General features: G+C 40.6%; 1 long non-coding RNA gene and 1 pseudogene across 1 annotated transcript; both read left to right on the top strand.

Moving 5' to 3' along the window:
• The first annotated feature begins 1,260 nt into the window (after positions 1 to 1,260).
• LOC125123322 (uncharacterized) lies at positions 1,261 to 8,474 on the top strand. The gene is made up of 2 exons (XR_007134028.1): positions 1,261 to 1,405; positions 8,048 to 8,474. It is a non-coding gene; the product is annotated as an uncharacterized LOC125123322 (long non-coding RNA).
• A 4,210-nt stretch (positions 8,475 to 12,684) lies between these two features.
• Positions 12,685 to 51,049, top strand: LOC125121968 (putative uncharacterized protein FLJ44553; annotated as a pseudogene).
• Positions 51,050 to 60,948: the final 9,899 nt, after the last annotated feature.

Here is a 60,948-nt window from a genome sequence, read left to right as displayed (position 1 = left end):
ATTTCATGTCCCCATATCTTTGGGTCATTCAGAAAATAACGCTGATCATTTTAGGTCATAGTGAAATGTTCATTTCGAAGCTGTACACACAGTTTCAGGATCTTACATAGTACCAAGGCTTCTGAAACAAGGTATATCTCTTAGCTGGTCCTTAATTAGTTCACAATAATTCAGTCAAGACTGATACACATTGTAGGGGTCCCATCATTCCCTTAGGAGTCTTCTGTTGTTTCTGTGTTCCCTAGAGGTCTGTTGCCGCTAGGTTTTTCCAATTCCTATTTGCCAGGCCACTCTTCTAATTATTCTTTATTCATTGTCCTATTTAATCTTCATAAAAACCCAATATGATAATTGCTATTATTACCTATATTTTATAGATGAGGACACTGAGGTTAGGTGGTATACCAAAAATCCTCCTATCTCAGTAATAGCCAAGCTTTTGCTGTGGATTGATTTTCTTTACTCTTTTGTGTGAATGTTCATTAATAATCCATTTGCCCACCATTGTTCTGCCTCCCAGATCTTAGATAAACCTCTTATCATCTCCACTTGCTGCTAGAATTTATCTTTGCAAAGATCCATCACACCAAGGCATGTCAGTTATCTTATTTAAATCTTATTCAATTTATGAAGCAAGTATTTGTGGGCACCAACTACATGTCCAACACAAGTTCTGATGAGTGAATGGGTTCGGGAGCAGAAGAAGTACAAGAGTCCCTTTGATTGGTAACACAAACATAACTTAGCTTAATTAGAAAGAAACCTAAATGCTTGTCACTAACCATTGATTTGACAGTTGGGACTCAAATAAACAGCTAATGTTGTTTTTGATGGCCCTTTTATTTGAGTCATCTCCCAGAAGTGGCGTAAGTTCCCTCTTATGCTCATCTGACAATTATTGAACACTTGAGGGCCCACCTCCACCCACAGCCCCCCTCAGGATTCAGTGGGTCTCAAGTCTCAATTTCCCGATATTCTTTAATACACTCAGGCTTCCACAGGGATGAGGGATGAGGACAGAATCTTTGGTAAATTGAAAGTGCCATTTTATTTATTTTTTATTTATTTTGAAAGTGCCGTTTTAGAGTCAGTATGGTTTTGATAGCTTTTAGGGATGAATCTGGGACTTAACTACTAAATATAAGGTTTTTATGGAAAAAATATGTACATGCTCCCTTCCCCCCAATTTTGGAGACAAATGTGGCTACACTCCTTCATTACAAACCATGTTGCATTCTTTGCATTTCTAGGGTAACTTGTAAACCAGGCCATTTTAAGTGGAACTTCTGGTATTTTCTCTATTCTTTACTCTTCCAGAATGAGGTAGCTGTCTCTGTCCTGATACCAGTTCTCAACTTGAGCAAATTAGTGCCTCAGGCCACTTCAGAGAAAACAGAGCTCTCTGGTAAGGGTCATTTTAAGACTTTACAGTAGCGTTTTACAAAGTTCTAATTACCCTTGTTTATCTGAAATCTCGCCTGATGAAAATTAATCCCTAATTAGACGAATGTAAGATTAACTACTGTGGGAACTAGTTTTACTGAAACATTTTACCCTAGATTTCTGTGACCAAGAGTTTAGTCCTAGAGAAGGGTAAATTGGAACCTTTTTCTCCCTTTGTTATGTAGGTTTGGTACAGGAGCCTGATGAAACAGTCCATGAGCCTGATGAAAAAAGCAGAATGTCAGGGCTTCAGGAGAAGAATCATAAAATACCTCACCCCCAGAGTGATCAGTTTATCTTGCTTCCTCCTAGATTAACAGCAATTTCTGTAGGATGAGATTCCTGGACAGAGCACCTGCAGGAAGGAGAGAGGACTAAAATGGAAGATAACTCTTAGCTTTGTCTTGAGGAATTTTTAAACCTCCATCCACCTCAGTTTTTTTATGTGTGAAATGGGATCTTAATAACTATTTAATAGGAGACTTATAAGATCACATCAGATATGTCAAAGTGCTTTATGCTTAAAGCAGTATATGCCACTACAATATTGAAAACTCGTTTTTATACCTCCTTTGCTTTTTAACCTAGAAAGTGCCCTGACCAGCCAGAATGACCAGGTTATACATTTTAAAACCATTGTTAGACTTTAGTGGTGGTGATACAGTAGTAGTGATAGCAAGACAGACAGAAAGAGGAGTTGGGGGGTGGGGGTGTACATGCCCTTGTGCTGAGTTTTCTTCACATTCCTAGAAGGTCTATGAAAGCTGTTCACATGGGAAGAGACACAAATCAGGGGGATCTACCAGATATCAGGGAATCCACATTTATCTCACTGACAAAATAACAGTCCATCCCATTCATTTTATCACTTTTTAAAGAATAATAACCATTGTATTGCTAATGGTTTCAAAGACTTGTGAAGGTGTTTTGACTTCATCATACTGGTTAAGATTTTTTGAAAGTTGCCATGTGGCACAGCAGATTAAGGATCTGGAGTTGCTGCAGCTGTGGTGTGAACTGGTTTTTTCCAGTTCCACTCCAGTGGAGCCCTTAGGCTGGATTTCACCCATTTAAAACAAAACAAAACAAAACAAAACAAAAGCAAACAAACAAAAAAAAAGCAAGAGGCAGGGATATGTGTGGACTCAGTGAGGGTGGAGAAAGGAAAGCTGATAGTGACTCACTCCAGTTGTTAGAAGGAGAGGATTATGCTTCCACCCCCATAAGCCTGATGCGGGAAACTCATCAAGATCTGAGGCAGATCTTGACATGAAAGCAGTTTGAAAGAGTGTCCCACCCTAGAAAAGAAGCTAAATTCATTGTTAACCTCTAGACTGCATAGTTAAAATCTAAGAGCAGCAAGTGCACCATACACTCAAAGGCCTTAAAAATGCAGTCTTTTGGTGAGCAATTTCAACTTTAGAATCCTATCCTTAGGAAGTAATTAAGCACATATACAAAGATTGAGCTACTAGGCAGATCATCCAAGCTATGTTCATCACATAGAAATAGTAAAGGCAACCTAAGTAGCCAACAATAAGATTTTTAGTTAAATAAATACATCCATTTTATATATATATATATATTTTAATGCCTCTTCTAGGGCTGCTCCTGCAGCATATGGAGGTTCCCAGGCTAGGGGTCCAATCGGAGCTGCAGCGGCCAGCCTATGCCAGAGCCACAGCAATGCAGGATCCAAGCCACTGCAACCTCATGGTTCCTAGTCGGATTCGTTAACCACTGAGCCATAACGGGAACTCCCATTTAATATTTATATTTATATTTATAATATTTATATTTAAAGTGAAATTATAGGGAGTTCCCTTCATGGCTCAGTGGTTAATGAACCTAACTAGGACCCACGAGGATATGGGTATAATCCCTGGCCTCACTCAGAATCTGGCGTTGCCGTTGCCGTGAGCTGCAGTGTAGATCGCAGACACGGCTCAGATCCCACATTGCTGTGGCTGTGGTGTAGGCCGGCAGCTGTAGCTGCAATTCGACTCCTAGCCTGGGAACTTCCAAAATGCTGCTGGTGCGGCCCTAAAAAAGTAAAATAAATAAATAAATAAAATTATAAATAAATATTATTCCTGTGATAAGATGTCTAAAATTTATTAAGGACAAATGCAGGTGACCAGTCAACCAATTGATTACATTTTGTAAAATAAATGTGTGATTGTAACTGTGGTTTTGAAAGCCCTTCAAGGGCTACTGACACAAGGTGGTAGACTGAGCATATGCATTTAATCTCCTCTTGCACTCCAATTCCCACCATAATGATTTTAAATCAGACACATTCTCAAAGAACACAATTTATAAAAGTGCATTTAGGAAGGCCCCCTGATTTTACTCCCAACCCAATTCTGAATCTAGCCTATATCTCTTGAAGTGGAAAAGCTGAAGAGTGAGACAAGAGCAGGGGGAAAGGTTTGGACTTTTTATTTTATACTTTCTGTACTATTTGAATTTTTAATTAGCATGAGTATATTTTTGTAACTTTAAACATTATTGAAGGATAGGCACAAATGTATTAATACGGTAGCACCACACCATTTTGCATTTAGTTTCACAAGGATTAACCTAAACTTGGTAAGGGTAGAAGGCAAAAGAGAAAGAATAAAGCAAGGAGAGAAAGGGAAGAAAGAGAGGAGGAGGCGAGCTAGAGAGAACGTTTTAAATGGTGTCATGATTTCAGCCTGACCTGCCTTTCAGTTAGTTTTCAACTTACGCCAAAGTTAATCTGAAAGAGGTGCTGTAAATTAGATCCATTTCTGGTCCTGTGCACATTTTATATCTGTAGTATCTGGTCATGTAGAGTTTAATTCCAGTATTAACAGACCCTTTTATTTTCATGTGTTTGTTTAGACTTGAATAACATTACTTACAAATGCAGCTACTTCATTAAAGAGCTCAATTGAGAAAGCAACGTTCTATTCTGACACTGATTGATTTAAGGTATTTTCAAGGGTAATTCTGCCTGCAAAATTGAGCAGTCAGGGTTGGGCTGTCCCCAAAGAACAACTTCGAAATCCGAAAGGAAAATGAAGCATTTCTCTCAGAGTCCCGTAGAATAACCAAATCCTTTGGATACCTAAAAGGTAGAGAGAATAAGAAGCAGCTGTGGGCAGCCTGCTCTTTGGGCAGGGCTAGCCCTGTGGAAATATGTCCAAACTGGTAGCCTGACCAGGTTGCAGTTAATGGTTCTGATGTGGGGAAAGTGAGACTTTGGAAGACTGCAGGTTCTCTGTGGAGGATATCGACTTGAATAGATACCTAATTACAAGTTAAAGATCCAGCTTTAATACCTTATTATGTGATGCAGAACAATTTATTTAATCTCCTGGACTCCTTTATTTTAATAGATTTAAAATAGAAATCATACTCTTTGTTCAATCTGAAAATTGAGAGGTGCCCTGTGGGTGTACAGTGCTGGGTCCTAAGGTGTAAGAATAAGCTTTAAAATGTTTTTTAAGAAAAAAAGGATAAAATACACCCTAACCACAGCAGAGTTGTTCTTTTAATGTGGGAAGTGGCAGACAATAGTTCCCGATGGGTCCAGTGGGAAGCCTGGAAACATCTTTATGTTCCCCTTTAGCATTTTGTAATTTGTTTTCTTGCTAAGTTAATACCTTGGCAACAAGAATTGCATTTTTCTTACATGGACTCCATCTCTAAGAAAACACACACCTGGAAGCTGTCAACAACAATATGCTTGCCAAGTTAGATGAGCCCACTGATGGGGTTGGCATGGATCAGCCTTAATCCCTTCTCAGGGCACTGAAGCAAAGGACACAGGAGAGTACCTGTCAGTTTTCAGGTGAATCCCATTGTGCCTGTCTCCCCTGCCCAAAGGCCCACACCACAGCCTCCTCTCTTGTCATCTGACCATCAGGGCTGCTGAGGCGCTTTATAGATGGTGAAGATGTATTTTTTGCCCTTCTTTTTAATTCCTCCTTCTTACTTCTGAGATAGGGACTGAATGGAGGGTACCTACCAAATTGACTTGGAGATAGTGAGATGATGTGCTTAGATTATGGAGGCTAGCTTCAGTGGGGAAGAAATTGTACTCTAACCTACCAATCTAACTGTGGTATCCAGTTTTAAGCTTTACACATCTAAAACCAGAACAGTTATGAAAATACCTACCTTCTTGTGAGAGCAACATCGAATGAGGCAAGGGATATAATAAAAGCACTTTGCCAACTATAAACAGATAAAGAGTGTTAATCATCATTGTAGTGATTCTTTTCAAAGAGAAATAGCCAAGAACTTGAACAAGTGGAAAAGTCAGTGCATTTCCCACCTCCTGTTTCTCCCTGGCCCAACACTCACTGCCTTCTATCAGACCCAAATAACCCTCTCCCTTTTCCTTTTCCAGATTTCCTCACACCCTCCAGCACCAGCGGAAACTTCTCAGCTAGTTGTTGATCTCAACATCAGATTCTAGCAATTCACAATAAGGCATAAATGAGGATTAATTCTTCAGGAATACATTTACACTTTTAAAGAGTTTGTAGAGTTCCCTTGTGGTGCAGCAAGTTAAGTATCTGGGGTTGTCACTGCAGCAGCTTGGGTCCCTGCCCAGGAACCTCCAAGTGCCACTCATACAGCCAAAAAACAAAACAAAACAAAAAACAAGAACGAGTTTATAATCAAAAAATTTTGTATTGATGAAATGATCTGTAGAGAAAAAAGAAAAATACGATGTTTTTTTTTTTTTTTGTCTTAGGGCTGGACCGATGGCATGTGGAGGTTCCCAGGCTAGGGGTTGAACTGGAGCTGTAGCCACTGGCCTACACCACAGCCACAGCAATGCCAGATCCGAGACAAGCCTGTGACCTACACCACAGCTCACGGCAACACTGGATCCTTAACTCCCTGAGCGAGGCCAGGGATCAAACCTGCATCCTCATGGATGCTAGTCAGATTCGTTTCCACTGAGCCACGACAGGAACTCTGAAAATTGATTTTTTAATGTAGGTTAGATTTATTTTTTCAGATTGTAAATTAATACATGCGGTGGTTGGCAGAAATGTATTCATATTTTCACCAAAAAATGTACAAAAATATTCATAGGCACACTTTTTGTAATAACCCCAAATCAGAAAAAAATCTGAATGCCCATTAACAATAGAATTAATACGTTATAATCTATTCATGTAATGGAATAGTACACATTAGTGAAAATGAAGTAACTGAAAAACTTTATGTGGCAACATGGACAAATCTCATGAACATGGTGATGAGTAAAAGAAGCCAGGCACATATGGGTACACACCATGTGATTCCATTTATATAAAGTTATACATCAGACAAAATGAACTTCTTGGTTTCTTGTTTTTTGTTTTTTTGCTTTTTAGGGCCATACCCACGGCATATGGAAGTTCCCAGGCTACAGGTCAAATCAAAGCTATAGCTGCCAGCCTACAGCAATGCAGGATCCCACTGAGTGAGGTCAGGGATTGAACTTGCATCCTCATGGATCCTAGTTGGATTCCTTAACCGCTGAGCCATGAAGGGAACTCCCCAAAATGAACTTCTGATGTTAGAAGTCAGGATAGTGTTTTGGTGGGGAAGGAGTAGTGACTGGTAGAGAGACACTAGGGCAATTTCTGGAGTGTTAATAAGGTTCTATTCCTTAATCTAAAAACTGATTACATAGGTGTGTTGATTTTTGAGGAAATTTGTGGAGCTATAAACTTATGTATGCATGTATACATACTTAGTATAAACATGCATATTTTAATTTGGTTCGCACGTATAACGTACTTAAAAGTTTCCTAAAAAGTTGGCAACACATGTTTACTGTAGAAAATCCAGAATATAGGAAACATATAGTATTAAAGTGTAGTTTTCAAAAAACGTAAAATGACTCATAAATATCAAATTGAACACACATTAAAATTTTTACTTAGTTAATGAGGAAACCAGTAACATGTTCTAGGCAGGTCAAATGGATTTGATTTACAGAGATTTATATTATCTATAAGACAAAATTCATTTGCATTGCATTAATAGGAATTATTTATATTGCTTGAAGGAAAACATTTGCATTACTACCAATTTTCTGCATGTTAACTCTCTCTCTACTGAGTTGTAACATATTCTAGTCAAAGGCAATAAAAGCAGAAATAACCAGAATAGATGAGCTAAACTTCACCCACTACATTTCAGGGATTTTCTCACAGTAGGGTAAAAGCAAAACAACCTGTAATCCTTCTATTCAGGAATAACCTATATATACAAATTTTGTGCCATATTTTTAATATCATGAGAAGTATCTTAAATTTGTAGCAAAACTTACTTAACTGCTTCTATAATGAGTATAGGTTTTCCCTTTATTGCAGAAAGCATTTGTTCACATTCCTAATTATTTCCTTAGCATACTTTCTTCAAAGGAAAAGTACAAGATCAAAACATTTTAGGACTCTTGATACATACTGCCAAATATTAGAGGAATACTTTGAAACACTTAGCTGGGTTTGAGAAAGGGAGAAAGAAAAAACTTTTCTAGGCTACCTGCCCGTAGACTCCAGGAGTGAAATGTACATTTACAGTCTTGCAACTACTCACTATCTGCCTTCTTTTTCTTTGCTTTCAGACTTCACCAGGATTGAGCAAAAACTTAGTCATTAACTGAGGAAGAAGTGTGGGTTGGCACAGCAAACCACAAAAATCTCCAGTTCAAACACAAATCCAAGATTACAAGAGTTCTCCCTACACTGATGTCTTCATCTGTATTAGGTTATAAATCCCTTGCGGGATTTTCCAGAACTCAAACCCCACTTCCTCCATATGACTTCTTATGTTCACATGTATTTTCCGATCTGTTTTGCCAGTCAGGATTTAAAATATTTTCTAAGCTACATGTATCTAACCATGAGACCTAAACTATCAGTTATTTAATAGTGTTTATCATTTGCCTTCTAAGTGATGTGCTGGTCCTGGGGTAAGTGGTAAGCAAAACAGTATGAGTCGAAAAAGTATGGTTACCATGTAATAAATAAAACATAACCATATACATGGAATGAGCATCATGCTTTTTTTTTTTTTACCTTTTGCCTTTTCTAGGGCCACTCCTGAGGCATATGGAGGTTCCCAGACTAGGGGTCAAATCAGAGCTATAGCCGCCGGCCTATGCCACAGCCACAGGAAGTGGCAGGATCCAAGTCTCGTCTGCGACCTACACCACAGCTCAAGGCAACACCGGATCCTTAACCCACTGAGCAAGGCCAGGGATTGAACCCACAACCTCATGGTTCTTAGTCGGATTCGTTAACCACTGAGCCACAACGGGAACTCTGCATCATGCATTTTAATGTCAGGCTCCTTATTGTTTTGTTGTATTTATTGACTGTTCCTAGTAGGTAGGTCTTCTCTTTTCAACTAGATAAGATGCTCCTTGAAAGTAGAGGCTATGTCTTCACTTTTCTTGCATCTTCCAAAGTATTGTGCACTTAATAGACACCCAGTAGAGAGCAGCCAAATTGAAAACATTAGTGCTTCATGTCTGCATGGACCAAGCAAACTTCCCCTTCTGGCTCCTCAATTACTCTTAGAATCTCTGTGGGAATTAAGTAACAAATGACTGGGAAACATGAAGTAATTTATTACATAAGTGATCATTTAACATTTTATATCTTCACCAATAGGTGGCACCATCATTTTTTGAGATTAAATTTCATATAATTTATATATATGTAAAATACATATTATATATGTATGTATATATTTTATAGCCCCCAATTTTAAGTATGAGTTTGTTCGGTAAATATTTATTGGTCATCTTCTATGTGAAGCTTTCCATCTGGCCACCAATAACAGTGAAAAATAAAAACACTATATCTATGTTTCAACATACTTTCTTTTCTAGCGTATCCTAAAAAATATTCCACGGATTTCATCCTTGTTTCACAAACAACATCTAAATCTGGGGTAATGACTAAAAAACAACAGTGTTTTGTGTATGTGTGTGTGTTTCCAATTTAAACTAATATCTTATTTCAAAAGGAGAGGAATGCAAATTTAAATAAAATGCAAACCAGAAAAGTGTGGATTGGGTAGAGGAGGTCAATCTGCAGAATTTTGGCTTTTTAATTAACACAATTTACCACTTCCCAGTGAAAGGAATTTCTTTCTTTTTGGAAGATAAGAGAAGTGTGATCCAGGCATAACAGAACTATTTCTAAAGCTTCCAAGGCCGCACAGCCCCATCTGGAGATAATAAAAGGTCCCATTCCTCTGTGTTTATTTCAAAAGATTCATTCTCTGGAATGACCCGAGGTTGCAAACTGTGGAGTATTTGCCAACTAAAGAGGGCTGCTGCCTGAATGCTACAAGTCACTGGTCCCCAGGAGAACTCTTCTAAGGTCTCCTTAGAGTAGAAAGAAGCACCTTCTGCCCTTTCCAATAGCATTCCTTTCTCCACAGACTGAGGGATGAAAAGAAGCAAAAAAGAGAGAAACAGGGACGGGAGCAGTGGGGAAATGAATCTGCAGTATTTGTATAAAACACCTTGTAACAGTGGCTACCTGTTGATGAGAGAAAGGGGACATCTGACCAGATCTGTGCTTCTTTTTACTGAGCATCTTTAAAGGGCAATAGATGACATTAGGTACTTTAAGAGAAGGGGGATGGGGCATACGAGGATTTTTGCCATCCAGGAGCTCCTAGTCTAGTAAAACACAATAGTGTCTTGTGTGGTAGTGGCTAGAAGTATAAGAACTAGGTTCTCTTCATTTGAGCACTGACTCCACCACTTAGGCATTCTTGGGTAAGTTATTTAGGTTAAATGCTTCAGTTTCCTAACCTGCAAAATAGGGATAATGGGAGCTACTTCATGGAGACAATAGGAGGATAAAATGAAATAATTCATTACATTTTTAATAAAGGACTCCACTGCTATTAATACAAATAACTTTAATACATAGCGGAAATGTTCAGCTTCATAAAAGAGGTCTATGTTAAAGAGCCATGAAAACGCAAGAGACTGGAGCAGTAACTTCTTAGGAGGATAGGACAGAGCAAAGCATTCATTGATGGCATTAAAAAACTCCTAAATGGATCACTTGTATTAAGCCACCACTCAGGACTTAATACCTAAACTAATTGCAGTTTCAGCCTTCCCAATGTCATTTTAACTAATTAATCTGGAATTTTCTGGTCATCACTAGTGAGGTAGTCCACATGATGGACCCCTTTGCTCTTTCCTTGTCCTGCCCCCTTCCGCCTGAAAAATCTTCTGTTTTGTACAGCTCTTTTCTATCTGCTGTATGGAATACTACCCAATTCATGGATCATTGAATAAAACCAACAAGATCTATAAAATTTACTCCGTTGAATTTTTTTTTTTATAATAGATTTGGTGACAGTCATGGGATCTGAAGTGAAATTCTGATGGCTTCAGGGACAACAAAAAACACAGGCATTATACTCCACAAACTCTTTGAGTTCTCTGTCTTCCTTGTCATTTCCAAAGGCCATGGGTAAGTTCCTCCGGTTCTGAGTTTCTCTCCCTTTGCATGGAGCTCCTGATTTAATTTGCTTTGCAGTCCAGAACAGATCAGTTTGAGCTGACAGACTGTTCCTCCCAGAATCCAGGCTCCTAGCTAGCCATTTGGTTCAGTTTTCAACTCTCCATTTGATAGGAAACTTCAGCCCTTAGTTCTGTCCCTAGAATCCAGACCAGGAGCTGCTGGCAGTTTAGTCTGCAATTCCCCTTTGCTTGGAATCCTTCCCACTCAGAATACACACTGGGAACTGTTGTGGCAGCTGCAGTTCCCCATTTGTTTGGAATCAGTTTGTTGTCCCCATTCTTTGGGGTCTCCTGTTTCATTCCTTCCCTGACCCCCAGTTCTACATTGGGAATGCACAATGCCTTCTATTGGTGAGTCTACAGTAACATTTCTTTGGTTACTGCTGACATGTTAAAGTGTACATATTTGTTTTGTTTTGTGTGAAAGGCTACTGCTGACAAGGATCTCTCAGAAGCCAAAGAGCCTCGAAATTTAGTGGGCATGGATCAAACACTTAAAATCTGTTAGAGCACTTGCCACCTAACTCTAAAGTTTTATGATAATTTGTCCACAGAATGGGTGGACTGACACTGGGTCACCAGCCAACCTCAAGAAAATTTTAGTGCCATGAAAAATACTGTAAAATATCACACAATTCCCAACCAGGCAGCACATCCTCTTTAAGAATTAGTTTGACTCCAAAAGCTTAGCTAAATGAATACATCAATAAATAATGAAATAGGAGTTCCTTTCGTGGCTCAGTGGTTAACGAATCGGACTAGGAACCATGAGGTTGTGGGTTCGATCCCTGGCCTTGCTCAGCGGGTTAAGGATCCACTGTTGCTGTGGCTATGGTGTAGGCCAGCAGCTACAGCTCCAATTCGACCCCTAGCCTGGGAACCTCCATATGCCATGGGTGAGGCCCTAGAAAAAGACAAAAAGACATAAATAAAGAATAATAAATAATTTAAATAATTTTAAAATAAATAAATAATGATAAACGCTCTTAAATTTTAAAGAGTTCAGTGTCCCACCTTCCAGCATACTTGTTTATTTTATGTCTAAGAACTATGACCCAGAAACTGTAGATATTTTTAAAAATGGCAAAATCTTACTAAAAACAAGCTAAGATTATAGTGGTCACTGTGGAGAATGTTCGAATGTTCCAATTAGACAAGATCATTCATTTAAGAAGTGTGCTTGAAAGCCAGTTTTCCCAAAGTAAACAAACAGAATGGGATACCTATTTTAATTGGTATGCAGAAGCCTCCACAAGGCTTCATGATTCCAGAATGACTTCAGTGAAAGATTTATTGCAAAAGGTTAATGAAAAATTAAGGACACAAGATGTACCTGAAGTAAAAGACAGTAAGACTTACATGGCTCTGCTGCTCCTCTCCATCCTCCTTCACCCAAATGCTCATGTTCACTAATTCTTTCTCTGAACTGCCTTTCCATTCTGAAGAGTCTGTTAAATAGTCTAAAACAAAACCACCCATGGTTATACAGGCAGTCCTCCTCAAGTATCTTTCACTCCTTGGTCAAAAAAAAAAAAAACTTCAAAAGTTTTTGAAGAATTTAGTCATTATCAGGACCTATGATTCTGGTCTGACAGATCTTTATCAGCTTGTGCACATGCTGGTAGGGTCTGGTGAAGCACAGAAATGAAGGCACCAAAAAGCAAAACTCTGAGGATGGTAATTCAAGATTCTCAATCTTCAACATGGTCCGCTGGGACCAGAAGAATCTCTCAAAAGAGAAACTGATCTTTGAAGAGCTATTCCTAGGGTTGTCCTTGGTCTATTATTCAAGTATGCAAACAAAAGAAAGATGTCTGTGGCAGACTTTAAAGCTCATTTGGGCTCTCTTCCTAAAGTTTTCTGAGTTTCATACAATAGATGAGGTCACTCAACCTGCTCTAGCCACCCTATTTGTAAATGGATTATGTCCTTGGGTTAGTGGATTGATAGAAAGACTCCCACCACCACCACCAAGAAGAAAGATAGAAGAGAGAGAGGAAGCTACCTATTTGACTGAACTCTTGACCATTGCTGAACATTTTCAAAGGACTTTGGAACAAGATTGTAAACAAAATCCATCAAGCTACTGGCTTTAATGTTTTAACAGCTCCAAGGCCAGTCACCTAAAATAATGCCTGGGCATCCCTATGTTGTACTCTTCTAGGGTTCCATCATTAAAATGCTGGTTTGGGAGTTCCTGTTGTGGCTCAGTGGAAATGAATCCAACTAGTATCCACGAGGATTCGGGTTTGATCCCTGGTCCCACTCAGTGGGTTAAGGATCTGGCATTGCTGTGAGCTGTGGTATAGGTCACAGATATGGCTCAGATCCCGCATTGCTGTGGCTGTGGCATAGGTTTGCAGCTCTAGCTCCAATTTGACCCCTAGCCTGGGACCTTCCATATGCCCTGGGTGTGGCACCAAGAACCGGTGGGGTGGGGGGAGAATTTTAAAAAAGCTGACTCAGGGGTTGTTGTCTCATTTGTAATCAATTGGGACACTGGAAAAGAGAATGTCCTCAGGGGGAGAGAGTAGGGTGGACTGGGAGTCTGGGGTTAATAGATGCAAACTATTGCATTTGGAGTGGATAAGCAATGAGATCCTGCTGTATAGCACAGGGAACTATATCTAGTCACTTGTGATGGAACATGATGGAGAATAATGTGAGAAAAAGAATGTGTATATTTGAGTGTGTGTGTGTGAGACTGGGTCACGTCGCAGTACAGTAGAAATTGACAGAACACTGTAAATCAACTATAATGAAAAAAATAAAAATCATAAAATAAAAAAATTTTTAAAAAGAATGTCTTCAAAAAGCCTCTGCATAATTTTCAACAGATTTGTAGATATGAGTGCCCTCATATCAACCCTCAAAGGAGGGGCCTGTTTGATGAGGCTCTGAGGGATTTTCTGGTAAACTGTTATGTTATTCCCTTAAACAGCCAAAGGAAACTAAAATTAAAATTAATGGAAAACTTTGCCAAATTCTGATAGATCCTGGAGCTACACTCTCCACTTTAAACCTCTCTCAGAGCCTACAGATGTGATCCTGGAAAAACTGGCAAAAGCCAGCTAAGGATGAGAATTCTTACCAGAATCATTTCTCCCAGATCTCTGTCTCTAGTTCCCAGTAAAGAGAGAAAAATAAAATGTCTTTTTCACCTCCACTAAACTAAAATGAAACTGTTTACACAGAGAAAAAGAAAAACCATCTGGGGGTTCCCATTGATGCTCAGCAGTAATGAATCTCAATAGTATCCATGAGGACAAGGGTTCAATCGCTGGCCTCACTCAGTGGGTTAAGGATCCAGCATTGCTGTGAGCTGTGGTGTAGGTGGCAGATGTGGCTTAGGTCCCCCGTTGCTGTGGCTGTGACATAGGCCATCAGCTGTGGCTCCGATTCAGCTCCTAGCCTGGGAACTTCCATATGTCATGGGTGTGACCCTAATAAAGCAAAAAAAGAAAGAAAGACCGTCTAAGGAGTTCCCTTGTGGCACAGCAGGTTAAGGATCTGGCATCACTGCTATGTGCTGTAATTACTGCTGTGGAATGGGTTTGATCCCTGGCCTGTGAACCTCCACATGCCACTGGTGTGGCCAAAAAGAAAAAAGGAAAAAAAAAAAGAAAAACCTTCTAAAGATGGGTGGAGAAACGTATGATGTCATTTTACGTTGCAACCCAATTCCTTGAGGAATTAAAGGCAACTATCTTTTTCTTATGAATCTATAAAACCAGAAATGCTCCAAGAACTCTTATTTAGGTCATCTCTTTAACATATCAACTTCCTGAAGGTAAGAACAAAATAAGTGGATGGAGAGGAATTCCCACTGTGGTGCAGCAGGTTAAAGATCTGGCATTGTCTCTCCAGTGGCTTGAGTTGCTGCTTGATCCCCATCCTGGTGCAGTGGGTTAAGGGTCCATGTTGCTGCAGCTTGGATTTGATTCCCTAGCCCGGAAATTTCCATATGTTGCAAATGCAGCCAAAAAAAAAGAAAAGAAAAATGGAGGAAGAGGTCATTTAAAACTTACGCAAATGAAATGAAAAATCTCTTATATGTCTTCTCTACAAACATTAGTAAAAAACTCTAGCCATCTGATCACGTAACTTTATTTCATCCATCAGAAAACATTGATCCAACTTATAACATAATTAGAGAGTTTTGTATGATTGTACCTGATTCATGGCAGTTATTTTATTTTAATTTTATTTTATTTTATTTATTTTATTTTTAACCTGTGGCACATGGAAGTTTCTGGGCTAGGGGTCAAATCAGAGCTTCAGCTCCTTGCCTAAACCATAGCCATAGCAACACCAGATCTGAGCTGCATCCTTGACATATGCTGCAGCTTGCAGGAGTGCAGGATTCTTAACCTACTGAGCAAGGCCAGGGATTGAACTTGCATCCTCATTGACACTATGTCAGGTTCTTAACCCCCGAGCCTAAATGGGAACTCTTCGTGGAAGTAATTTTAAAATGAAAGCTATACGATCTCTGACTTCATCTATCTATATAGTTGTGTGTATGTGTGTATGTGTAATAGAGGTATAGTATTTTCTAACCTTTGATGGTATTACCAAAATTAACTTGTAAAAACTGTACTCATTTGGGTTGAAGAGAATTCACTTATACGGGAGTTCCCATCATGGCTCAGTTGTTAATTAACCCCACTAGTAGCCATGAGGATGCAGGTTAGATCCCTGGCCTTGCTCAATGGGTTAAGGATCTAGCATTACCGTGAGCTGTGGTGTAGGTGGCAGACGCAGCTCGGATCCTTCGCTGCTGTGGCTGTGGTATAGGCCAGCATCTACAGTTCCGATTCAACACCTAGCCCGGGAACCTCCATATGCTGCGGGTGCGGCCCTAAAAAGACCAAAAAAAAAAAAAAATTCACTTGTATGAATTAAGGGTTCCTGGAACTCTCAAAAGTGTGATGGAAACTAACTCAATGCTTTTCAAATTCATATGATCTGGGATAATCTTTGGTAAATAAAGGCAAATTTAAGCTTGTTTGATTAATTAAAATAGGTATGTCTTCAGAATTATCAGCATTAATACTGCAGATGTATTTTATTCTATTTGGATTTATTGGCCAAATAAGTTCATGTAATTTCTGTTATACAATTTGTCAGCAAGAAAAATAGCTTGAGATGATGGCTGACTTTGTCTAATGTCTCATGAAATTTTTGTGAGTAGTCTAAACATAATTATTGAGAATAAGCGAATTTTAATAGATATAAACAGAATACAAGTTTTTAGGTGAATTTTTAAAATGTTTTCCCCCAGGAGTTCCTGCTATGGCGCAGTGGTTAGTGAACCCAATCCCGACTAGCATCCATAGGAGGCAGGTTCAATCCCTGGCCTTTCTCAGTAGGTCAGGGATCCAGCCTTGCCATGAGCTGTGGTATAGATCACAGATGCAGCTTGGATCTTGTGTTGTTGTGGCTGTGGGCCTGGCCGGCAGCTGTAGCTCCAATTCAACCCCTAACCTGGGACTCTCCATGTGCACAGGTGCGGCCCTAAAAAGACAAAATAAATAAATAAATAAAAATGGTTTCCCCAAACCTTTTTGGCAAACTGAAATCTTAAAGTTGTGCTAAATTAAATGAAATGATGATAGTCATTTAAATATCTAGATCATTTCCAAATGAGATAAAATACTGAAACCTTAATTACTGATCACAGGTTTATCTACTTTTTGTTTTCATTCCCAGGGAACTAAAGATATCTAGGTTTATTAGTAAATATATTTCATGCTACACTGGAAAATTTACTATGAGAAAGTATATGTTTCTAGAAATTATAAAAAGTATTTATAAATTTGTCAGGGAAAGATCAAGATGGCAGAGGAGTAAGACGTGGCACTCGCCTTCTCCCACAAACATATCGAAAAAAACCCATTTACATGTAGAACAGTTTGCACAGAACATCAACTGAATGCTGGAAGAAGACCTTAAACCTCCAAAAAGGGCAAGAAACCCTCCACATAACTGGATAGAACAAAAGGAAAAAAGAGAGAGAGAGAGAAAGGAATCAGGACGGGACCAGCATTCCTGAGGGGGAGCTGTGAAGGAGGAAAGGAAACCACACCCTGGGAAGCCACCTAACCTACAGGGAGGTCAGCCAAGATGGAGGGACCTCAAAGTCGTGGAGAAAATCGCAGCAGCTGGACTGGGGAGGGCAAAGCAAAGTGAGAGCCTCACAGACCATCTGCACCACCGCCCCAAGGCACCACAACCTGAGGTGCTTGGGCAGGAGCTGGGTGCTGGGACTCGGGCTCCCGAGGTCAGTTCCGGGGAGAGAACTAGGAATGGCTGTGTGGATATAGCCTGAGGAGCTAGGGAGTGGTGCGCCACAGGCTGGGCTGGGAACCCTGGAGGAGATCTGGGCCAGTAAGAGAAGCAAAGTGCTATTGTTGGGGAGGACATGGAGCAGACTGCCAGAGGAATATCTTTCCCTGCTCAGGCATGGACTCTTAGAGGGTAGGGCGCCTCCAGTGCAGGATACAGGTGGCGAGGAGCCACTTGCACAGACTATGGGTGACAGGGCACTTCTTGTGCAGGCTGTGTATAGCCAGGTACCTCTTGTGTGGGCTAAGGGCAGTGGGGGGGGGGGGATAAGTGCAACTCAGCACCTCCTGCATGGTGTACAGGTGGCAAGGACAAACTACCACAATCATCTCAGACACCAGAGGTGGGCATGGCCCACCACCACTAAGGGTCTGTGAACAGGCACCTCTCGCAGCCCCAGGCACCTCAGAGGTCGGCATAGAACAGGGCACTGCAACCGAACACCACAGGTTGTTGCTCTCAATCCCCTGGGAACGTGCCTACCCTGTTGCGCCACTGCCAAACACTCCAGGCACCACCTACACCTGTCTGATCACTGTCACCTCCCAGGGCCCTGAAACTAGGAGCAGCCTGCATCGGTCCTTGCCACTGTCAAGGGTCAATCAACCAGGCACTATCTACTAGCCCTGCCCATTGCCTCCATCTCCCTGGAAGCACACATAGCACCCTAAAAGTAAAAAGTAAGCTCTCACAAAATACACAGGGGTGCTCACACATATAAATAGCCCTCCAAGACTATATAAGTTGTTTTTCCTAAACTCACAGAATAAGAAAAATATAAGCAAAATGAAGAAGCTCAGGACCATTCCCAGTTAAAAGAACAGGAGTATTCACCTGAAGGAGCAAACAGTGAAACAGACAGACCTCTGCATTCTAACAGACATAGAGTTCAAAAAGGAGATAGTGAAAACACTGAAGGGATTAAGAGCAAGTATGAAGGAATTAAGAGTGGATATAAACAGTAATTCAGATTACTTTGGAAAGGAACTCAAAAATATAAGGAGGAGCCAAGAAAAATTAGAAAATTCATTTGCAGAGACAAGCTGAGTTAAGGGCAGTGAAGAGCAGAATGAATAATGCAGAGGAGCGAATTAGTGACTTGGTAGATAGAATAATGGATATCACCCAATTGAGACAGCAAACAGAAAACCAAATGAAAAAACTCGAAAGCAATATAAGAGATCTGTGAGATAATATAAAGCAGGCCAATCTATGCATAATAGAGATTCCAGAAAGAGCGGAAAAAGAAAAGGGGATTAAAAATATATTCAGGGGAGTTCCTGTTGTGGCTCAGTGGTTAACGAATCTGACTAGCATCCATGAGGACACAGGTTTGATCCCTGGCCTTGCTCAGTGGGTTAAGGATCCAGCATCGCCATGATCTGTGGTGTAGGTCACAGACTCATCTCCAGATTTGGCACTGCTATGTCTGTGGTGTAGGCCAGCAGCTACAGCTCCAATTTGACACCTAGCCTGGGAACCTCAATATGCCATGGGTGCAGGCCTAAAAAGAAAAAAAAAAAAAAGAAAAAGAAAATGTATTTGAAGAAATAATGTCTGAAAACATTCCAAATCTAAAGGAAACAGATATCAAGATACAGGAAGCACAGAAGACCCTAAACAATTTGAACCCAAAAAAGGCCCACACCAAGACATTTATAATAAAAATGGCAAAAATTAAGATAGGATTCTAAAGGCAGCAAGAGAAAAACAAAGAATTAATTATAAGGGAACCTCCATAATGCTATCAACCAATTTCTCTATAGAAACACTACAGGCCAGAAGAGTGTGACAAGATATATTCAAAGTTCTAAAAGGGAAAAATTTACAACCTAGAATACTCCACCCAGCAAGAATACCATTTAAAATAGAAGGAGAGGAGTTCCTGTCATGGTGCAGCAGAAATGAATCCGACTAGGAACCATGAGGTTGCGGGTTTGATCCCTGGCCTCACTCAGTGGGTTAATGATCTAGTGTTGCCATGAGCTGTGGTGTGGGTCACAGACGCAGCTCGGATCTTGTGTTGCTGTGGCTCTGGCATAGGCCAGTGGCTATAGCTCTGATTAGACCCCCTAGCCTGGGAACCTCCATATGCTGCGGGAGCAGCTCAAGAAAAGGCAAAAAGACAAAAAAAAAGGAAAAAAAGCTGCAAAAAACACAAATATGTGGAGACCCAACAACATGCTACTAAACAACCAATGGATCACTGAAGAAATCAAAGAGGAAATTAAAAAATACCTAGAAGCAAATGACAACGAAGATACTGGCTTATTTAAGTGATTGCTTTCCTATTGTGATTTCCTCCATCCTATTTCTCCTTACTTCTTTTTTATAGAGGAGCCCTTTTAGCATTTATTTTATTTTTTTTTATTTTTATTTTTTTTGTCTTTTTGCATTTTCAAAGAACCAGCTTTTTGTTTCATTGATCTTTTCTATGGTTTTCTTTGTTTCTATTTCATTGATTTCTGCTCTGATTTTTATGATTTCTTTCCTTTTACTAACTTGAGGTTTCGTCTGTTCTCCCTCGAGCTGCTTTAGATGTAAGGTTAGCTTGTTTATTTGAGCTTTTACTTGTTTCCTGAGGTGGGCTTGTATTGCTATAAACTTTCCTCTTAGAATGGCTTTTGCTGCATCCCATAGGTTTTGGAGTGTCATATCTTCGTTGTCATTTTGCTTCTAGGTATTTTTTAATTTCCTCTTTGATTTCTTCAGTGTTCCATTGGTTGTTTAGTAGCATGTTGTTGGGTCTCGACATATTTGTGCTTTTTGCAGCTTTTTTCTTTTTTCTTTTTTTTTTGTCTTTTTGCCTTTTCTTGAGCTGCTTCCACGGCATATGGAGGTTCCCAGGCTAGGGGGTCTAATCAGAGCTATAGCCACCAGCCTATGCCAGAGCCACGGCAATGCAGGATCCGAGCCACATCTGTGACCCACACCACAGCTCACACAATGCCGGATCCTTAACCCACTGAGCGAGGCCAGGGATCAAACCCTCAACGTCATGGTTCCTAGTTGGATTTGTTAACCACTGTGTCACGACAGGAACTCCTTGCACTTTTTTCTTGTTGTTGATTTCCAGTCATATAGCACTGTGTTCAGAAAAGATGCTTGGTATGATTTCAATTTTCTTAAAGTTACTGAGGTTGAATTTGTAGCCCAGGATGTGGTCAATCTTAGAGAATGTTCCGTGTGCACTTGAGAAGAATGTGTATTCTCTTGCTTTTGGATGGAATGTCCTATAAATAACTATTAAGTCCACCTGGTTTAATGCTTCATTCAGGGCCTGTGTTTCCTTATTGATTTTCTGTCTGGATGATCTGTCCATTGCTGTAAGCCGGGTGTTAAAGTCCCCCACTGTGGTTGTGTTATTGTTGATTTGTCCTTTTAAGGTTTTTAGCAGTTGCCTAATATATTGTGGTGAACCTATGTTGGGTGCATAGATATTTAAAATTGTTATATTGGGAGTTTCCGTCATGGCTCAGTGGTTAATGAATCTGACTAGGAACCCATGAGGTTGCGGGTTTGATCCCTGGCCTCGCTCAATGGGTTAAGGATCCGGCGTTGCCATGAGCTGTGGTGTAGGTCACAGACATCGCTCAGATCCCACATTGCGTAGGCCGATAGCTATAGCTCCAATTGGACCCCTAGCCTGGAAACCTCCATATGCCAAGGGAGTGGCCATTGAAGAAAGGCAAAAAGACAAAAATAAGTAAATAAATAAAAAATAAAAATGTTATATCTTCTTCTTGGATTGATCCTTTGATCATTCAGTAGTGACCTTCCTTGTCCCTTAAAATATTCTTCATTTTAAAGTCTATTTAGTCTGTTATGAGTATTGCTACTCCAGCTTTCTTTTGATTCCGTTAGCATGGAATGTTTTCTTCCATCTTCCCACTTTCAATTTGTATGTGTCCCTAGAAGTGAAGTGGGTCTCTTGAAGACAGCATATTTATGGGTCTCGTTTTTGTATCCATTCAGCGAGTCTATGTCTTTTGGTTGGGGCGTTTAGTCCATTAATATTTAAGGTAATTATTGATATGTATGTTCTTATTGCCATTTTATTAATTGCTTTGGATTTGTTTGGGTTGCTCTTTTTTTCTTCCCTTCTTCTCTTGTTCTCTCCTTCTTCTGGTTCGATGACTATCTCTAGTGTTGTATTTGAGTTGATTTTTCTTATTTGTGTATCAATTGTAGATTTTTGATTTGCAGTTATTCTGAAGTTTTGATGTAAGAGTCTATATATATATATGAGATTGTTTTAAGTTGTTGGTCTCTTAATTGCAAGTGTGTCTCCAGTGTCCTGCATTTGTACCCTCCTCTTCTCACGATTTCTGATTTTGGTGGCAAAATTGTGTGGATGATTTTGTATCTTTACTGTATATATACCTTTACTGGTGAGCCTTGTCATTTGTATTTTTGTTTCTGGTTGCAGCCTTTTCTTTTCTGCCTAGAGAAGTTCCTTTAGATTTGTTGTGAGGCTGGTTTAGTGTTGCTGAATTCTCTCAGCTTTTGCTTATCTGTGAAGGTTTTGATTTTTCCTTCAAATCTGAATGAGAGCCTTGCTGGGTAAAGTAATCTTGGTTGGAGGTGTTTTCCTTTCATCACATTAAGTATATCATGCCACTCCCATCTGGCCTGCTGAAAATCTGCTGATAACCTTATCAGGGTTCCCTTGTATGTGATTTGTTTCTTTTCCCTAGCTGCTTTCAAGATTTTCTCTTTGTCTTTAATTTTGGTTAGTTTGATTAATATGTGTCTCAGTGTATTCCTCCTTGGGTTTATTTTATATGGTACTCGTTGTGCTTCCTTGATTTCAATGAGTGGTTCCTTTCCTATGTTAGGGAACTTTTCAGCTATTATCTCTTCAAATATTTTTTCTGTCCCCTTCTCTCTGTCTGATCCTTCTGGCACCCCTATAACATGCATGTTTGTGCATTTAACATTGTCCCAGAGTTCTCTGAGACTCTCTTCATTTGTTTTCAATCTTCTTTCTCTTTTCTATTCCACATCCGTGATTTCCACTAATCTGTCCTCCACCTCACTTATTCATTCTTCTGCCCCCTGTATTCTGCTGTTGGCTGCTTCTAATGAATTTTTTATTTCAGTTATTGTATTTTGCATCTCTTCTTGCTTAAGTTTTATATCTTGTATCTCTTTGGTCAGTGTTTCCTGTAAGTTATCCATCTTTGCCTCCAGTTTATTTCCAATGTCTTGCATCATCTTCAATGTCAACAGTCTAAAGTCTTTTTCCTGGAGGCTGAGAATATCCTCATCACTTAGGAGTTTTTCTGGGGTTTTTTCTTTCTCCCTCATCTGAGTTAAAGTTCTCTGTCTTTTCATTTTTATAGGTTTTTGGTGTGGTGACCTTTTTACAGATACCAGAGTTGTAGCCTCTCTTCCTTCTGGTGTCTGCCCCCCTTGTGGCTGAAGTTGGTACAGGGGCTTGCTGTAGACTTCCTGATGGGAGGGACTGATGCTGGCCCTCTGGTGGGTGGAACTGATTCCTATCCCTCTGGTGGGTGGGGCTTTGTCTCTGGGTGAGATTAGAGGGGTTAGCTGTGTGCCTGTGGCTTTGTTTCTGGGTGAGATTAGCTGTGTGCCTGGGGAGTCTTTAGACAACCTATTTACTGATGAGTGAATCTGTGATCCCACCTGGATTATTGTTTGCCCTGGGGCTTCTCAGCACTGACTGACAGGTGGGGCCAGATTTTCCCAAAATGGCCCCTCCAGAGAAAGGCATGCTGCTGAATATTCCCAAGGTCTTTGCTTCCAATGTTCTTCCCCCACAACAAGCCACATTCACCCCTGTTTTCCCAGGAGGTCCTCCCAGAACTGCAGTCAGGTTTGACCCAGATTCCTATGGAGACTTTGCTTTGCCCTGGGACCCAGTGCACATGAAAGTCTGTGTGCACCTTTTAAGAATGGGGTTTCCATTTCCCCCAGTCCCATAGAGCTCCTACACACAAGCCCCACTGGCCTTCCATGCCAGATGACCCAGGGGCTCTCTCTCCCAGTGCCAGATCCCCACAACAAACATAGGAGTTTGTTGTGGAGCTCAGAACTCTCACTCCTGTAGGTGAGTCTCTGTGAACCAGTTACTTTCCAGTCTGTGGGCCTCCCATCCTGGAGGTATGGGGTTGCTTATATCACGTAATCACCCCCCTACCTCTTGATGTGGCCTCCTCTTTGTCTTTTGGGGTAGGATATCTTTTTGAAAGTTTCCAGTCCATTTGGTTGAAGATTGCTCAGCATTTGGTTGTAAATTTTGTTTTTAGGAGAGAAGTTGAGCTCCAGTCCTTCTATTCCGCCATTTTAATTCCATCTAGACTCTTTTTTTGAATGTCTTTGAGCCTATATGACTATCCACTAAAGCAAACTGGTATAGGAAGGAATTAACACACTTCAAAAACAGTGCAACCACAAATCCAAACCAAACATTGCATTCACAAAAACTAAAAAGAAGAGGACACAAGCATAAAATAAAAGGAAATCATCCAACCAAATAAAGAAAGGAACAAAGGAGAGACATAGATTCAACTGGAAAATAAGGTTTCAAATGGCAATAAATACATATTTATCAATAATAAGGAGTTCCCATTGTGGTACAGCATTGCTGTAGCTCTGGCATAGGTAGGCGGCTGTAGCTCCAATTAGACCCCTACCCTGGGAACCTCCATATGCTATGGGTGTGACCCTAAAAAGACAAAAGACAAAAGACAAAAATAATAATAATAATAATTACCTTAAATGTCAATGGACTGAATGCTCCAATCAAAAGACATAGAGTAGTAGATTGGATAAAAAAGCAAGAGCCTACAGTATGTTGCATATAAGAGACTCACCTTAGTGCAAAGAACACATAATTGAAAGTGAGTGGATGGGGAGTTCCCATCGTGGCTCAGTGGTCAATGGGTCTGACTGGGGACCATGAGGTTGTGGGTTCCATCCCTGGCCTCACTCAGTGGGTTGGGGATCTGGAGTTGCCCTGGGCTGTGGTGTAGGTTGTGGGCATGGCTTTGACCCCACATTGCTGTGGCTATGGCTGTGGTGTAGGCTAGTGGCTATAGCTCTGATTGGACCCCTGGCCTGGGAGCCTCCATGTGCCATGGGAGTGGCCCTGGAAAAGGCAAAAAGACAAAAAAAAAAGAAAGAAAGTGAGTGGATGGGAAAACATATTTCATGCAAATGGAAAAGACAGGAAAGCAGGAGTTGCAATAATCGTATCAGACAAAATAGACTTTAAAATGAAGGCCATAAAGAAAGACAAAGAAGGACACTATTTAATGATAAAAGGATCCATTCTAGAGGAAGGATATTACAATCATCAACATATATGCTCCTAATATAGGAGCACCCAGATACATACAGCAAATACCAGCAGACATAAAAGGAGAAATTGATGGGAATACAATAATAGTAGTAGACTTTAACACCCCACTTACATCAATGGACAGATCCTCTAGACAGAAAGTCAATAAGGCAGCAGAGAACCTAAATGACACAATAGAAATGTTAGACTTAATTGACATTTTTAGGACATTACATCCAAAAAAATCACAATATAAATTCTTTTCAAGTACACTTGGAATATTCTCAAGGATTGACTGCTACCGGGGCACAAAAATAACTTCAACAAATTTAAGAGTATAGAAATTATTTCAAGTATCTTTTCTGACCACAATGACCAGAGAAAAAACTTACTACATGGAGACTAAACAACATGCTACTAAAAAAACCAATGGGTCAATGAGGAAATCCAAAAGGAAATTTAAAAAATACCTCAAGACAAATGATAATGAAAACACAACCATTCAAAATCTATAGGTTGCCACAAAAGCAGTGCTTAGAGGGAAGTTCACAGCAATACAGGCCTTCCTCAAAAAAGAAGAAAAACCTCATATTGACAACTTAATCCACCGCCCAAAAGAATTAGAAAAAGAAGAACAAAGTCAGCAGAAGGAAGGAAATCATAAAGATCAGAGAGGAAATCAATAAAATAGAGATTCAAAAAATGGAAAAAATCAATAAAACCAAGAGCTTGTTCTTTGAAAGGGTAAAAAAAAAATGGACAAACCTCTGGCCAGAGTCACTAAGAAAAAGAGAGAACTCAAATTAACAAAATGTGAAATGGACAAGGAAAAATCTCAATGGATACTACAGAAATACAGAAAACCATAAGAGAATACTGTGAACAGTTATATGCCAATAAATTCAACAACCCAGGAGAAATGGACAACTTTCTAGAGACTTACAGCCTGCCAAAACCGAATCAAGAAGAAATAGATCAATTGAACAGACCAATCACTAGAAGTGAAATTGAATATGTAATAAAAACACACCTTACAAGTTCCCATTGTGGCACAGTGGTTAATGAATCCAATTAGGAACTATGAGGTTGCAGGTTCGATCTCTGGCCTTGCTCAGTGGGTTAAGGATCCGGCGTTGCTGTGAGCTGTGGTGTAGGTTGCAGACGTGACTCATATCCCAAGTTGCTGTGGCTCTGGCATAGGCCAGTGGCTACAGCTCCAATTTGACCCTTAGCCTGGGAACCTCCATATGTTGCAGGAGTGGCCCTAGAAAAAGGCAAAAAGACAAAAAAAAAAAACCCAAAAAAAACACTCCTTACAAACAAAAGTCCAGGACCAGATGCCTTCACAGGCGAATTCTACCAAACACAAAAGAAGAACTTATACCCATCTTTCTTAAACTTTTCCAAAAGATTGAAGAAGAAGGAACACTCCCAAAGACATTCTTTGAAGCCACCATCACCCTAATACAAAAACCAGACAAAGATGCTATCAAAAAGGAAAATTACAGGCCAATATTGTCAATTAATATAGACACAAAATTCTAACAAAATTTTAGCCAACTGAATCAAACAACATACAAAAAAGATCAGATGGCATGACCAAGTGGGATTTATCACAGGTTTACAAAGGATGGTTCAACATACTCAAATTAATCAACATCATACACCACATTCACGAAAGAAAAGTCAAAAACCATTTTAATAGTTTCAGAAAAAGCATTTCACAAAATCCAACATCCATTCATGATAAAAACTCTTACCAGGCAGTTCATGTCATGGCTCAGTGGTTAAGGAATCCAACTAGGAACCATGACGTTGCAGGTTCTATCCCTGGCCTTGCTAAGTGGGTTAAGAATCCAGTGTTGCAGTGAGCTGTGATGTAGGTTTCAGACATGGCTTGGATCCCGTGCTGCTGTGGCTCTGTTGTAGGCCGGTGGCTGTGGCTTTGATTGGACCCCTAGCCTGGGAACCTCCATATGCTGCAAGAGTGGCTCAAGAAATGGCAAAAAAAAAAAAAGACAAAAAACAAACAAACAAACAAAAACCTCTTACCAAAGTGAGTATAGAGCGAACATACCTTAACATAATCAAAGCCATTTATGACAAACCCACAGCCAATACCATGCTCAGTGGAGAAAAGCTGAAAGCCTTTCTGCTAAAATCTAGAACAAGACAAAGGTGCCCATTCTCACCACCTTTATTCAACATAGTATTGAAAGTCCTAGCCACAGCAATCAGACAAACAAAAGAAATAAAATGCATCTAAATTAGAAGAAAAGAGGTAAAATTGTCACTCTATGCAGATGACATGATACTATATATAGAAAACCCTAAGGACTCCACTCAAAAACTACTCAGACTGATCAAATAATTCACAAAATAGCAGGATATAAGATTAACATTCAGAAATCAGTTGCATTTCAGAGTTCCTGTCATGGCACAGTGGAAACGAATCTGACTAGGAACCATGAGGTTGCAAAGTTCGATCCCTGGCCTCACTCAGTGGGTTAAGGATCCAGCATTGCCATGAGCTGTGGGGTAGGTCACAGAAGCAGCTTGGATCTGGCATTGCTGTGGCTCTGGCACAGGCTGGTGGCTACAGCTCCGATTAGATCCCTAGCCTGGGAACCTCCATATGCCGCAGGTGCAGCCCTAAAAAGACAAAAAGACCAAAAAAAAAAAAAAGAAAGAAAGAAATAGTTGAAATCAGTTGCATTTCTGTATAATAACAATGAAATATTAGAAAAGGAATATAAAAATACAGTACCTTTTAAAATCACACCCAAAAAAATTAAATGCCTGTGAATAAACCTGACTAAAGAGGTGAAAGATGTATATAGTAAGAACTGTAAAACATTAATCAAGAAATTAGAGGATTCAGGAGTTCCCGTCATGGCGCAGTGGTTAACGAATCCGACTAGGAACCATGAGGTTGCGGGTTCGATCCCTGCCCTTGCTCAGTGGGTCAAGGTTCCGGCGTTGCTGTGAGCTGTGGTGTAGGCTGGCAGCTACAGCTCCGATTGGACCCCTAGCCTGGGAACCTCCATATGCCGCAGGAGCAGCCCAAGAAATGGCAAAAAGACAAAAAAAAAAAAAAGAAAAAGAAAGAAAAGAAATTAGAGGATTCAAAGACATGGAGATATATTCCATACTCCTGGACTGGAAGAATTAATATTGTTAAAATGGCCGTATTGCCCAAAGCAATCTACAGATTCAGTGCAATCCCTATCAAACTACCCATGACATTTTTCACAGAACTGGAACAAACAATGCAAAAATTTACATGGAACCATAAAAGACCCAGAATTGCCAAAACAATCCTGAGGGGAAAAAAACAAGCAGGATGCATAACTTTCCAGACTTCAGACAATATTACAAAGCTGTAGTAATCAAGACAGTGTGGTACTGGTACAAAAACAGATGTACAGATCAATTGGACAAAATAGAGAACCCAGAAATAAACCCAGACACCTATGGTCCATTAATCTTCGACAAAGGAGGCAAGAATATAAAATGGGGAAAAGATGATCTTTTCAGCAGGTGGTGCTGGGAAAACTGGACAGCTGCATGTAGAGCAATGAAACTAGAACACACCCTCATACCATTCACAAAAATAAACTCGAAATGGCTTAAAGACTTAAACATAAGACAAGGCACCATCAAACTCCTGGAAGATAACATAGGCAAAACATTCTCTGACATCAACTGTACAAGTGTCTTCTTAGGCCAGTCTCCCAAGGCAACAGAAATAAAAGCAAAAATAAACCAATGGGACCATTGCACAGCAAAGGAAACCGTAAAAAAAAAAAAAAAAAAAAAGACAACCTATGGAATGGTAGAAGATAGTCTCGAATGATGCAACTGACAAGGGCTTAATGTCTAAAATATACAAACGACTTATACAACTCAACAGCAAAAAAAACCCAACAACCCAATCGAAAAATAAGCAGAAGACCTGAATAGACATTTCTCTGAAGAAGATATACAGATGGCCAACAAGCACATGAAAAAATGCTCAACATCACTAATTATTAGTGAAATGCAAATCAAAACTACAATGAGGTACCACCTCACACCAGTCAGAATGGCCATCATTAACTCAACAAATAACAAATGCTGGAGAGGTGTGGAGAAAAGAGTACCTTCCTTCACTATTGGTGGGAATGTAAATTGGTACAACCACTATGGAAAACAGTATGAAGATGCCTCAGAAAACTAAATATAGAACTACCATATGACCCAGCAACCCCACTCCTGTGCATATCCAGACAAAACTTGCATTGAAAAAGATATATGCACTCCTATGTTCATTGCAGCACTATTCACTATAGCCAAGACATGGAACAACCTAAGTGTCTATTGACAGATGAATGGATTAAGATGGGGTATACATACACAATGGAATATTACTCCGCCATTAAAAAGAAAAAAATAATGCCATTTGCAGCAACATGGATGGAACTATTGACTCTCATACTAAGTGAAGTAAGTCAGAAAGAGAAAGACAAATATCATATAATACCACATATCTGGAATCTAATATACGTCACAAACGAACCTTTCTACAGAAAAGAAATAAACTCATGTACTTGGAGAACAGACTTGTGGTTGCCAAGAGGGAGGGAGAGGGAGTGCGATGGACTGGGAGTTTGGGGTTAGTAGATGCAAACTATTGCATTTGGATGGATAAGCAATGAGATCCTGCTGTATAGCACAGGGAACTATATCTCGTCACTTGTGATGTAAGGATAATATGAGAAAAAGAATATATATATACATACATATGTATGACTGGGTCACTTTGCTGTAGAGCAGAAATTGGCAGAACATTGTAAATCAACTATAATAGAAAAAATTAAAATCTAAAAAAATTTTTTTCAAGCCATAGAATGCTAATATAAAGGAAAGCTCACAATTGTTTACATATATATGTAATTAATAATTAATTCTACTAGAAATATAAGGGAAACATTTTTTTAAGGGTCACACCTGTGGCATATGTAAATTCCCAGGCTAGGGGTCTAATCAGAGCTGCAGCTGCCAGCCTACGCCACAGCCACAGCAACACCAGATCCAAGCTGCACCTTTGACCTACAAAACAGCTCACAGCAATGCCAGATCCTAACCCACAGAGTAAAGCCAAGGATCAAACCCACATCTTCATGGATACTAGTCGGGTTCTTAGCCTGCTGAGCCACAGTGGAAACTCCAAGGGAAACATTTTAACATGCAAGGAAAGTAGGGTGTATGTTTTAAGTAAAAGACAATATAAGGAATGGAGATGCATTTTTATTGAGGGAAAATTTTGTCCTAAAGTGAGACTGGTTATTTCAGCATGGGAAAGAAAAAAACAGGACAAAATTGTCAAAGTTTTGTGGAAAAGGAATCTTGGGGAAGGAATTCTATGTGTTGTCAAACTGGATAAGATTAAAATGAATTTATTTAAATTAATGAGTTTTAATATCAAAAGTAAGCTGGCACAATTTTAAAACTTGGTTTTCTCATTTTTGAAAGGAGAGGTTTCTTGGGATTGTTGGTCTGCTCTTAATAAGACATTGTAGGAGTTCTCTTATGGCAAAGCAGATTAAGGATCCAGTGCTATCAGCCCAGGCCAGCAGCTTGGGTTGCTGCTATTGTATGGGTTTGACCCCTGGCCTGGGAACTTCCATGTGCCGCGGGGCTGGACCAACAACAACAACAAAAAAGACATTGTAAACAAGAGTTTTTCTTTACTTTTAAAGTGATCTGCCTAGAAAACAAAGATTCTATATTTTATCAAAATAATTTCCCGTGTTTGTTTTCTTTATCTGGCCTTTGATTACTTGAGTAAACCTAGTCTTTTCTTTTTTTTTTCTTTTTAGGTCCCCATCCGAAGCATATGGAGGTTCCCAGGCTAGGGGGCGAATTGGTGGAGCTGGAGCCGCTGGCCTATACCACAGCCACAGCAGTGCGGGATCTGTGCTGTGTCTGCCACCTACACCACAGCTCATGACAATGCCAGATCCTTAACCCACTGAATGAGGCCAGGGATTGAACCTGCATCCTCATGGATACTAGTCAGGTTGGCTAACCACTGAGCCATGACAGGAACTCTTAAACCTAGTCTTCTTGATATTAAAGGAGCTAAGTTTTTCTCAGAATCACATAATCTTCATTTACATTCAAAGTCTTTATCACTATCGTTAATGGATAACTAAGTATTGTTTCACAGTGACCTCTGATCCTATATGACCAATCGTTTTTAAATCTTTTGATATTTTTTTAACAAGCCTTCCAAAATCAAATCAAATTTGAAGTAAAGTTCTTTCTGATTTATAACTAATTTTAGGATTTCTCAGAAGTTCCCTGGAAAATCACAAAAGATTTGTTTTCTCTCCTTATAAAAAGGGAAATGTTAAATTAGTTAGGCTTATTTGATATGTTAAATCACATGGGAAACATTGTCAAATAAGAAGTAATATTAAGACTTCTTTAAGCTGTATATGTTATAAGTGTTCTAGAAATTGAGCGAAATTCCTGGAAATCTGATATGAAATGGTATTTTGTAATGAGTCACAATTTTTATCTTATAATGTAATAATGTATGTGTCACAGAAATAACCAAATTTCCTTGACAATTGCATGGTAATGAACTCTCAGTAGCTTTTTAACTATGTCCATTTTTAAGACTTTTGTCATTTACAAAGTTATTGTTTTACTCTGATGTTTTTGCAAAAATGTTCCTGCAAAAGTACTTCATTTCTTTAAGATCATAAACCTGAACTAGCTAAGAATTTCCAGAAGTAATGGAAAAACTGGATTCAAGTAAAACAAATGTTAATTACATGAGACTGAATGAACTGAGGATGAGGATGAGAATTTTTTATGACTTTTCATGTGAAATGTTGTTTCCTGTTTTGTTTTTCAGGTTTAAGGAAACCTCTCTCTCTCCCTCCTTTTTTTTTTTTTTTTTTTCCATTTTTGGCCACCCTACAGCATATGGAGCTCCTGGGCCAGAGATCAGCTCCAAGCCGAAGTCTAGATCTAAGCCACAGCTGCAGCAACATCAGATCCTTAACCCAACTGTGCCAGGCCAGGGATTGAACCTGTGTCCCAGTGCAGAGCTTTAGGAAACGTATTCTCTTATCTATATATGACATGCAGTAATTTGGTAAAGTATACCTTTGAAAATAAAGATGAAATATTTACTTTTTATCCCTACCTTATCCCTACATAATTAGAAAATTCTTGAGTATTCTTCCACAGCAATAGAGTTAATTATTTGAATAAATTCATGATGAATCTGTTCTCCATGTAACAGAACATAAGTGGAAACATTGGCTGTATTACCAAGGTTTTGACTAGGATGTCATATTTGAGAAAGATATACATGGACTCAGATATGACCAAAGCTTTTATGGTCAATCGCTGTTCTTGCTGCACTTACATAAATTATCAGGCCAGGTTCAATGCAAACAAATTAGGTTCATTTTGATTGTGTTTTTTTTAAATTGGGGGAAATTGTAAAGAGAAAATTATGTTTGCACCTTTGTAGATATTAGATTCCAGTTCTATTAGTTTCTTTTACTTTTTTTTTAGGGCCTCACTTGTGGCATATGGAAGTTCCCAGGCTAGGGATGGAGTCAGAACTACAGCTGCCGGCCTACACCACAGCTCACAGCAATGCCAGATCTCTGACTCACTGAGCGAGGCCAGGGATTGAACTTGAATACTCATGGATACTAGTCCAGTTCGTTTCTGCTGTGCACCACAACAGGGACTCCCTGTTAGTTTCTTTAAGGTTTTGCTGTATACCTATGAAATGGACTGGATTCTAAACTCTTCTAGTTTCCCCCAAATATCCGGCTCTGACTCTCCAGAACTAATGTTTCCAATTTTCTTCCCCCTCTCTGATTTGGAATCACCAAGAATGTAGAATGCCCTTGAATCTCCTTGGAAGGGACTATCTATCTACCTAGATAGCAATCAAACTTTAGGGACTTGAATCTTAGGCATACCTCTCACAGCTGAAGAAGTCTTGACTTGTGAGACCAAGTCAAATTGACTAGGAAGAGAAGTAGCCAACATCAAGGTAGACTGCTTCCTCTCAAGATGCTGGATCAAGACTTCATACCTTGGAGTTCCCATCGTGGTGCAGTGGTTAATGAATCTGACTAGGAACCATGAGGTTGCAGGTTTGATCCCTGGCCTCAGTGGGTTAAGGATCTGGCTTTGCCATGAGCTGTGGTGTAGGTTGCAGACATGGTTTGGATCCTGCATTGTGGCTGTGGCATAGGCCGGCGGCTACAGCTCCAATTGGACCCCTAGCCTGGGAACCTCCATACCTAACTAAACAAGAGACCCTTTCTTTTTCTCCTTCTTTTCTTTACTTTGGCATTGGCCTGGAAAGATAATGCCATTGTCCACATCTCCCAGGCCATTGCTAAAGAGGGTATCTTGAATTTGGAACAACTTTTTATTCCAAGCTAGGTTTTCAGTGCATTTACTTCCCAATGCACTGAAAACCTAACTGGCCTCTGACTTGAATATGCAAATGCAACAATTTCTGCTAGTAAATCCATTAACAGTGCCACCTGAATAAATGAGGTTTGTGCCCTAACATGATTTATCTTTGTCTGTGATTTTTTTTTTTTTTTTTTTTTAGGGCCAGACCCGCAGCACATGGAAGTTCCCAGGCTAGGGGTCAAATTGGAGCTGTAGCTCCTGGCCTACACCACAGCTATAGCAACACAGGATCCAAGCTGGGTCTGTGACCTACACTACAGCTCATGGCAATGCTGGATCCTTAACACACTGAGCAAGGCCAGGGATCAAACCCATGTCCTCATGGATACCAGTCGGATTCATTACTGCTGAGCCACGACGGGAACTCCTGTCTGTGATTGTTATTCTCGTTGGGTCTATGGATGCCTAGATGGCTGATGTATAGCTGGGAAAATGCCTCTTAGTTAGTCATTTATCTGACTGGGTCCCTAACTGTCCACAGTCAAACTGAGACACTTTCCTTTCAACTTCTTTGAATTTTACATCATTAGATTGGGAGAGATCTACCAGGCATTTTTCATGATTCAGAATTTGCTTCCTTTGACAGGTTTCTAACTTCCCTGGTTAGTAGTAAATGTAAATTAGGCTATGATCAAGGACCTTCTCCTTAACTCTTGAAAGTTTTGTGGAATCTGCTGCTAAGAAAATAGCTGTCCAACAACAGTCCTTAGACACTCTAGCCAAAGTTTTTCTTAATAATAGGATAGCCCTTGATTATCTTTTAGCTAAACAAGTAGGTATCTATTCTATAGCCAATACCACCTTCTGCACCTAGATTAACACTTCTGGGAAAATTGAAATTCAGTTACATACTGTCACTGAGCAAGTCACTTTGCTTAAAAGGGTGACTCCTTTAACTAGGTCTTTCTTTGACTTATTTGATTTTCATCGTTTTGGGTCTTAGGGACCATGGCACTGAGGTGCACTTCAGATATTGGGAATTATCCTACTAATAGTAGTCATGGTAGTCTCCCTGGCATGTTGTATTCTCTTGAAAGCCTTCAATGCATGTTTGCAGCCATTAACCATCAAGAAGTTGACTTCCCTAAGACTGGAATGCTACAAAACGAATGAAAACAAGAAGTAAAAAATTATGAGCCTGAATTCATGAGCTGTGAATACCAGAGAAATTCAGTAAAAAAAAATTTTTTTTTAATTAAAAATTAAAAAAATAATGACCTGGAGTTCCTGTTGTGGCTAAGTGGAAACAAATCTGGCTAGTATCTATGAGGGTGCAGGTTCAATCCCTGGCCTCACTTAGTGGGTTAAGGATCAGGCATTGCCGTGAGCTATGGTGTAGGTGGCAGATGTGGCTCGGATCTGGCATTTGCTGTGGTTATGTGGTTATGGTTAGGTCAGTGGCTATAGCTCTGATTCGACACCTAGCCTGGGAACCTCCATGTGCCACAGGTGCAGCCCTAAAAAGACAAAAAAAAAAAAATCAGGACCTGTGAATACCATTCAGAGGCTCAATAAAAGCTGGAGAACTACAGGGCAGTAGCAAAGAGTGGCACTAATTCCTTAATTTTGGGGAGGGGAGTCATATTCTTACTTAAGCTGATTAAAGAACAGGAATTATTAAAAAGGAGACAACAGACCCCAAGTGGAGTCACTTGTGCTAAGACCATGTCACTAAACCAAGACTTTGTACCTAACCTAATTGCAGTTTCAGGCTCCTCCAGGAATGTAATCTTAACCAGTTAGTCTGGAATTTCCTGGTCATCACTAGTGAGGTAATCCACATGATAGACCCTTTCTTTCTGAAAGATGAAGTAGTTCACTCTTTCCTTGTTCCACTCCCTTTTGCCTTTAAAAATCTTCCATTATCTGCCATTCATTGGAGCTCCTCTCTCTCTGCTAGATAGGATAATGCTTGACTCATGATTCATTGAATAAAGACAATAAGATCCTTTAAATTTACTCAGTTAAAAATTTTTTTAACAATGGCTTTATGAAAGTGGTATTATAACTGAGCTTTGAAGAATAAGTAGGATTTGGAAACACAGAGATGGGGGAACAGGGTATTCTAGGAAGATGGGCTGTGAACAAAGGGATGAGAAAGGAAGTCAGAAGGTATGGAATGTAACAGAAATAGTTCAGTTTAGCTGGTGTGAAGTGCATATAAAGGGGAAATGATGAAAATTTAGCTGTAACAGTAGTTTGGAGTTAAGTGCAGGGCATATACAGACATGCCTTGAAGATATTGCACATTTGGTTTCAGACCACCATAGTAAAGTAAATAATGAAAATAAAGCAAGTCACACAATTTTTTTAGTTTCCCAGTGCATTTAAAAGTTGTTGATGCTATATTGTAGTCTATTAAGTATGCGATAGCATTATTTCTAAAACAAAAACAAAAACAAACAAACCAAAAAAAACAGAGTTCCCATTCTGGCTCATCGAGTTAAGAACCCTACTAGTACGCATGAGGATACAGGTTCAGTCTCTGGCCTCACTCAGTGGGTCAAAGGATCTGGTGTTGCTGTGAGCTGTGGTGTAGGTCACAGACACAGCTCAGATTTGGTGTGGCTGTGGCTGTGGCATAGGCTGGCAGCTGCAGCTCTGATTTGACCCCTAACCTGGGAACTTCCATACGCCACTGGTGTAGCCCTGAAAAGAAGAAAAGGAAAAAAAAAAAAAACAATATATATATCTTAAATAAATGCTATTGGAAAAATGGCACTGATGGACCTCCTTGTCCCAGGGTTGCCACAAACCTTCAGTTTTTATAAAGTGCAATAAAGCAAAAGCATAATAAAACAAGGTATGCCTGTATCAGGCAATTGAGTTCAGCCTTTATAATTTGGACAATCGGAAGCCATTGAAGGTTTTCAAGCAGGAAAGTGGCATGCTCACAACCATGCTTTCAGAACACAGTTAGCAACCAGATGTGACATGTATTAAAAAAAAGAGAGAGATGCATGTGATTGCAACAGCTGCCATTTGCTGAGTGCTAACGTACTTGTCCATTTATATGGTGGGAGTCACTGTGGCAAACATGAAGGTGGAAACTGAGAAAGAAAAGAGATAGGAGATACCAGGGCAGTTGGAATTTATTGAATTTGATAATTTGTTGCATGTGGAAGGTGAGGGAGGGCTCTCTGGCATGGGTGAGTGGGAAGAGAAAAGTAAGGACTAGCGGCTCTCGGGGGAGAAACTCAGTGAGTACATTCTTTGACATGTGGAATGTAAAGCAGTAAGACAATTGGGCAGTGATGTCTAGGATGCAGCCATAAATGGACCTTGAGAGAAAAGCCCAGGGCTAGAAAGATTTCCAGATGTCAGTTATACTAGTAGATGGAGAAACATGAGATTAGACTAAATTACCAAGGGAGAATAGAAAGAAGGGCAAAACATGACAAAGGGTGAGTCTTTGGGGTACATTCATGTTGGGGAAAGGAAGCCAATGACTTTGCAACATAACCAATTTATAAACTTTGCTGTCACTTTAATAGCCTGTGGACAAGAACAGAGAAATTAGATAGCATGTCCTATCCAGAGTTGGGGTCAGCAAGGTTGGCTGCACAGGGAGGACAGGGATGGTGGTGTCATGGATACAGGTCAAGGCCTTGCTAAATGTCTTCCTGTGGTTCTCAGGCTTAGAAAGTGCTGACCAGGCTTGGTTTTTTAGGACTGCCATAATAGAATACCACAAAGTAGGTAATTTAAGACAATCGAAATTTATATTCCTCTAGTTCTGGACCTTAGAAGTCAAAAAAAAAAAAAAAAAGGGTGTTTGCAAGCTTGGTTCCTTCTAAGGATGTGTGGAAGAATCTTTTTCATGCCTCTTTTCTAGCTTCTGGTAATGGCTGACATTCCTAGGTGTTCCTAAATGGCTTGCAGATGCATCTATCCAATCTCTGCCTTGATTTTTACACAGTGTTCCCCATGCATCTCTGCATCTTCACATGGCCTTTTTCTCATAAGGAAACCAGTTTTATTGGATTAATGACCTTATTGTAACTGATTGCATCTGCAATGACCCTATTTATGAATAAGGACACATTCTGAGGTACTATGGGTTAGGACTTCAAAATTCCCATGTAGGGGGACATAATTCAATAATGGGCCTGATGGCAGGAAAGAAAGTAATGTGAGGTGGGGGTAGGAGGGTAGAAATGGAGTCTGGTCAGTGTGGCAGAAGTGCAGGTGGAATTTTTGAACACTAGGGAATGGTGGAAGTGCTTCTTTGCCACAAATGGTCTGAGTTTGTGTGACTGTATTGGTTTATATACATTTACACCTCTAGCTTTAGAACAACATTTTTCTTTACCATGTGGAATTAACTCAGATATATAAGTTAGGTGCTTACTAAAACTCCAGTATGGATGGACCCAATCCTCTGCAGAGACTTGGGGTGGTAATCTGGTTGGAAGTGAGAGTCTAGGGGACTTGTCCTAAGCCATGTTTTATGGCAAGCCCATCATATTTATATGGATTGTTGTTATTTGGGGTGATCTGGGGCTAGGGGAGTTGATGGAGGTAAAGGGGGCCAGACTCCCAACCAGCCTTTGGACATCCATTGATCTCTAGCTTATCCTTTCATCCTGCTGATCTTTTCAGATCTATTATAACTGTATTAACCCAAATGTATTAGTTGGAAATGGAACCAAGATTAAATGATTTCTATGATCTCAAGCTCACTTGCTGGCTCATGCTCATCAGCAGAGAGGGAAGTGCATGAGTTTACTTTTCTAGTATAGTAGTTCAAGCATCTGAGGGGCAGCCTCTAGCAGCAATGGTCTTACATAATGATGATGCAAGCTTTTGCTGCTCTTGGAAAAGTAAGTAAGAAATTACAAACAACACAAGACAGCCTGTATTAGAAGGCAGATTTTGCAACAACTCACACAAACAAGGTATTCCTGAAGTACAGTAGAATGGTTGCTTCTAGGGAAAGGGAGGAGAGTGGGAGGAGCCCCAAATAAAATGAGATGATTGACTGATTGATAAAACAAGAGAGGGGCCTTGCAGAGATCAGTGAGAGAGGGTCCTATAGACTAAGAAATTTGCTCAATACAACCTCTTGCACCTGAAGTTAAAAAACAACACCAACCAACCAACCAGAGTATCTGAGTCAGAACTGCAAATCCCCTAAACACTAGCTTTTTGTAAGTAAGCTAATCCCTCATCCCTGAGCTCATCACTTATAAAATGGAGATAATATTAGTATCCACATCATGAGATTGTTGTGACAACGAAATGAACCTAAATGTGTAAGGTGCTCAGAAGAGCAACCTGGTAGATAGCAAACACTCAACTCTATGGTTGAGTGAATTAAGTAAAATAATTCATATAAAATGCTTAGCATAGCACCTGGCTGATAGGGTTCAGTACAAGTTAGTTAAGTACTGTTGTCATAGGAATCATCATTATCATCACCATCATTTCTTTACATGGCCAACACCATGCCTTAAATGAGGGAGAGATAGCTGGAGGCTTTTTGCACAACTGAAAGACAATGCTTTCTAATATGCTAATTCCACCTCCATTATTCCTTTTGTGTAATCTTTCAGTATCGGTTTCCCCAGGTAAACCTCTTATTCTTGTAGTCAACATTAAATCTCATTCTTGGCACTTCACTCCTTTGGAAGCTCTGGTATTGGAACCCCACATTTAGTCTGTGTGAGTTTTTTGTGACAGGACCAAAGCAAAGGCAAGGGCCTGGTCCTCAGAAAAGTCACATCAGTCCTGGTGATGTTGCTAGACCCCTGGGGCATGTCGCACTCTCTAACACAAGCCCCATCAGTGCAGATTATATGTACCCCAAACATGGGATCATTAGTAACTATTTGTGCTTTATAGAAGCAGAAGCCCAACCAAGATGGGATAATGTGGCTTACCCACCATTGTCTCAGGGATTCTACTTGTCTTGGTCTAACTTTTTATTTTGTTTCATGTCAGAGTTACTGAGAACTCACTTTGTGTCAGGTGTTGTACTGTTTCACACTTATTTGCATTTAGTCCTCCTAACAACCCTGTGAGGAGAGAACTTTCTTATCCTTTTGTGAATGAGGAAACTGAGGCATGGGGCTATGGAGTCATTTGGCCCAGCTTCTACAGCAAGTAACTGAATTCAAGCAGCCGGGCAGTAGAACCTTTGCTGCTAGACCACCCTTGGAAATTCTCAGGGAGTTTGGCAGTTTGGATCAAAGAGAAATTTGATATAATCTGATCTGATGATTTCAACTCAATGAGTATATCTGATAGATCTGTTTGACTTGCTGTTTGAATGCTTATCATGGCAAAATAAAAAAGTAAACACCCATTTATAGGAGACTGGTTAAGTAATTTATGCTACATAGTTGCAATGGGGTGATACAGACTCATGAAGAATAATGCAGATTTATGTGCCTTAATATGAAACTATCCCCAAGATACAGGCTTAAGTGAAAAAAAGAAACCTCCACGAGTTCTCTTGTGGCTCAGCAGGTTAAGAATCTGGCATTGTCACTTCTGCAGCTCGGGTCACTGCTGTGGCACCAGTTTGATCCCTGGCCCAGGAACTTCCACATGCGATGGGTGTGGCCAAAAAAAAAATCTTGTATAGATATGGATATTTTATTTATTTATTTTAATTACTCAATGAATTTATTACATTTATAATTGTACAATGATCATCACAATCCAATTTTATAGGATTTCCATCCCACAACCCCAGCACATCCCCCACCCCTCGAACTGTCTCCTTTGGTAACCATAAGTTTTTCAAAGTCGGTGAGTCAGTATCTCTTCTGCAAAGAAGTTCATTCTGTCCTTTTTTCAGATTCCACATGTTAGTGAAAGCATTGGATGTTGGTGTCTCATTGTCTGACTGACTTCACTCAGCATGATAATTTCTAGGTCCATCCATGTTGCTAAAAATGCCAGTATTTCGTTCCTTGTAATGGCTGAGTAATATTCCACTGTGTATATGTACTACATCTTCTTGATCCACTCCTCTGTCAATGGGCATTTAGGTTGTTTCCATGTCTTGGCTATTGCAAATAGTGCTGCAATGAACATTGGAGTACATGTGTCTTTGCGAGTTATGGTTTTCTCTGGATAGATCCCCAGGAGTGGGATTGCTGGATCAAATAGTAGTTCTATTTTTAGTTTTCTGAGGAATCTCCATACTGTTCTCCACAGTGGTTGCACCAATTTACAATCCCACAAACAGTGTGGTAGGGTTCCTTTTTCTCCACACCCTCTCCAGCACTTATTGTTTGTAGACTTTTTTTTTTTTTGTCTTTTTGCTATTTCTAGGGCCACTCCCGTGTGGCATATGGAGGTTCCCAGGCTAGGGGTCCAATCGGAGCTGTAGCCGCCAGCCTACGCCAGATCCACAGCAACGCGGGATCCGAGCCGCGTCTGCAACCTACACCACAGCTCACGGCAACGCCGGATCCTTAACCCACTGAGCAAGGGCAGGGATCGAACCCGCAACCTCATGGTTCCTAGTCGGATTCGTTAACCACTGCGCCACGACGGGAACTCCATTTGTAGACTTTTGGATGATGGCCATTCTGGCTGGTGTAATATGGTACCTCAGAGTGGTTTTGATTTGCATTTCTCTAATGGTAAGTGATGTTGAACAACTTTTCATGTGTTTTTTGGCCGTCTGTATGTCTTCTTTGGAGAATTGTCTGTTTAGATCTTCTGCCCATTTTTTGATGGGGTTGTTAGTTTTTTGGGAATTGAGTGGTAGGTGGTGTTTATGAATTTTGGAGATTAATCCCTTGTCAGTCGATTCATTTGCAAAGATGTTCTCCCATTCTGTGGGTTGTCTTTTCATTTCGTTTAGGGTTTCCTTTGCTGTGCAGAAACTTTTCAGTTTAATTAGGTCCCATTTGTTTATTTTTGTTTTTACTGTCATTATTCTAAGAGGTGGATCTGAGAAGATGTTGCTGTCATTAATGTCAGAGAGTGTTTGGCCTATGTTTTCTTCTAAGAGTTTTATAGTGTCTGCTCTTATATCTAGGTCTTTAATCCATTCTGAGTTTATTTTTGTGTATGGTGTTAGGGAGTGTTCTAATTTCATTCTTTTCCATGTGGCTGTCCAGTTTTCCCAGCACCACTTATGGAACAGGCTGTCTTTTCTCCATTGTATATTCTTGCCTCCTTTGTCATAGATTAGTTGGCTGTAAGTGTGTGGGTTTAATTCTGGGCTTTCTGTCCTGTTGCACTGATCTAAATTTCTGTCTTTGTGCCTGTACCATATGGTTTTGATGACTGTTGCTTTGTAGTATAGTCTGAAATGAGGGAGCCTGATTCCTCCAGCTCCATTTCTCTTTTTCAAGATATCTTTGGCTAATCTGGGTCTTTTGTGCTTCCAAACAAATTTTAAAATATTTTGTTCAAGTTCTGTGAAAAATGTCCTTGATAATTTGATAGGGATTGCATTGAATCTGTAGATTGCCTTGGGTAGTATAGTCATTTGATGATGGTAACTCTTCCAATGCAAGAGCATGGTATGTCTTTCCATCTATTTGTGTCATCTTTGATTTCTTTCATCAGTGTCTTATAGTTTTCAGAGTACAGGTCTTTTGTCTCTTTAGGTAGGTTTACTCCTAGGTATTTTATTCTTTTGGATACGCTGGTAAACAGTATTGCTTCCCTAATTTCTCTTTCTGATCTTTCATTGTTAGTATATAGAAATGCTGTTGATTTCTGTGTATTATTAAGTTTGTATCCTGTGACTTTGCCAAATTCACGGATGAGCTCTAACAGTTTTCTGGCAGAGTCTTTAGGATTCTCTAGGTGTATTTTTAAAAGATTGCAAAAACAGTGTGTATAACATCATTACAAAATAAACAGGTCATGCTGCTCACTGCTTACAAAATCAATACTAACAGATATTGATAGAAAGGAAAGGTGCCTTTAGTCAGAATATCAGCAATCTGGGGACATGGTGGATTCAACACTCCAAAAAAACCATCTCCAAAGATTCTGCTTAGCCATGAAAGTGTTTGAAGGGAAACAAGGAAGTAGTCTTAGTTAATCATTGAGATGGGGGTCAGGGTCATCACCATCCTCTCCAGTGTGCAGGGTTGTCCACTCCTTGTGATCTTCCTCTAGATGTTATCTTGTTCACACAGTTTGGTCACACAGTTGACTGAGGAGATTACTGAAGGGGAAGATAGAAAGAGATTTGGTCATCTGTTAATTCTTCATTTCTAATTCTTTGATTTACAGAAAGAACCAACATGTTAGGCAAGGTATTATGTGATTAAAAGATTTGAAGGATTTGTTTGGGCCAGAGATGAGTATAACATGGACATGTTTGGTTTAAAATTTAGTTACAGGAGTTCCCGTTGTGGCTCAGCGGTAGTAAACCCAGCTAGTATCCATGAGGACATGAATTCAATCCCTGGCCTCACTCAGTGGGTTAAGGATCCGGCATTGCTGTGAGCTGTGGTGTAGGTCACAGATGCAGCTCGGATTTGGCATTGTGGTGTCTGTGGTGTAGGCAGCTACAGTTCTGATTCCACCTCTAGCCTGGGAACTTCCTTATGTGGCGGGTGCAGCCCTAAAAAAGCCAAAAAAAAAGTTAGTTACAATATAGCTAAAGTAACAAGAGAGGGGGCTTCCTGTTGAGAGGGGTTTCCTGCAAAGAGCTACTTATAAACCCCCTCTTGTCAGAACATCGTTTTATTTCTGTGGGATTAGGGGCGAAGATCTATCATCTCTAACTTCTTCATACTGACATAGGGGCACTGTATTCTCAGAATGGAAAATGTCAACATGGGTCTGTAACATCTCTTTGCTGACAATTTTAGTTGCCCACTTACATATATAGGCAGGACAAGCTACAATTATTTTGATGCCCACAAATATATAGATTACTATGAGCAATAATTTAATCCCATTCTCTTGAGGCCAATTCTTGGACTTGTGCTAGCCATAGATTCAGTACTTTTCAAGTTAGAGAAGTTTATGTCAGGGCTATAGTCTAGTCATTACGCAGTTAGCTTTTTTTCCCTTCTGGTGGCAGGTATAGTATCTGTAAAACAACTTAGAAATGTGCATCAGACGCTGAGTCTCTGACTCTATTGCCCTAATCATTAACCACTCCATTTTGTACATGGGTTAGGGTAGAGGGAGACTTGTGTTCCAGTTATCATTAATATTTTAAAACAAGGTGGACACACACACATATATATACACACTTACTTGTAGTTTTATTAATTTTTTATTTTAAAAATTTTCTAAAGTTTTTAAGGAATGGTCGATTTATAGCATTGTGTCAATTTCCACCGTACAGCAAAGTGACCCAGTCATACATACATATACATACATACATTCTTTTTTTATGTTTATTTATTTATTTTTCTGCTGCTGCACCCATGGCATATGGAAGTTCCTGGGCTAGGGGTCGAATTGGAGCTGCAGACACCAGCTGACACCACAGCCACAGCAACGCCAGATCTGAGACACATCTGCAACCTACCCCATAGTTCACGGCAACACTGGATCCTTTAACCACTGACCAAGGCCAGGGATGGAACCTGCATCCTCCTGGGTACTATTCGGGTTCATTACCACTGAGCCACAATGGGAACCTCCTACATTCTTTTTTTATATATTTTTTTCCATTATGGTCTATCCTAGGAGATTAGTTAAGAGTCTCTGTGCTATATAGTAGGACCTTGTTGTTTATCCATTCTATATGTAATAGTTTGCATGTACTAACCCCAAACTTGCAATACATCCTACTCCCTTCCCTGCCCCCTTGACAACCACAAATCTGTTCTCTCTGTCTGTGAGTCTGTTTCTGTTTTGTAGATAGGTTTATTTGTGCCGTATTTTAGATTCAACATAAAATGATTTCATATGGTATTTGTCTTTTTCTTTCTGACTTATTTCACTTTGTGTAATAATCTCTATTTGCATCCGTGTTGCTGCAAATGGCATTATTTTGTTCTTTTTATGGCTGAGTAGTATTCCATTATATATATATAACACACTTTCTTAATCCATTCATCTTTTGATGGACTTTTCATGTCTTGGCCATTGTGAATAGTGCTGCTATGAATATAGGGGTACATGTATCTTTTTGAATTATAATTTTGTCCAGATATATGCCTGGATATATATATCCAGCATGGGATTGCTGGATCATATGGTAATTGTATTTTTAGTTTTCTGAGGAACCTCCAAACTGTTTTCCAAAGTGATTGTGCCAGCTTACATTCCCACCAACAGTGTAGGATGGGTTTCCTTTTCTCCACATACTCGCCAGCATTTGTTATTTGTAGACTTGTTAATGGTGGCCATTCTGACCAGTGTATGGTGGTACCTCATTGTAGTTTTGATTTTCATTTCTCTCATAATTAGTGATGTTGAGCATCTTTTTATGTACCTATTGGCCATCTGTATGTCTTCTTTGGAGAAATGTCTATTTAGGTCTTCTGCCCATTTTTTATAGGGTTGTTTAGCTTTTGTTTTGTTGAATTGTATGGGTTATTTGTATATTTTGGAGATTAAGCTCTTGTTAGTTGCATCATTTACAAATATTTTCTCTCATTCCATAGGTTTCCTTTGCTGTGCAAAAGCTTGTAAGTTTGATTAGAGTCCATTTGTTTATTTCTGTTTTTATTGCTATTGCCTTGGGAGACTGACCTAATAAAGCATTTGTACGATTTATGTCAGAGAATGTTTTGCCCGTGTTCTCTTCTGGGAGTTTTATGGTGTAATGTCTTATTTTTAAGTCTTTATGCCATTTTGAGTTTATTTTTGTGCCTGGTGTGAGTGTGTATTCTAATTTCATTGATTTTCACACAGCTGTCCAACTTTCACAGTACCACTTGCTGAAGAGACTGTCTTTTTTCCCATTTTATATTATTTTCTCTTTTGTCAAAGAGTAATTGGCTATAGATATGTGAGTTTATTTTGGGGCTCTCTATTGTGTTCCATTGATGTGTATGTTTGGGTTTGTACCAATACCTCACTGTTTTGATTACTATAGCTTTGTAGTACTGTCTGAGGTCTGAGAGAGTTATGCCTTCTGCTTTGTTGTCCCCCCACCTCCAGCCCCAGCATTGCTTTGGCAATCCTCTTGGGTCTTTTTTGTTCCCTAAAAATTTTTGGATTATTTGTTCTAGTTCTGTGAAAAAAATACTCAAGAGGCTTATGTAAGAAACTGGAACTAGTCTTATTTCTGAAAAGCAGAACCTGGAGGATTGGAGATCTTCTGGGGGAGGCAAAATTATATATTTTAAATCATAAATGTTTATTGCCTTTTCAAACATTATTTTAAAAAGGGGGGAGCAAGAAGAGAGTAAACATGGTTACCAAAAGGGAAATGGGGGATGAATTAGGAGGTTGGAATTAACATATACACACTACTGTATATAATATAGGTAGCCAACAAGGACCTACTGTATAGCATAGGAACTATACTCAATATTTTGTAATAACCTATAAAAGAAAAGAATCTGAGATATAAATAAATATATATATATATGTATAACTGAATCACTGTGCCATACATGTGAAACATGACATTGTAAATCAACTCCAGGTTTTTTTTAAACTATACTTCAGTTTAAAAAAAGAATATGAGAAAGAATAAAAGTAAATAAAATTTTAAGGCAAATATAGAAAAAAAAAGAGGAAAGAAGAAAGTTCTGTGGGAGGTATGGTGGTTTCAGTCCCTTTTCTGATGTCCCTGCTTCCTCCTGGTTTCTGGGAGCCATATTTTAGCTTTGCAGGCTGGTATCATTTGAGTGCTTGCTTCGTGGCCACTTTTGCACTAAGAGCATGGTGTGCTTTATGTCACTTAGCCCTCACCGCTGTCTACAAGGCCATTTTATTTTACCTCTCTCTCTCTTAGAGAGATTACTAACAAGCAGACCTGAATCTGCAGTGCAACCCAAGCAGATCCTCCAAAGGTAATAAACCTCTAGAATAGCTTCCCTACCACTAGCCTTTGCCCATTCCATTCGTGTTAAGGATGCTGAGGATCTCCTAGACCAGTGGTTTGCAAAATGTGGTCTCCTGGTGGCAGCAACCTTATCATCTGGGAATTTGTTAGAAATGAAAATTCCTGGGCCACACCTCAGACCTACTGAATCACAGATTCTGTGGGTGGGACCCAGTGGATATTGTTTAAAAAGCTCTCCAGGTGATTCTGGTATGTATTTAAATTTTAGAACCACAGTCCTAAGTCAGTGGCTTCACCTGGGAAACATTAAAAAATACCAATGCCCTAGTCCTACCCCACCCTGGAGATTCTGATTTAATTGGTTTGATGGGCATGGGTCTTTCAACGCTCCCCAGGTTATTGAAACCAGTGTGATCTAGATCTTTGGAAGCAGTCACTTGCATAGGGAATAGCTAACAGCACACTTACATCATAAAATCTAGGTGCAGGGACTAACAAATATGTAAGGGCATCACAGCTTTCCAGTTTTAAGTCCTATCTCCTTCCCCAAACTCAGCTCCTAACCCAGGAGCCAGAGTCATGCTCTTTGGCTAAGGAGGTAGGAATGTATTAGTTTGAGCACGTACTTTAAGCGTATAAATTCAGTCTTTAGTGAATGTTGAGAAGAGGCAGGAGAGAAAATATCAAATTACCCACAAAGTAATTTAATAGAGGAAATGAGATCTACAAATGGCGCAGTAAAAACCTGATATTACCAGCTCACCATTCCTTGAACTTGAATATTTTGTACTAAAGATCACATCATGTCACATAGCACAGTTCCAGCAAAATAAGGGTTCAATCAGCATTTATCTAGTAAATGAATCCACTAATCAATAAATGAATGGGTGGATGTCACTGAAGGAGAAGCTGATTCTGTCCTTGTCATCCATTGCTCAACTTACTAATGCCATTCTGGAGTGGAGCATAGGGAGTGAAAATCCATTGGCAATAAATGTGCTAAGATCAGATGCTAGAGCTGAATGTCACACGAGGGAGACTATAAACCCTGATGGGGGTGGGAAGGGCACAGCAGTGTTCATTACAGCTGCCTACCAAATTGTTTCCAGGTCTTCTCCCTAGAGTATAGTAGTATGGCACTTCCCCAACCCTTGGAGTTCTCTGTGGCCCTATGACTTGTTGAGTCACTGAAATAAACAGAAGGATTGTGTTTTGCTTCTACGCAAAAGCTTTAAGGGCCAGTGTGTGATTTGTCCTACTTTTCTGTAGGGTAACCAACCTTCCTGGTTGCCCGAGATTGAGGAATTTTCCCAACTGTGGGATTTCAGTGCTCAAACTGGGACACCTCCAGGCATCATTGTTTCAAGTAGCAATCATTCCATCAGCTGGGGTCTAGGGATGACCACAATTCAACAGACAAGAGACTCAGAGCATTGAAATCACTTGCCTGTGGACACACTGCTAGTAAGATTAGAGATGGATTCCAGACCATGTCTGTCTGACTTCAGAGTCCACAGTCATGCACCACTGTAGTCTTTATTACTTTTAAAGTTTTGTTTTTAGCTGTGGAGACTCTGGTCCACAAAAGTAGGTAGATAAGAACATTGTGTATTTCTTGTAGAAGGGTGATAGACATGTATGTGGCTAACTATATCACAAAGGAGAAGCTGAAAGATGTTATTAAAACATTTTGTATACATTTCCGTAGTTAGCAAATTTACCACAATAAACTCATATTAGTTTTTAAGTGTTTATTTTAAAAAGCAACAATTAGAAACAGTTGAAGTATCTTTATTCTTCAGTTTACCAATTCTCCCTACATCAATAATAACAATAATACCAAGAGAAAGTATGTGTATATATATGGTTATTTATTCACTAAACCACTTTTTTTTTGGCAGTGCCCATGGCATGCAGAGTTTCCTGGGTTAGGGATCAAACCCGTGCCACAGCAGCGAACCAAGCCTCTGCAGTGACAAAGTGGGAACCTTTACCCGCTTTGTTAATGCTTTTTTTTTTTTCTGCAGGTCAGTACCATTTATTCAAAGGTGATGGTACAGTTGCACTTATCTGCCCTCAATAGGATGGGGGCTTTGAGATTTCAGTGAATTATGCTGACAAATTTCCCATTGTATTCATAGCTCCTCATTCATCCCGTGTGACCAGTGGCCCAAGTCTGCATGCCCACTGGGCAGGATTCTTTGCCATGGATCAAAGCCAGCTAACTAGTCCAAAGGAGGGTAGTCTTTTTCAAGGATTTAAGGGACCAACGCTCCCTAAAGATCTTTCCCACTGGTTCAAAGGCATTTGAATAAACCCTTACCCAGAGAAAGTGTGGTGACCAGGCTTGAGGCAGAGGAAATCTGAAGCCCAGAACCTTCCAGGATAACTGGGCTCTCTTGCCAGCCCTGGACAAAGACAGTGTGGTTTCTGGGAAAAGCATCACTGTCCTGCTGTCTGCAGTTGGACAGCCTCCAGGGCTGCAGTGAATTTTGGTCTCTGAGTACAGTCAGTAGAACCGCCTGCTCTGGTGCCTTGAGTGGAAGTTAAGCTGCAGATGTGTGCATGCTGGAACTGTATGGGGAATGGAGGTAGCAATAAGCAAACATGTAACCTACTGCTTTGAGATGTTTTGTAACAGCTGTGCTCCCTGCAGAGCTGATTTCCTCATTGCCTGAGTTCAAGAGCATCTCCTGGGTCCTTCCTATTAGAATTCTGAGTGTCCAAGGGGAGGTTGAGCTGAGGAGGGAGGGGGCTGTCTCCCAGCTAAGACCAGGCAGCAGTCACACAAGGTAAAATCTCAGCAGCTGTAATGAGGAGGTGGAGAGGGCCTGGGGTCTTTCAACTCCAGGTAAGAAATTTCCTTCATGTTTATAGGTAAGTGTGCTTCCACTGGGGAAGCCACAGACTTGAATGTCACTGTAACTTGTGCTTGTGATATCTTTTTTTTTTTTTGTCTTTTGTTGTTGTTGTTGTTGTTGTTATTTCTTGGGCCGCTCCCGCGGCATATGGAGGTTCCCAGGCTAGGGGTCGAATCGGAGCTGTAGCCACTGGCCTACGCCAGAGCCACAGCAACGCAGGATCCGAGCCGCGTCTGCAACCTACACCACAGCTCATGGCAATGCTGGATCGTTAACCCACTGAGCAAGGGCAGGGACCGAACCCGCAACCTCATGGTTCCTAGTCGGATTCGTTAACCACTGCGCCAAGACGGGAACTCCTTTTGTGTGTGTGTGTGTGTGCTTGTGATATCTTTACCCAAGAACAGCACAAAGTGAACTTTTATGTTCTTCATAATATGGAAGGAAAGATACAGACTGAGCCACTTCTTCTTGCCTTGAGTCCTCTCATAAAATAAGTATTATACATGATATGTGAAGATATATTATTGTTATATATTATGTTATTATCCTGTTAATTCCAATGCTATGCCAGTCAAGAGAGGCTAGATAGGCTGAATTAACACATTATTGACTTAACATGATAAAAGTTTACATCTTACATCACAATTCAGTTTGAGTTAGGGGGGCTCTCCTGGGTGATTCCTTCAAGTGGTGACTTTGGGATTCAGGCTCCTTTCATCTTACAATGCCATCAGCTTCAACATTTGGCCTCAACCATTGCCATCAAAGAAGGGACTACGTTAAAGCTTGTGGCTAGGTCTACAAGCACTGTCTGCTACTTCTGCCACATCCCACTGGCAGAGCCCAATCACAGGGTCCCATCCTAACTGCAGGGAGCCGGGAAATACTGTCTTTTATGTGCCAGGAAGAGAAAATGAAATTGATAAGTGTCTAGCCAGTCTTTCCGTCAAGTTTTTGCAAGTTTAGTTATTATGCAGTATTTTCCTTCTAATTGTGCTTTGCATTTGATACTTTTTAGGCTGCCTCCTTGCTTTGCGCTGTATTCTGTGACATCCACATGCAACATCCCATTCCTCACAAGAGCACTGTGAGCTGTCAGGTGGGTGTTATTACACACATTTTATAGATTGAGGACCTTGAGACCCAGAATGGTCACAGGACTTGTCCAAAGTCACATACAACTGTGACAGAGTTTTCTCTCAAGTTAGTGATCCCTCCACTACACCACACTGTCTACTCCAGAAGCTCACACTAGATTAGGCACCGATACAAGTGCACAATAAATATATTTTTATTCCACTATGAATCAACCTAATTTATCTTTTAAGCTTCAGCTCTATTTTTTTGTTTGTTTGTTTGTTTTTTGTTTTTTAGGGCTGCACCTCTGGCATATGGAAGTTCCCAGGCTAGGGGTTGAATCGGAGCTACAGCTGCTGGCCTTTGCGACAGCCACAGCAACACAGGATCCAAGCTGCATCTGCAGCCTACACCACATCTTGCAGCAATGCCAGATCCTTAACCCAAAGAGAGGGCTAGGGATCAAACCTGCATCCTCACGGATACTAGTCAGGTTTGTTTCTGCTGAGCCACAGTGGAAGCTCCAGCCTCTGCTCTATCTATTTTGGAAGGTGTCAGCCATGACTCCCATCATTTTAGTGTCTCTCAGCCTTTGAGTATGTGTCTACATTTAGGTGCTATTGTGGGGTTGTGGGGGTTAGTGCCAAGGTATTGAAGGACCCAGTTTTTCCTCAGGTCAGCTCTTCGAGGAGGCATCAACCAAGGTGACTACGCTTCCTTCTAGTCTTCCTACCAATAGGAAGGAAGTGCCTCCTTCCTGGCCACTCGGCCCCATTTGTGTCCAGCCACTGCCTGCTACTTTGGGGCCAGTCCAGGGTCTGGGAAGTTTTGCAGATCCACACCCCGCAGCTGTTCTTCTCCCCAGGCTTGCTGCCTTTCTGAGGAAAGAGGGTAGGGTAGAAGGGAAGGACCCACCCAGGCTTTTGCGCTCTCATTTTTTGTCCATCTCTCCTCCCACCCCAGTGAAGGAAAGTGTTTCTCATCTTCCAGGGAAGCCCCACTCTCCCAAAACCTTTTTATTCCAAATCCTTTGACTGTACTCCAAATCCTCTCCAGTCCTCTGAGGGCTTTTGCAACACAGAACACAACTCAGAGAAATTTTTTCATTCTTGTTTTGCATCCTGTCACATCATTCCCCTACCTTAAGGCAATGAAACAAGGGCCTACTGTCCAAGGCATGGAGGTAGGGACAGGGAAATACCAAGAAAAAAGCCATTTCTCAGTCACATGTGGATCACATTAACGTCACCAGGTCCTTGTGAGGTGAAGTCTTTGTGTCATTTTCCTGAAACCAACAGTGAGGGGAAGAGGCATTGATGAAATTTCTTATATTTGGGAACTAGCAGATTAAGCCCCTTCCTGCCTGATTGGCCTCTAAATGTATCACTCTTCCTCTTCCACCGTGTCCCATATGGCTCCACCCCTGGAGGATTGATCCAGCAATCCTAGTGATTGAGTTTTTATTTAAGAGTTGAGGACGTGGTCTTCCCAGAGGAAGACCCACAGCTGTGAAAGCCTGTCTATAGGTGATTCAATAGTCTCAATGTGGAAAAGGTGATTTGTTTCTCTCTATGTTTAAATGTTTATCACTCTCTCTCCCTCAGTTATGAGCATACACCCTAGAGGACATCTGTTCCCCGGGGCACATGTACATACATCCACAGTGATGAAGGGAGAAGGAAGCAGTCAGATGGCTTAAGTGGAAAGATCATGTGTGAGAGCTGCTGACAGGCCAAGAAATGCTGCCTTTTAAAGCAAAGCATCATTTGAAAAAAAATTTGACTTGTACCCAATCCTATTTGCAAAGTGGATTTTAAAATCATTTCAAAACACAATAGGCTTTCAGAAGATGTTTGTTTTAGAGTGTACAGTTGGCTTCTGGTCAAAAACTGACGTTTGGATAATACACAGTAACAATTGTAGTATAATTACTGGCCACAAAATACCAGGTACCCAACCAAGGCTTTTCTGCCCATTTAAGAGAACCAAACCAAGCAAAAATGCCCTGCCTAGCCATACCCAGAAGTTCAAAAGCTCAGCCTTTGTCACCAGGAAGGAATTAATTCAAAGAGCAAAGCCATTATTATTAGGCACAATCAAGCATTCTTTTGTAAACACCTTTTGTTCATACATGTTGAGAGTTGAACTTTCTCACATTTGAAAGAAGTCTGCTTGAGAGAGAACTTAAACCAAGCCAGGTTCAAGGATGTTTTCTTTTTTAGATTTGTGACATCATGTCTATGGGATCTACACAGTAGGGAAGTACTAGTTTTGGAGCCCAAAGACTCCTCCGGCTGTCATTTGACTAAAGGATTGTAGTATTCCCTGTTCATGTGTTAACAGATTTCTTTAGCTTCAAGGGAATGAACTCAAAGAGAACAGACAAAACACAGGAGTGTTATAGGGAAGAAATATATTGAGACCTAAAGATGCACTTCCTCATTTTATGTAACAGAGCTATTTCCTAGATTCCTGGAGCTATAAAAATCCAAGTGAATTTGCTTAAGTTAATAAATTTTATTTAATTGTGATGATAATACCATAGCAAAATGTTTTGTGTTTCCTCTTTTTTTTTTTTTTTTTTTTGCTTCCTGTTAGTTATTGAGAGAAGAAATCCAGGGTAACTTCTCTGTGCTCTGATAGTGATGAGGTGATCTCATTTGTTGTGTGTGTGCTTTCCCATGTATGCATTTGTGTATGTATAGAATTAAACTGAACAAGTTGGCTGTGTTATGCGGTTGCTACAAACACAGAGGTAAAGCTAAAGGTAGGGCCCAGTTTTGTTACAGCAAAATCCCATCATAAAAGCCCTTTGCTGTGCTTTGGAACTGATTGTTCTGTAATGAAAGAAAAAACAAAATCTTCAGTTCTCAGAATGACCTGAAAAATCTGTGATGTGAGCCTTATTCTTTTTTCCTAACCCTGGGATTAGAATGAAGTTCTGCATTCAGCTAAGATGACCTATCTGCTTTTGTTTGTTGGTGTCACATGTCCTAGAATCAGTACCCCTGGATTCACCTGATGGAGCCTATAGACCCCATGGTCTTCTCTCCCAGTCTTGGTGGAGGTGGCTGCAGTAGAGTGGACATCACTGAGCAGAGAGTGGGAGCCAGGGGCTGTCTGAGCACCTTCCTGTCTTCTCTCTGCATCTTCTTGAGGCTGGTACCTATCTGCATTTCACTCATGAGTAAACCAAGAAAAAGAGACAATAAGTTACTAAGCTGAACCATGTGGTACTCCTATTTTTGCAGGTCAACAAAAGGTCTAATACCGGCAAGTTCATATGATTCAACCTAATAGCTGCCCAGTTAGCAGGTTGTGATTCCAGTGTTTGAACTCTTCCCGACCCCAAAATGATGGCTGCCTGTCTCTATTTCAGATGGCAGAGCAGGGCTCAGAGCAGATGCATTCACAAATAAATAAATAGTGCTATCAGTAGACTACTTCCTTTCTTCTCTGTCTGTGGTTTCAACTACTGGCTTTATTCACGTCATAGTGTGAAAGTTGGCTGGAGCCAGACAAGACTGCCCTGCCTTGTGGCTATAGTTCTTGCTGTGAAGCTAAAACCAGCCCATTGAATCAGCTCTGCTGGGCTGGCTGCCTCCAAAGCTGCCTGCCTAAAGAATATCTTCTTCTCGAGATGGCCAGAGGCACTTACCCCATCTCCCCAGCTCAACTCCCACCATTAGCACCACTCAGCCGGTGACCACATGCCTTCCTCCTAGAGCCATCATTAAATGCTGCTTAACCTCCCCTGTTAACACACCACTGATAAATTTATCATTGGATTACATGAACTCAGGGCTTGGATCAGGTGAATTTTGTTTGGGAGCTGATGGGTAAAGACAGGCGCCTGAGGGTGAATCATGGACTATTAGCTGCACCAGTAATGTTAGAAGCTGTATTGGCCAATCCCAGCATTTCGTGGAAACTGGGATGCAGGTGCCAAAGCTTTGGTATCTTGATCGTAGAATGACCAGTCGCCCAGCTTGCCTGGCACTGAGTGGTTTCCTGGGGTGTGGGACTTTCAGTGTTTAAACTGGGAAAGTACCAGACAAACCAGGATGATTTGGCTACCCTACTCAATTGGGAGCCCCACATTCTTCTGCTTCTCTGGGCAAGTCAAATTTGTGCAGGGCTTTGTAGTGAGGGCCCCATAACTTCTTGGGACACCTCAAAAACCCCAGGTGGGGAAGTAGCAAACATACACTTACACAGCACAATTTAACCACGGTTGGCTCCCCTGAAAGGTCAGTCTCCAGGCATGAACCTGGATGCCTCATGGAAGCAACCATGTGAGGTAAGGTTGTGCCTGCCTCGTGACTGAACTCTTAGCTTCTGCATTTTGGAAAGCTGGTTGGATTGAGTCAATCTCAGAAAATAAGGCTATGGTCTGGTTTATTCATTCTATAGAGAGGGCCACTTCATAGAGAGGGTCCGCCTTAGCCATGCGGTTCAGAGAGCCTGCAAGGAGAGGGCCGCTGAGTTTTGTGTCTCCTCCATGTGGCCACGTGGAGGAGGGAAAGGAGAAGTGCTCAGGCAGGCAGAAGGGTCAGCAGGGTGCCCCGTGCTACCATTACTTCCTTCTTCAGAAGTTTTGTCACCCAGAGGTTTTGAATCCTGCAATAGGCAGATATTCTTGGCTAATTTTGGACTTTTTCCTTAAATGTCAAGCACTCACTGTTTAAATATTTCTTGGTTTTACTTCTCCTCCTGGCCTATTTTGCCCCAAGCCCTTGGTTGCTTGATAGCTATTTCCTCCACCAGGCCTGCTGCTTTCTGTTCTGCTGGTAGGAGCTCATGCCCTGCACCTGGGGATGAGTGCTGTTGAATAAAGACAAGAATTAAAAGGGGGAAGCAAGGAAGGGATAATGCCAGGATTCAGGTCAGAGAAATTGTCCGATAGTACAAGTTCGCTTCAACATTCTCTTTCCTGAGGCATTCCTTTAAGCTGTGCCTGGATACCCCCAGCCCCATCCCTATTCCTACACACACCTGCTGGCATCTCATTTTTTCATGTGCTGCCCTGGTTCTCAACTGCCACTGAAATGTCTTTCTTAGTGCCCAAATAACAAATTTACTGATAGGAAAAACTAGTCACTGTTAACAGCAGTTAAAGTCAGAGGTCAAGGCCTTAAAGTGAATCCTAACTATGACTTCTGTAATTAATATCCCTCATAGGTTGACTTAACACTTGAGTGAACCTGGAGTTCCCGTTGTGGCTCAGTGGTTAATGAACCCAACTAGCATCCATGAGGATGCAGGTTAAGGATCCGATGTAGCCGTGAGCCGTGGTGTAGGTCACAGACGTGGCTGATATCCCACACTGCTGTGGCTCTGGCGTGGGCCAGTGACTACAGCTCCAATTGGATCCCTAGCCTGAGAACCTCCATATGCCATGGGTGTGGCCCTAAAAAGACAAAAAAAAAAAAATAAGTTCAGTGAACCTGATTCCAGGGGAGGGATTTTGAAATTGGGGGAGGGGATAGGAAGCATTGAGGATTATTTGTGATGAGGATTGCCAGATTTAGTACAGAAAAATGCAGTTGAATCTGAATTTCACCTAAACAAAGAATTTTTTTAGTATAAGGATATCCCATGCAATATTTGTGATATACCAAAAATTACTCTGGAGCTCCTGTCGTGGCTCAGCAGTAATGAATCCGACTAGTATCCATGAAGATGTAGGTTCAATCCCTGGCCTCACTAAGTAGATTAAGGATCCGGCATCACCGAGAGCTGTGGTGTAGGTCGAAGACATGGCTCAGATCTGGCTTTGCTGTGGCTATGGTGTAGGCCGGCGGCGGCTACAACTCTGATTTGATCCTTAGCCGAGAACCTCCATGTGCCACAGGTGCGGCCCTAAAAAGCCAAAAAACAAAAAATTACTATTGTTTGTCTGAAATTCAAACTTAACTGTCTTGTGTTTTATCTGGCAACCCTGTGACACACAGTATCTCCCAAATATGCAGCCTGTGCAGTAGGAGGCTGGGATTGCTGTGGAGATTGGAAGAGTTTTCAAATGTCTGGCAGACAGGAACCAGCCCATTGGAGAGGGCATTGTGTGGTACAGTCAGGTGAAATCGCTGCCCCCAGGGCCAGGCTGACTGATGTGTGGGGGCATCTGAGGTAGGCCTGAGTGGAATACCCCTGGAGACTGGCCAAGGTGCTGGTGAAAAGGGAGTGTTCTGCTGGATCCTTCTCAGAAGATACAGTGTCTGGTTCCAGTGCTGACAACTGACCCCTCTGATATCCATCATACTAGAACATTATTTTTAGATCTGGAGAAGGAGTGGCAAGTTTTTAAAAATAAGGTACTAGGGGAGTTTCCTGGTGGCTCTGTGGGTTAAGGATCTAACATTGTCACTTCTGTGGCATGGGTTTGATCCCTGGACTGGGAATTTCCACATACCATGGGCAGGGTTTAAAAAAAAAAAGTTATTAGATATAGGAGATCCCATTGCAGCTCAGTGGATTAAGGACCCAGTGTTATCTCTGTGAGGATGTGGGTTTGATCCCTGGCCTCGCTCAGTGGGTTAAGGATCCAGCATTGCCACGAGCTGCAGCATAGGTGGCAGATCCAGCTTAGATGCAGTGATTCAGGCTGCAGCTGCAGCTCCAACTTGACCCCTGGCCCAAGAACTGCCATATGCTGCAGGCATGGCCATTAAAAAAAAAAAAAAAAAAAGTTGCCAGATAGAGAGAAACTACATTCAAGAAGCTCAGTCCTGCAGTTCCCTTCGTGGCTCAGCGGTTAACGAACCTGACTAGGATCAATGAGGATGTGGGTTCGATCTCTGGCCTTGCTCAGTGGGTTGAGGATCCGGCATTGCTGTGAGCTGTGGTGTAGGCCAGCAGCTATGGCTCCGATTTAACCCCTAGCCTGGGAACCTCCATATGCTGAGGGTGCAGCCTTAAAAAGAAAATTAAAAAAAGGAAGAAGAAGAAGCTCAGTCCTGACTAGGAAGTGCATCCCTGGGCCTGCTAACATTAGACCTAGAAAAGGTTAGTACCAGCAGCTTCCCATGCACAAATGCCTGAGACTGAGACCTCACTTTTCTTTCTTTTTTTTTTTTTTTGTAAACAAAGGTGATTTTACTAGCTTCAAGAGAACTGCTTTAGCCACCTATAATAACCTTTTTGTTTTCACCTAATGAAGAGAAAGAGGCTGTTTTGTTATTTGTTATTGGCTTCTATATAGGATATATCCTGTCTGCTCTTCCAGATCTGTCTTCTATTCTTCTTCTCTGCCCTTCTCTGTGCTCTCAGAAGCTGACCCTTAGGACTCCCGTCCCCTCTGTCTTCTGTTAGCCCTAGGTAAGGTGAGATATCAGCAAGAGATGGAGGTGGGAGGACGGATAGGTCAGAAGAATAACTTTATGGTAGTTGGTATTTATTAAAATGCTCATGGTTTCAACAACTTGAGAAAAAGCACTCAAAGTAGGAACAGATGAATACTTCTTTAATATGATAGAATACATCTGTGTCATCCCCTAAACCAGCATTCTGCTTGATAGGGAAACGCTAGAGGCAGGAATAAGACAGGAGTGCTTGCTATCACCATTATTAGTTGAAATTTTACTGAAGGTACCAGCAATCATAATCAGACATGATAAAGACTTCAAGTATAAAAGTGGAAAAGGAAGAAAAAATACTCAGATGATAAGATTCTATCTCTGTAAACTCAAGAAAAAATTATTATAAACAATAAGAGAATTCAGTAAATTAGAAGGATGCAAAATTAATATACACAAACCAATTGATATATATACAAACAATAATCTATTAGAAGATAGAAGGATGAATGACTTTAAAAAAGTAGCAACAGGATAAACAACAAGGTCCTACTGCATAGCACAGGGAACTATATCCAATCTCTTGGGATAGACCATGGTGAAAAATAATATTTAAAAAAAGAATGTGAAATAACATAAAAAGAATATATATATGACGGGTATGTATGACTGAGTCACTTTGCTGTACAGCAGAAATTGGCACATTGTAAATCAACTATACTTTAACAACAACAAAAAGCAACAAAAAAGAGAAAATACCTAGAAATAAATTTAACAAATATGCACAAGCCCTATGTATAGAAAACTTAAAAGAACAAAAAAAGGGGAGTTCCCATCATGGCACAGCAGAAACAAATCTGACTAGGAACCATGAGGTGGCAGGTTCAACCCCTGGCCTTACTCACTGGGTTAAGGATCCAGTGTTGCCATGAGCTGTGATGTAGGTCACAGATGCCGCTCAGATCTGGCGTTGCTGTGGCCAGCAGCTGTAGCTCAGATTGGACCCCTAACCTGGGAACCTCCATATGCCGTGGGGGTGTGGCCCTAAAAAGCAAAAAAAAAAAAAAAAAAAGGACCCCAAAAAGATTTGAACAAGTAGAAGACATAACTGGACAGGAAAATTAAAAATTGTTAAAATGTCATTTCTATCAAAGTTAATTTAAAATTTTCACACAACCCCAATAAAAATACCAAATTATTTTCCTTTCATACCTGACAAGGTAATCCTCAAATTTATATTGGAGATGGAGGAGATCAGCCAGGAAAATTGTGAAAAAAGAAATATGTACATTTGTGTGTGAGAAAAGGTAGCATTGTTAGCCTTGCCAGGTATTAAAACATATTAGAAACCCTCAGTAATTAAAACAATGTGGGACTAGTCCATAAATGAACATACGGTGAATGAAACAGATGAGAATGTTCTGATAGAGACCCAAATAGATGAAAGAATTAGTATATGATATATATATGATATTGCACCTTTATCATATACTGATGATAGAAGAGTATTGATAGGGAGAAGAGTAACTATTTAATAAATGGTGTTGGTATAACTGCATAGCCATCTGGAATAAAAACTGGATCCAGGGAGTTCCTGTTGTGGCTCAGCAGAAACGAACCCGACTAGGATCCATGAGGATGTGGATTCAATCCCTGGCTTCTCTCAGTGGGTTGGGGGTCTAGTGTTGCCATGAGCTGTGGTGTAGGCTGCAGATGTGGCTCAGATCCTGTGTTGCTGTGGCTGTGGTGTAGGCTGGCAGCTGCAGCTCCAATTCAACCCTCGCCTGAGAACTTCCATATGCCACAGGTGCAGCCCTAAAAAGCAAAAATAAATAAATAGTAAAATTTTAAAAACTGGATCCATACTTCACACTGTACAATAAATTACAAGGAAGTCATGTATTTAATGTAAAAAAATCATACTAAAGTTACTGGAAGAAAAAACCATGGAAGAATTTCTTTATAACCTTGGAAGGTTTTTATAAATATGACTCAAAACCCAGAAACCATTTAAAAATTGGTAAATTTGGAGTTCCCATGGTGGCTCAATGGTTAATGAACCCGACTAATATCCATGAGGACATGGGTTCAATCCCTAGCCTCACTCAGTGGGTTAAGGATCCTTGCTCACTTGCTATAGCTCCCACTGGACTCCTGGCCTGGGAACCTCCATGTACCATGGATGCAGCCCTAAAAATACAAGAAAGACAAAAAAAAATTGATAAATTCAGTTATGTAAAAACTAAAAAATTTCTGTGTGGCTATATATATAGATATTTCCCCCAAAATTGACAACCCAATAAAAAAATGGGCAATGGAAATGACTAAACAACTAAGTGAATAAACAGTCAATTCCAGGGAGTTCCCATTGTGGCTCAGCAGGTTAAGAACCTGGCTAGTATCCATCAGGATGAGGGGTCAATCCCTGGCTCCCATTGTGGCTCAGTGGGTTAAAGATCTGGCATTGTCGCAAGCTGCAGTGTAGGCTACAGACGCACTCACAGCCACAGCTGCGCTGCTGTGGCTGTGGTATAGGCCAGCAACTGCAGCTCTGATTGGACCCTAGCCTGGGAATTTCCACGTGCCATGTGCCACACCTACACAGGTGTGACCCTAAAAAGAAAAGAATCCAAAAAACCCAGCCAGTTCCAATGCGTGTGGGAGGGAGTTCTCCTGTACCAGTAAGGTGGCTGTCCTATAATTCAGCTAATTCTGACACTACCCAAGAGGTAACATCAGATCCCACAAGTTAAGGATTCAGTCCTACAAGACTGCCCACCCTCCACTTAACAGGTCAGTAGCATGTCCAGGTTTTCGCTTGTGCTTCTGAAGAATGTTATAAATCAGGGTTTCCAGTGACCCCCCCCCCCCCCGCCCGCCTCAGAATTCAGAGAAACAGGAGTTCCCTGGTGGTCTAGGAGTAAGGATTCAGTATTGTCACTGATGTGGCTCAGGTTTGATCCCTGGCCCAGGATGCTATGAGCATAGCCAAAAACAAAACAAATTTAAGAGAAACATTTTACTTACTGGATTACTGGTTTATTATAAAAGAACATAACTGGGACAGCCAGATGGAAGAGATGCATGGATCCCTTGAGGGAACCTTCCCCTTGGGGGAAGGTTGAGGAGCTTCCAGACCCTCTCAAGGCTTACTGCTCTCCCCCAATCTCCATGTGTCACCAATCCCCCAAAATCCCTAAACCTCATTTTGGGTTTCTATGGAGGCTTCATTACATAGGCATGATTGATGAAATTATTGGTCAGTGGTGACTGAATTCAGTCTCCAGCCCTTCCATCCTCCCAGGGCAAGGGAGGTGGGGGTGGGGATGGGACCGAAAGTTCTGGCTCTCTAATCACATCGTTGGCTCCCTGGTCAACCAGTCCTCAACCTTAAGTGCTTTCCAGAAGTTGCCTTGTTAACGTAACATGAGACACCTTTACTGCTCTCATCACTTAGGAAGTTCCAAGGGTTTTCAGAGCTCTGTGGAGGAAAACCAAATATATATTTTTTACTATAAAACAAAATATCACAACTTATAGAAAAGTTCATAAATGTATGAAAAGATATTAACCTTCATGCATAAGATAAATGCAAATTAAAGCTATACTAATATATCATTTTTCACAGATCAGGTATTCAAAAATCTAAAAATTTGATTATCTTTGTG

The sequence above is a fragment of the Phacochoerus africanus genome, chromosome 3 (genome assembly GCF_016906955.1).
Source record: "Phacochoerus africanus isolate WHEZ1 chromosome 3, ROS_Pafr_v1, whole genome shotgun sequence".
Taxonomy (NCBI): domain Eukaryota; kingdom Metazoa; phylum Chordata; class Mammalia; order Artiodactyla; family Suidae; genus Phacochoerus; species Phacochoerus africanus.
Note: the sequence above shows the minus strand (reverse complement) of the source record. Positions and strands in the feature narration are given on the sequence as shown.